The sequence below is a fragment of the Stegostoma tigrinum genome, chromosome 45 (genome assembly GCF_030684315.1).
Source record: "Stegostoma tigrinum isolate sSteTig4 chromosome 45, sSteTig4.hap1, whole genome shotgun sequence".
In the NCBI taxonomy this organism is placed as follows: Eukaryota; Metazoa; Chordata; class Chondrichthyes; order Orectolobiformes; family Stegostomatidae; genus Stegostoma; species Stegostoma tigrinum.
In genome coordinates this window covers 7,095,534-7,167,043 of record NC_081398.1, presented here as the reverse complement: position 1 = coordinate 7,167,043, position 71,510 = coordinate 7,095,534, and the positions used below count along the sequence as shown (strand labels likewise).

Below are 71,510 nucleotides of genomic sequence, written 5' to 3'. Positions count from 1 at the left end.
AAGCATTTCAGGTCGTGTCAATCTTCTCATCTTGACTTAGAACTACATTAGTTAGCAGTTCCTTCAAAATCTTGGGACTCCCTCCCTAATGGTACTGTGCAGATAGGACTAGCTCACATTGGGAAATCTCGTCATCGTGGATGAATTGGACCATGGGGTCTGTTTCCATAACGTAGGCCTCACCACCTCTCCTAGGGGCAATTAGACTTGGACACAAACTCTGGTCTGGCCCATGACGCCCATGTCCCAAACAACAGTTCTCAAAAGAAACAAGAGTCGTGAACTTTCATTTGAATCCATTTTTTGTCAATTTCCTTATCAGGTTCAGTCTTAAAATTTTCCTTTGCAGACCTTGGAACTTGCAAACCATAAATCAGCATTGTTCCAGAAGCAAAGTATATTTGTGAGATCCTTGGGTAAATATCAGATGATCCAGACACTGGGGATTGTTTTCTTCCTTTCATAGGCTCCCTATAGTGTGGGAAGAGGCCTTTTGGCCCATCAAGTCTACACCAACTCTGTGAACAACATCCCACCTCATCCCCATAATCCCAAATTTCCCATGACTAACCCATCTAGCCTGCACAACCCTGGACACAATGGGACAATTTAGTTTGGCCAATCCACCCAACTTGCCCTTCTTTGGACTGTGGAAGGAAACTGGAGCACCCAGAGGAAGCCATTGCAAACACGGGGAGAATGTGCAAATTCCACACAGACAATTGCCCAAGAGTGGAATCAAACCTGGGTCCCTGGCGCTGTGAGGCAGCAGTGCTAACCACTGAGACACCGTGCCACCCTTGGACTCTATGGAATTAAGGAATGTGGGGATCAGGCAAGATGTTATAGCTGGCACACCGGGCTTGTGGGGCAAAATGGCCTAACCTTGATCCTATTTCTGGCACCTACAGCCAACTTTTAACAAAAAAGATAATCAATTTTTTGGGGTATGAGGATTGGTTGTAAAGTTCATTCTTGCAGTCTGGGAGAGAAAGGTTGGGCAGATGACAGTTAGGAAATAAAAGGCTGAACTCTAGAGTTAGTTTGGGGAAATGTGGGGTTAATGCCAACAGGTTGTTAGTCATTGAAACTCCCCTTACATCACCCTCCTTCCTTACAATCATAGAATCCCAACAGTGTGGAAGCAGACCTTTTGGCTCATCAAGTCCACAATGACCCTCTGAACAGCATTCCTTTCAGACCCACCACATCCCTGTAAACCCTGCATTTCCCATGGCTAATCCACCTAACCTGCACATCCCTGGACACTATGGGCAATTTAGCATGGCTAATCCTCCCAACCTACACATCTTTGGACTGTGGGAGGAAATCAGAGCATCTGGAGGAAACCCATGAAAACATGTGGAGAAAGTGCAAACTCCACACAGTCACCTGAGGCCGGGATCAAACCTAGGTCCCTGACACCACAAGGCAACAGTACTAACTACTGAGCCACCGTCTTCTCACCCAAAATGTTCTGGATAACAATGGGTGAAATGCGATTGTGAAATCTGGAAAGACAGGAGCACCACAGGAAGCGACACTATCAGCTTCAGAGCCATTGCAACTTCTGAAGCAGGTCTATTTGAGCCCGGATTCCAGCTTGGTTATCCCGCTGGCTGACATTTCACAGTGACGGAATGTGGCCTGTGGGATTTATCCCTGAGCAATGTCCTCCTCATTGAGCTGCAGGCAATTAGCATCTTCATAGGACCATCCTGGAAGCTGTTTGTTCTCAGTTTTTTTTAACTATTTTGCCAAGTTCCCCCTCCTTAATGTATGGAAGACTCCACCACAAACCACCCCACCCCCTCCAACAACTAGCAGCCACACTGTGAGAGCAAGGGCTCTTCAAATTTGTAGATTCATTTTTCCAGCTATTCTAAAAAAAAGCCTTTAAGTTATTGAAGTTTTAATTTAATACGATTTACACTGCCCACGGGGCATGCAGCTGGTTTTATAGAATCATACAGCATGGAAACTGACCTATTGGTCCAACTCATCCGTGATGACCAGATTTCCCAATCTGATCTAGTCCTATCTGACAGCATTTAGCCCATATCCCTCTATACGCCGGGAAGTTGTTTCCATTAGGTGGGGAAACTAGGACCCGTGGAGACAGCCTTCGAATTAGAGGGGGTAAATTTAAAACGGAAATAAGGAGACATTTCTTCAGCCGGAGAGTGGTGGGCCTGTGGAATTCATTGCCAGGGAGTGCAGTGGAGGATGTTAAATGTCTTTAAGGCAGAGATCGATAAATTCTTGATCTCGCAGGGAATCAAGGGCTACAGGGAGAGTGCAGGGAAGTGGAGTTGAAATGCCCATCAGCCGTGATTAAATGGCGGAGAGGACTCGATGGGCCAAATGGCCTTACTTCCACTCCTATGTCTTATGGTCTATGGTCTTATACCTTTCTTATTCATGAACTCATTCAGATGTCTTTTAAATGTGACAATTGTACTGGCCTCCACCACTTTATCTGGCAGCTTGTTCCATACCACACTCTGCATGGAAAAATCACCCTTTAGGTCCCTTTTAAATCTTTCCTCTCATCTAAAAAACTTATTTCCTCTAGTTTTGGACTCCCTTAGCCTGGGGAAAAAGATCTTGGCTATTCACCCTGTCCATGCCTCTTACGACTTTATAAACCTCTGTAAGATCACCCCTCAGCCTCCAACGCTCCAAAGAAAATAGCCCCAGCCTATTCAGCCTCTCTTTATAGCTCCAGTCCCGGCACACCCTTGTATATCTTTTCTGAACCCTTCAAGTTTAAAGTATTCTGCAAGATTAAAATTTGCATCAAAACAGAATGTTTGTAACACAGTATGTGAATTATAATATTAACTGGAGAGACAGTGAACAAAGTGTCAATGCTACTCAACTACGTAACTCAGGGGCAAAGTTCATCCCTCTGGGGATATGGGCACAAATCAAAGCTCACCATGGTGTCTGACACAATTTGCACTGAATGAATAAATCTGAAATTGGAAGCGAGTCTCAGTCATGGTGACTGTGAAACTATTGAGGGTTTGTTGTAAATGCCCATCTGCGTTCCCTAATGACCCTTTAAGGAAGGAAATCTGCCATTCTTACATGGTCTGGCCTACAAGTGACTCTTGGCCAATGGGATTGACTCTTAACTTCCCTGTGGTGGCCAACCATGCCACTCAGTTCTGGGGCAATTAGGGATGGGAAATAATTATCTAGCATCAGGTATTGGTTTTAGGCTTCAGTAAATACATGGATTGTCAATTGGAAGACACTTGTCCAGGGAAGGTGTAGCATAACAGACCCTTCTGTCTCACCCGTCCAGATATCCCAAACTGAACTCAGTATAGTCTATATCCCTCTAAACCCTTCCTATTCATGAATCTGTCCAAAAGTCTTTCAAATATTGTCATTGTATCTGTCTCCACTACTTCCTCTGGCAGCTCATTTTGTACACGCACCTCCCTCTGTGTGGAAAATGACCCTCAGGTCCCTTCTATATCTTTCCCCACTCACCTTAAACCTATGGCCTCTAATTTTGGACTCCCTTACCCTAGCGAAAAAAAAACCTTGGCTATTCATCCTATCCATATCATTCATTGTTCTATAAGCTTGTACAAGTTCATCTCTCAGCCTCCAACCTCCAGGGAAAAAGACCTGGCCTATCCAGCCTCTTCCTATAACTCAAACTTTCCAGTCTTGGGAACATCCTTGTAAATCTTTTCTGCACCCTTCACATTTAATAACATCCTTCCTATAGCAGTGACCAGAACTGTATGCAGTACCCCAAAATGTGGCCTTACCAATGACCTGGACAGCTGTAACATGACATCCCAACCCCTATACTCCATGTTCTGACCGACGAAGGCAAGCATGACAAACACTTTCTGAAGAATGTGTCTCTATTGTGCTTTTGCTTATGGTCTGGGTGTCTCTTGCTGAGTCAATGTTCATTATCCACACCCAACTGCCCCTTGAGAAGGGTGGCACATTTTTAACTTCTGCAATAGTGTAGACAGACTCACTATGCTCCTAGGGAGGGAATTCCAGGATTTTGACCAAGTGACAAAGATAGAATGGCATCTATTTCTAAGGCAGGATGGTGAGTGGCTCAGAGGTGAACTTGAAGTTCCCATGTATCTCCCCTTGTCCTTCTAGATGGTACCAAGGAAATTGAGGATAATAGTGAACAGGCAAGGGAGTGGACTTTAGAGCTATTGGATCAACAATAAATCTCACTGAATGGCAAAACAGAATTGATGGCAATGGTCAATAAGAGAATCAAGGATACTTGGGAAAAGTAGCCTCTGTCACAAGTGAACAATCTGTGATATTAATAGGTGAATCACACAGAACTGTACCCCACACTCAAACTCCAAAATCCAGGAAAAGAGATTTATTTTTAAATAATTCCATATTAATTTTTGGGCAGCCAATTTCTCTCATGACCTTGAATCTTAGAATCCCTACAGTGTGTAAGCAGGTCATTTGGCTCATCAAGTCTACATCAGTTCCCCCCGACAAACACCATCCCACCCAGGCCTACTTCATCCCATAACCCTGCATTTCTCATAGCTAACCTACTTAGCCTGCACATCCCTGGACACTATGGGGCAATTTAACATGACCAATCCACCTAACCTGTTTAGACTGTAGGAAGAAACCAGAGCACCTGGAGGAAATCACACAGACATGAGGAGAACATGCAAACTCAACACAGTTACCCGTGGGTGGAATTGAATCTGGGTCCCTGGCGCTGTGAGTCTAAGCGTTAACCACAGAGCCACCTATATCACACTCCTGTTTCTACTCCTCTCACCTCCATTCCCCAACAGCGTATCCTATTCTTACCTCCCTCATTCACTGAGCCAGTATTGCTATTCATCTCAACTGCTCCCTCTGGCAGTGGACTCCACGTGCTCACTGCCTTTTGGGTTAAAAAAAACATTTCTTCTGAATTCCTGTTGGGATTAGTGACTGGCAAACATATTGTCCATGGCTCCTTCATTTTGGACTTGCCCACATTTTCTCTACGTCAACCCTATCAAAGCTTTCCAGCTTTCAATGACCTTGATTAGTCACCGTTCAGCCTTTCTCTCTTCAAAGAGAAAACACCCTCCAGCCTGTTCATATTTTCCTGATAATTATGATTTTACAGTTCTATTGGAGAACAAAGTCAGAGAGTCACCCAGCACAGAAACAGACCCTTCAGTCCATGTTGACCATAATCCCAACTAAACTAGTCCCACCTGCCTGCTCTCGGCACATAAACCTTCAAACACTTCTTATTCATATACTTATTCAAATGTTTTTTAAATATTGTAATTGTACTTTCATCCACCACTTCCTCTAAGTTCATTCCACACATGAACCACTCTATGTGTGAAGAGTTGCCTCTCATGTCTTTTTAAAATCTTTCTCCTCTCACCTTAAAAACATGCCCCCAGTCTTGAAATCCTCCTCTGTAGGGAAAGGACACCTGCCATTCACATCATCTATATGCCTCATAATTTTATAAACTTCTGGAAGGTCACCTCTCAGCCTCCAACACTCCAGTGAAAAAGTTTCCGCCTATTGAGCCTCTCCTTCTAACTCAAATGCTCAATTCCTGATAACATCCTGCTGAAACTCTTCTGAACCCTCTCCAGCTTAATAATATCCTTCTTATAGCAGGGTGACCAGAATTGCACAGAATACTCCAGGAGAGGCCTCACCAACATCCTGTTCAACTTCAACATGAAGTCCCAACTCCTGTACTCAAAGGTCTGAGCACTAAAGGCAAGATGAGATGAGGCTGAGTCACTGAGAATATTCAAGGCTAAGATAGATTTTCAATGAGGAAGGGGAACCAAGGGAAAAGGCAGGAAAGTGGAGTTGAGAATTATTAGCTCAGCCATGATCTCACTGAATAGCAGAATGGACTTGATGGGCTCAATGGCCTATTTCTGCTCTTATGTCTTCTGGTCATCTCAACCTTGCAATTGTTTATTGACACACAAGTACAAATATTCTTGTTCAAAAACCAGCTGGAGTTCCTAAACATTCTGTAGGACAGATTAGGTTGAAATAGAGAGGAATTTCTGTATCATAAATACATTACACAATGTTCTATATATTGTGATATTAATTAATAAACTAGCTTCATTCTTGGTGTGTGTTTAGATGGCATGATTATTGGCACCATTATATTTGAAGGTGGGAAAGGTGAACTGAGAGACTGAATGGTCTCTTCTTCCTCCTAATCCATATGTTAGCCAATGAATTGGTGACACCTGGTTTTATTTCACCAGCTCTATAACAGAAGTAGTCTCCGAGGTGAGCCAGTATCACTTCTCCAGCCAGATGCAATGGACAGAAGCTAGATGAAAGAATCAAGTGCATGATTTCTGAATCTCTTGGAGTGGGGCAGACACAATTGGCAGGGAGGAAATTACTCAATCGCTGCAGTCCTGACTGAGACCAGACTTGTGATGCTAAGTGCACTCTTTTCAAGACCCATACATCAATGCAGCCACCAATAAATATCAGTTTGTCCCCTTGGATATGCTTTCCTGTGACAGACTCCTGCTTGGTCCTGCCAAAGCAAGCCAAAGTGATTAACACACAAAACATTAATAACTTCTGTGACATCTGCAAGTGTAGAGTGTAACGCCTTTACAAAAGTCTATGCACCTTAAAGCACCACCGTGTCTTTGAACTGACTCTTTATCCATGGGTGTACAGGGTCTGAATATCTGGGGCAGAGCATCCTCAAAGTCTTTGTTCCACTCAGCCACAATTGTGTCAAATGTACCAACGCCTCTCTGTCCGATAGCCTGTCCCTTTCATTAAAAAAACATTGGCCAAACACCTGTCTGTTGAAGAAACACATTCTGGAGGAGCCCAAGGATTAATTCTACTTTATGATTTTTGTTCGCAGCGTACAAACATTGACATCATCTTGTGTCTTTTCCACCCTGCTGCTTGTGTAACTAACTTGTGAATAAATCTAGTGGTGTCTGCCTGAAAACAATGTGTGTGATGTTTGCCACCTTCTAAGGGGAAAGCAGATGGGGTCATCTGTTGTGGTGTCTGCTGAGCAATCCCATTGATGCAGTCTTCATTGAGGAGCACAGAACTGCATTCTTTAGAATGGCACGAAAACAGGCTATTCAGTTCAACGAATTCATTCCATCTGGATCTACAGTCATAACCCTGGACTCATTTCACCCTTATGCGCCGGTCTGTTTTCCCAGAAAAATATATCCAGATTTTTTTTTCCCTTCCAGAGCTTCGCATGGCAGCATGTTTCCTATTGACATCGCATGCTGTGATGAAGAGGTTTCCCCTGAAATCCCCACTGGGATGCTTGGGGACCATATTACACCAAGGGACTTTATATCTGCGGTTCCTTACTGGAGGATACATCTCTGCAGCAAGTCAATTCCAAAATGGGGTGTTGCAATCTTATCAAATGATGCAAGGGTGAAGGGGGGTGGTGGGGGCACCTTTCAATTTTTCTCACATTTGGGTGGAAGAGGAGGGGGGAAAGAAGGTGGTGAGCAAACTTCCCACATGCACCCCACCCTTGGTGGCCCAATCTTCACTTCCCATTTCACTCAAGATGAATTGACTCTTCTGTCCCAATCCCCCAGTATCTTTGAAGAGGCTAATTAAAACAATCAATAACAGTCAAGGCAATGGGACTGCCGTGGCGCAGTGACAGTGTCTTTATCTCTAAACCAGGAGGCCCAGGTTCAAGCCCCACCTACTCCAGAGGTCTACAATAGCATCTCTGACCAGGTTGAATCAGGAAAAGAAATGCATTAGGAGATATTTCAGTCCTGGAATAATATTCCAAAGTAAGCAAATTTCATGAAGCAATATTTAATGTTGGGGCAGTTAACTGGGCTGGTAGGTATCCACTAATTGCCCTTCTCTATCTGGATCATACCCTGTCCCTGTTTAAAACCCTTTAGTCAGGCAATTGATGTTAAGGCATTTTAATAGCGAGAAGATGCTGATTGGCTGGGTCATCATTGACATGGGAGGAACAAGAACAATTAATTGTAAATTTTCATTCTCACAGCAGGCAAGCAGATTGTGATTGGTCAGCGTGCTGCTATGGGAGTGCAGCAGAGGTCTACTGTCGCCCCAACCCTTTTCCTTTCAAAAAAGGTGGAACCTGTTCAAAAATTTGTACCTTCCTACATAAATCTGGTTCCCGCCATGCAAATGCATCATGCCTCGAACCTGCCTGATCTGACATTTGTTTCCATTCTAAATTTTAGCACAGTTTGGAGTATTTATTAAAGATATCCAATCACAGATTCACATCTCATGATGGAACTTTCTTCAAGTCTGTTTCTTGCATTGCAGTCCTGATGAGTACAAGACAAAAAGCTTCTTGTCTCCTTTAAACAATGTTTAAATTCTGTATTAATGAGCATTTCATCTTCTCATTGTTAATGTAACACTACTGACTCTTAGTTCCATTTCCTGTTATGGCTGATCATCCATCTCAGCTCTCTGTTCCTGCTTTCTCCTCATACCCTTCAATCTCTTTAGCCCTAAGAATTATATCCAACTCTTTCTGAAAACATTAACTGTTTTGGCCTAAGCCTTGATGGCAGGCAATTTCACAGGCTCGCCATTCTCTGGGTGAAGGCATCTCTCATCTCAGTCTACACTGTCTCATTTAGATTGTGATCACCTGGTACTGGACTCACTGCATTTTGCCCCATCGAGTCCTGTTAGAATGTTAACAGGTTTCTATGAAATTCCCCCTTCATTCTTCTAATCCCTGGCAAACATAATCCTAACTGATCCAATCTCTCCTCATATGTCTGTTCTGCCATCCCAAGCGTCAATCTGGTAAACCCTTTGCTGCACTCACTCTATGAACAGAGCATCCTTCCTCAGATAAGGAGACCAAAACTGCACACATTAGTCCCAAAGAGGTCTCACGAAGGCCCTGTACAATTGCGGCAAGGCATCCTTGGTTCTGTACTGACATTATAACAATAACAGCCCCTTCAGAAAGTGCTTTGCTGATCCTAAAGTGTTTGGGGATGTTCTGAAGTCAAAAGGTGCTGAAATGAAAGTGATATACAAAAATTAATCTTCTCCTTTCAGTCCTCTGCTGAGGAACTGGGGGTGAAGTTTTATCCAGTGAGTGTTACCAGTGACCTGTTCATTTCCCTTTGTCCCTCAACCTCAGCCAAGTCAGCGGTGTTTCTTCTGCATGAGATTAAAGATCCTCTGGGATCTTAACAGGAACGTACTAATTAAATTTCGGGAACTCCAGGAGATCAATAACTCTCTCTAGCATCTTGTTAGGGGCTAGAGTGGGGGTTGCCAAGCAACCAAGGCCTGTCAATTAATTACTGTCCATATTAATGAGAACATCAAGTGCGGATTGTCTCTGTAAATACTGACCCTCCAGCGATTGCTTGCACAGCCCACACAGATAACTAATCCACCACTGATGTGTAATAAATTGTGCTTGGGCCGAACAATTTCATTTATGTAGCTTAAAATCTCACACCTTTCCAAAGGGTGGGGGGGTCTTTCGCCTGGCCTCTAGGACCATGGTGACTCTCATGCCATGCCCCATCATTTCTCCAGAAGGAGGCACTGCTCCTGTATGCATAGCAAGATCCCACAACATACTCCAGGAAGACCTACTCCAGAAACATTTGTGGGAAAGCTCAGCCAGCTTATTCTGGGGAAAGGGGTTGAGCAAGGCCACTCAAATATGATTCTGGGTGGAGGGGGAGGGGAGTGGGGTTGGTGGAAACAGTGGGTGTTGGCACGGCGGATGCTGAGGTTCAGCCAGGTGGACCTCAAGAGTACAACTTCCTTATTGGGGCTATTAACTTGGCCCAATCAAGAAGACCTGGCTGGCAGATATAAACAGGAGTGTCAGAGGTTCTGTACGCTCAGAGCTGGTTCTGATGACGCCGGACTACTGCCAAGGATGCTTCATGTGTAAATAAAAGCTGATTACTTGGTGATGGGATACTGGCCCCTGCAGAGTTATTTCAGAACTTAGGGGCTGCACATAAAGGCTGCTCCATTGAAGACGGAGGCAGGAGTGGTAATTCCTTCCTGGAGGAGTGGGTCATGAGGGTTTGGAATTATTTTCCACAGAGTGCAGCAGAAGCTGGAATATATTCAAAGTTGAGTTAGATTTTCCACTGATGAGGCCATGGGATCAGGGTTATGGGGAATCAGCAGCCGAGGTCACAACCAGGTCAGCTGTGATGTTATACCATATAATGGGAGAGCAGACCTTCTGGGCTGAATGATCTTCTAGACTGAAGAAGCATCTGAAAGGGTTAATATTGAGGATTGTTTTAGGCATCGCCTGCTATGGCTTGGTGGGGGAAACACCTTTGGTTCCAGTGAGAGTCAAAGACCTCGGACTTGCGTGCTACTCATGGCCATAGTAATGATGTCTATCACAGAAAGCTAATGCTCATGATGCACAACGGAAAGAAATTTGGTGGTGATAGGGTAAAATGAGAAGAGACAAAAAAGTAGGAGGAGGTTCAACAAACTTCAGGATGATGGCGGGGGGGGAGGGGTTGGGCTGCAAAAGGCCCTGTTTTACATGTAAATAATATCTAAGTGCAATAAACTATATTTTCCTCAAGATAAGAGCTTCACTTTGTTCAACTGCCTATTAGTTAACTCTCTCCTCAGTTCACGTTGCAGCTGTAAAGAGCATTGGTGAGATCACTTCTGGAATACTGCATTCAGTTCCGATCTCCCTGCTATTGGAAAGATGTTGTGAAACTTGAAAGTGTTCAGAAAACATGTTTCCAGGGTTGAAGGGTTTGAACGAAAGGGACATGCTGAATAGACTGGGGCTACTTACCCTGGAGCATAGAAGAATGAGGGGTGACCTTATAGAGGTGTATAAAATCATAAAGGGCATGGATAGGGTGAACAACAAGATCCTTTTCCCAGGGTTGGGAATCCAGATCGAGAGGGTATAGATTTGAGCTGACAGGGGAAATATTTAAAACGGACTTGAGGGGTGGTGTGTGTACGGAATGAGCTGACAGAGGAGGTGGTAGAGGTGGGTACGATTACAACATTTACAAGATTTCTGGACAGGTACATGAATAGGAAGGATTTAGAGGGATCTAGGCCAAATGCTGACAAATGGGAATAGGACGCCTTGTCGGCATGGACGAGTTGGACCAAAGGGTCTATTTCTGTGCTGTACAACTCTATGACTGTAGACAACTCTGGCCTGGAGATTCCTAACAGAAAGGAGCCAGCAGTGATTCATCGTGCAATGTATTCCTGCTCCCCATCTTTCTGGTTGCAGTTGCAAATTGTACGCTAGGGCTTTGTTGTACCTCCACTGTTGTTAAAATCAATACTGACTCCAAAGGGGCACAGAGGGCCTAATGCCTCATCTACAACAGGAACCTCTGGCACTGTGGCACTCCCTCGGTGCCGAGCCTGGAGTATCAGGATGTTATCGGGACCAGAGGGTTTGAGTTACAAGGAGAGGATGGGATTTTTTTTCCTCTGGAGCTCCGGAGCCTGAGGGGCTACCTTATAGAGGTTTATAATATCATGAGAGGCATGGATAGAGTGAATAGCCAAGGTAGGTTCCCTCAGGGTTGGAGAGTCCAAAGCTAGAGGGCATAGGTTTAAAGAGAGAGTGGGAAAAATTTAAAAGGGACCTGGGGGCAACTTTTGCACATCGAGGATAGGGCATGTATGGAACTGCCAGAGGTTATGGTGGAGACTAGCACAATGACAACATTTAAACTACATTTGACTTGGGAAAGCAGTTAACATAATGAAAGATCCTTTAAACCCTCATTATACTCTCTTCCAACCTCTTCCATTGGGCAGAATATATAAAAGTCTGAAAATACATACCAACAGATTCAACAACAGTTTCTTGCCCACTGTTATCAGACTTCTGAATGGGCCCCTCATTCTCTGTAGCTGTACTACTATATTCTGCATTCTGTTCTATTACCCTGATGTACTTATGTAAGAAATGATCTGCCTAGATAGCACGCAAAGCAATAATTTTCATTATATCTCAATATATGTGACAATAATAAATCAAACAAAATCAAATGAAATCAAACAAAATCACATTACATCACATCACATCAGAAAGATTTAGACAGATATGTTCCAAATGAAGGTAACTGGAACTAGATTAGTTTGCGAAACTTGGTCGGCATGGACGAGTTGGGCCAAAGAGTATGAGCTGTCTGACTCCATGAGTCTAAGGTTGCACAATCGGTTTAAATTCTTGATTTAGGCGTGTTATGCATGGGTACAATTTACTGGCCACTAAATGTACCATTCTTCTTATCTTGTCCATACTGGTGTCTACTGAACATCCGCCATGACCCCCAATCTTCTCTTCATCTCACCTTTTCACCCACATACCCTTCCTCCTTCGTGCAGTTATCTTCTGTAAGCATCTTTCTATAAAACGCAATTGTGGCCTTAATTGGAGTTTTGCCTCCAATTCTGAGTGCCCAAACATTGAAAAGAAGATTGGAAAGAAAACAGAAAAGATATACAGTAATAATTCCGGCAATTGGGAATGTCAGTGCCGTGGATAATGGGAGAAACTGGGACTGTCATTCTCAGATAAGAATAATGCCCAGGGTAAATTTGATCAAATTTTGTGGGAGAGTGGTCGATAGGCAGAGAATCCAGGAAGCAATCACTCCCATTGGTGGAAAGATCAAGAATGAGAGGGAATGGATTTAAAATGGTTGGCAAAAGAATTGGCGGGGGGGGATTTTTAAAATTTTGTCATGCAGTGGGCCAGTTAGGATCTGGAATAGCGCTGTCTGAGAATATGGGGCAGTCAAATTTAGTCACACTTTTCACTGAATCCCTACAGTCTAGAAGCAGGTCTTTCGGCCCATTGAGTCTACACCGACTCTCCAAAGAGCATCCTACCCACACGCATTCCACTACCCTAAATTATTGCTCCAGCTCCTCATACTCTGGGTGGTACAGAGGTTCAAATCCCAGCATGGCAGAATTTGACCTTGATTAATAAGATTGAAAGCTAGCAACAATGACCGTGACACAACCATCATCAACTGACACAAAAACCCAGTCGGTTCCTCTTTAGGGAGGGAATTCAACTGGCCAGGTCCTAAACGTGACTCCAGACTCAGACAGCCAATGTTGTCATTCCTCAAAAGGCCAAGCTGCACTGCTCAAAGGGGCAAATAACAATGGGCAATAAGTGCTGGCTCTCAGTTGCCACCCGTTGACCCAAGAGGGAGTTAACTAATGTTAGCATCCTGACCTTGGCATGGGGCCTCAAACTGGTTGCTCGTAGGCCAGAATACTTCTAAAAGGGTTGTCCCTTCACTCTGAGGCTGTGCCCTCAGGTCCTGGTCTTCCAACACCCCAGGCTCCCTCATGCCTCAAAATGCCTGCTTATAGGCCGGAATAGGCGTGTACATCTCAAACTCCGCTTCATACTCCAGATGGAGGGGAATTCCTCATGAACTCTCACCCCTCACCCCACTCCCTCTCCAGCCTGGTCCTTTGGGTTTCAGCCCCTTACCCCTACCTCTTCGTTAGAGTGAGAGGTCTACCTGGGGGTCATGGGTTGAACTCATTCCGATGCTAGGTTGGCATCAGCTCGGGTTTGATGGGTAAAAGACAACCTCCACCCCTCTCTACTCCACCCCCCAAGTGCCCCAACTCGAATAACGTGACCACTGCAATAAAAACATAAAATTGCTGGGAAGGCTCAGCAGATCTAGCAACATCCGTGGAGAGGGAAAGCAGAATTAACATTTCGGTTCTAGGTGGCCCTTTCTCAGAACTGATGGTAGCCAGGAAAATGTCAGTTTATATGTAGAAGATAAGGGCAAGGGGAGCAAGTAAGGAGTAAATGACTGGTGGGAATAGAGCTCAAAGAGAGAAGAACATTGGTGAGACCGCATCTAGAATACTGTGTCCAGTTCTGGTTGCCCATTTATTATAAGGATATTATTAAACTGGAGAGGGTTCAGAAGTGATTTGCCAGGATGTTGCTGGGTATGCAAGGTTTGAGTTATAAAGAAAGGCTGGAAAGGCTCGGACATTTTTCCAATTAAGCATAGGAGGTTGAGAGGCGACGTTATAGAAGTTCAAAAAATAATGAGAGGCAAAGATAGTGTTCGTGGCAGTTGTCTTTACCCTAGGATGAGGGATACATGGGAGGACAGAGATGTAAAAAGTTTCTGGGAAGTGTTCCTTAACAAAGACTCTTTGCACTGCGGGTTCATAGTTCCTTAAAAGTGAAGTCGCAGGTAGAGATGATTGTTAAGAAGGGATTTGGCATGTTTGCGTTTTTTGGTCAATGCACTGAGTAGAGTGGTTGGGAGGTCATGTTGCAGCTGTACAAGACATTGGTTAGTCCACTTTTGGAATACCATGTGCAATTCTGGTCTTCCTGCTATAGGAAAGATGTTAAATTTGAGATGCGGAGATTTACAAGGGTGTTGCTGTGATTGGAGGGTTTGAGCAACAGGGAGAATAGGCTGGTGCTAATTTACCCTGGAGCATCTGAGACAGAGGGGTGACCTTACAGAGGCTTATAAAGTCATGAGGAGCACGGATAGGGTAAATAGTCAAGGTCTTTTCCCCAGGATAGCAGAGTCCAAAACTAGAAGGCATAGGTTTAAGGTGAAAAGGGAAAGGTTTAAAAGGGACCTGAGGGGCAGCTTTTTCATCGCAGTGGCTGGCGCATGTATTGAAAGAGTTAACACAGTGTGGACCTGAGGAGCACAGCGGGTCAGGCAGCATCAGAGGAGCAGGAAAACTAACGTTTCAGGTCGGGATCTTCTTCAGAAATGGAGGACGGATAATGGAGCTCTGAAATAAAAAGAAGAGGGATGGGGCTGGGGAAGGTAAGTGGGATAGTGAAGGGTGAGTGCAGGTAGGCAGTGGTGGGGATTGGTCAGTGAGGTGGGAGGAGTGGATAGGTGGGACAGAAAATGCATAGGTTGTGATAGGTTGATCAGGCAGGGAGGAGACTGGAGTGGGGAGACTTTGAAACTGTTAAAGTCCACATTGAGACTTTGTGAATTTTACCAGTTTCAAAATCTCCCCACCCCCAGCTTCATCCCTGCCTCCTTGATCTGACATAACCTGTCCATCTTCTCTCCCACCTATCCACTCCTCCCACCTCACTGACCAATCCCCACTACTGCCTACCTGCACTCACCTATCACCATCCCACCGACCTTCCCCAGCCTCACCCCTCCTCTATTTATTTCAGACGTCCCTTCCCCTCCCCCATTGCTGTAAAAGATCCTTACCCAAAAGGTTAGCTTTCCTGCTCCTCTGATGCTGCCTGGCCCACTGTGCTCCTCCAGCTCCACACTGTGTTTTCTTTCACTTCACCAGCAGCAGTTCTTACGATATCTGAACATGTATTGAATAAGTTCCCAGAGGAAGTGTTGGAGCCTGGTACAGTTACAACATTTAAAAGGCATTTGGATGGGTACATGGATAGGAAGGGTTTAGAGAGATATCGGCCAAATGCTTGTAAATGGACTAGTTTAATATAGGATATCTAGTTGGCATGGACAAATTGGACTGAAGGGTCTGTTTCTGTGCTGTACATCTCAATGACTACCTGACATTTGGAGGGAAAAATGTATTGGAATGGAAAGGTTCATTAATAGAGGGATTGAGTTCATGGGCTGTGAAGTTATGCTCCAGCTATACAAAAGCCTGGTTCGGCCACATCTGGAGTATTGTGTCCAGTTCTGGTTGTCTTATTACAGGAAAGATGTGAAGCGTGGGAAAAGGTGCAGAGGAGATTCACCAGGATGTTGCCTGGAATAGAGGGAAGGTCTTACGAGGAAAGGTTGAGAGAGCTTGGGCTTTTCTCTTTGGAACAAAGGATGAGAGGTGACTTGGTACAGGCGTACAAAACGATCAGAGGTATAGATACAGTTGACAGCCAGAGACTTTTTCCCAGGGTGGAGACAGCTAATACGAAGGGGCATAGTTTTAAAGGGAGTGGAGGTAGATATAGGAGAGCTGTCAGAGGTAGGTTCTTTACTCAGAGAGTGGTTAGGGCATGGAAAGCATTGTTGGAGAGGGTATTGGAGTTGGCCTCATTATGGGCATTTAAGAGGGTATTAGACAGGCATATGGACGATTGTATAAGGTAGGGGTGGAGGTTAGGTAGATCTTAGGATTAGGGTAAAAGTTCGGCACAATATTGTGGACTGAAGGGCCTGTGCTGTGCAGTACTGTTCTAAGTTCTAAATTTAGAGGGATATGGGTCAAATGCAGGCAAACTGGACTAGTTTAGATTGAGATTATGATCGGCAGGCACTGGTTGGACAAAAGGGTCTGTTTCCGTGCTGCATGACGCTAAGAACAGTTGGACACACAAAGAAGTTGCTAATGATCCAGCTAAGAGGTTGAATAGCTATCAATGGGGACTGTTAGTGGCTAACAATTGGTTGTGTGTAATAGCAGATTATGTGATAACAAGGCCTCATGTGTGGGGTTTGGGGCAAGGGCACAGGTGGACTCAAGCCCTAAGGTTATTGAAGCCCTAGAACATGGAACAGTACAGCACAAGAATGGGCCATTTGGCCCGTGATGTTGTGCCAAACATGACGCCAAATTAAACTAATCCATTCTGTCTGCTCTAGGTCTATATCCCTCCATTCCTTGCATATTTGTATGCTTATCTAAACGCCCCTTTAACACCCCCATCATAACTGCCTCCACCCTGGCAGCACATTCCAAACTCCTACCGCATCCTATGTAAAAAAAAACTTGGCCCTCACATCTCCTTTGAACTTTGCCCCCTCACCTTAAATGCATGCCCCCTAGTTTTAGACATTTCACTGCTATGAAAAAGACTGACCATCAACTCTATCTATGCATCTCATAATTTTAGAGGCTTCTATCAAGTCTCCCCTCAGCCTGTGCTGCTCCAGAGAAACCAACCTGAGTTCTTCTCGTCTCTCCTTATAGCTCATACCCTCTAGTCCAGACAGCATCCTCCTTCTGCATCCTCTCCAACTCCTTCTTGTAATGTAGCAACCAGAACTGAACACAATACTCTGTGTGGCCTGACCAAAATCTTACATGGAGTGCAGAAGGGTCCAAGCACGAAGGAGCAGAATCGAGTTGGAACCCAAGGTAGGCAAAGAGAAGACTGGAAGAACATAGTAAGTCAGGTGGCATCTGGAAGAAAGGAGAAGTCAACGTTTTGGGTATTACCCTTCTTCAGGACTGGATGTGGGGGTAGGGGGAGCTGCAGATAAAGTGGGGGGTGGAATAGGGTAGAGTAATGGAATTGATAGATAGATGCTAGTAAAAGGTACAACCTGATTTATCGATAGAAGGGATGAATCCAGTTGGTGGTTTGAAGAGAGTCAGAAGGTGGAATGGAAGGGAGGAGGTGCAGCTGGAAAGGGAGCCAGGGGATAAGTGGAAAGGTTATTCAAAATTGGAGAATTCAATGCTGAGTCCTCTGGGCTGTACGGTGCCCAGTACCATGTCCATCCTCGGCCTCCTCCAGTGTCGCAGTGACTCAGAAAGCAAAATTTGAAGAACAACACCTTATCTTCTGCCTGGGCACCCTATGGCCCAGAGGACTCAACACAGAGTTCTCCAATAACCTTCCCTCCCACCCTCCAGCTTCTCCTTCCAGTCCCAAATTGTCCCTTCTGTTCCACCTTCTGACCCTCTCAGCTACTAACTGGATTCATCCCTCCCATCGATCAACCAGGTCGTACCTGCCACCCATGTCCACTTATCACCACCATTCTACCACGTGCCCATCCAGTCCTGAAGAAGGGTAATGCCTGAAACGTTGACCGCTGCTTTCCTCCAGATTTTCTGAGTGCACTGCTGTAATATCTCAGTTGTAACTTCTGACAGCATGTTGTCATATTCGCTAGTTGATTATAATTGTTATGGGAATTCTCAGGAGTTGAGGATTTGATCAATCCCGTTTAACTGCAGCAGTGTGATAGAACCCATGAGGAGCGGTAGAAAGTGGGTGCTCACCGTGTTTACTCCTCCGGAATTGTCTACGGTGCATATATCATTACCTGGTGCCAAACCGGCAATGCCATTTGCAGAGGAGGGCCTTCTGTAAAGGAGAAATCACCATTAACACAGGAGATGGTGGGGCTTCAGATTGGTTTCACAGGCTGACGCAACATCGAGGGCCGAAAGGCCTGTACTATGTTGCTATGATCTATATAAATGTTCTATGATCTATGCTACCTGGCCTGCTATGTTCTTCCAGCGATAATGGGAACTGCAGATGCTGGAGATTCCAAGATAATAAAATGTGAGGCTGGATGAACACAGCAGGCCAAGCAGCATCTCAGGAGCACAAAAGCTGACGTTTCGGGCCTAGACCCTTCATCAGAGAGGGGGATGGGGGGAGGGAACCGGAATAAATAGGGAGAGAGATGAAGGGTCTAGGCCCGAATCGTCAGCTTTTGTGCTCCTGAGATGCTACTTGGCCTGCTGTGTTCATCCAGCCTCACATTTTATGTTCTTCCAGCCTCCGGTTTGCCTACCTTGCTTTCCAGCACCTGTGCTTTCCTTTGGGTCACTAATCGAGTTGGAATCCAGTTCTGAAGAAGGGTCACCCGGCCCGAAATGTTAACTCTGATAGTTTCTTTCCAGCCCTTTACAGATTCTGTCAGACCTGCTCAGCTTTTCCAGCGACTTCTGTTTGCGTTGGAATGCAGGTGGGCCCAGCCTGGGCGGGAGGGTCACCCAGGCATGCGGCGGCTGCCTCGCGTGGGAAACGAAGTTCAGCAAATACCCGGCCAAAGCACCGCAACAAAAGGGAGGCGTTGTAACGGAAATCCTCACCCAACTCGCGCGGACCAGCCCGTCTCCACAGGCGACGCCCAAGCCCGGTCGCACCGACTGTCCAAGATGGCGGATCGGGGCCACGCGCCGGAGTTCAGCTGCGCGGAGGAGAGGGTCCTCGCGGAGGAGGGGCAGGCGGAGGAGGGGGCTCACGCGGAGCAGGGGCACGCGGAGGAGGGGGCTCACGCGGAGGAGAGCGTCCTCGTGGAGGGGGCTCACGCGGAGCAGGGGCACGCGGAGGAGAGCGTCCTCGCGGAGGAGGGGCACGCGGAGGAGGGGGCTCACGCGGAGCAGGGGCACGCGGAGGAGAGCGTCCTCGCGGAGGAAGGGCACGCGGAGGAGGGGGCTCACGCGGAGCAGGGGCACGCGGAGGAGGCGGCTCACGCGGAGGAGAGCGTCCTCGTGGAGGAGGCGGCTCACGCGGAGCAGGGGCACGCGGAGGAGAGCGTCCTCGTGGAGGAGGGGCACGCGGAGGAGGGGGCTCACGCGGAGCAGGGGCACGCGGAGGAGAGCGTCCTCGCGGAGGAAGGGGCTCTCGCGCTGGAGTTCTGCCTTGCGGAGGAGGCTGATTTCCAGGAGGTAATGGCCGTCTGCGGAGACGTCTACGGGGGCCTTGATTTCCTGCCTGCCTGCTACCACGTCTGGATCTGGGATCCGGCCCGAAGGGTGAACCTGGCTAAAAAGAAGGGGCGAATAGTGAGCGTTGACCTCTTTCCCTCTGTCGAACCAATCGACCGGTCTCCGATTCCCACCGCAGCAACAGTTCTTTGCAAACTCGGTCGAGCCTTGGGCGTAATAACTAAATTCTCTGGCACTATCTCGCAAACGAAGCCGCCCTCCACCCCCCGACCCTTCTCGAGCTGCTCCCCCGCCTTCCATTGCTCTTTCCCTACCCTCCCATCCGTTCCAATCACCTCCATTAGCCTCAGGTGACTGTCTGTGTGGAATTTGCCTGTTCTCTCCCAGTTGACATGGATCCCCTACGGTTGCTGTGGTTTCCTCCCACATGCCAGAGGTGTGCAGATCAGGCAAATTGGCAATGCTAAATTGTGGTCAATTTTCCACCAGCAACTACTGAACAGCTCACTAGAGGGATATAGGAAGGAGAATTGGTGGCCAGTTGACCCATCCATCATACCATAGCGATGATAACCATCGTCGTTTGTTGTTAAAAACACACCTGGTTCACTAAAGTCCCCTTTACCTGGCCTCCACGTGACTCCAGACCCTGCAGTTTTACTTCAAACTGCCTACCCAATGCTGGATGACATTCAAACGAAAGGGTGACAAATGCTGGGCCTGGCAATGTGCATGCCCCCCCCAACCCAAAGGAAGTATCTTCTTTGCCTCTCACCACCTACCTTTAAGCTGCTCTCGAAAATCTGACCGAGGTTTCGCTCAAATGCCTCCTTTAGCAGCCCAGAGTCAAACCTTGGGCTGGTGTTGCCTCTCGTTCACGGGATGAGGGCATCACTGGCTCGGCTCAGCATTTATTGCTCATTCCTAACTGCCCAAAGGGCAGTCAGGAGTCCAATCACATCGGTGTCTCTCTGGTGTCATGTGCAGGCCAGACCAGGTAAGGATGGCAGATTTCCTTCCCTTAAGGATATTAGCAAACCAGATAGTTTTCTCTAATAATTGAATCATGTCCATCATTGGAATCTTAATTCTAGATTTTTTTCAATTTCAAACTCCTCCATCTATCACAAAAGGATTTGAACCCAGGTTCGCCAGAACATTACCTGGGTCTCTGGATTAATAGACCAGACAATAATACCCAATAGGTCATCACTCCCCTTACCTGAGCATTTTCAGGCAAGAGATTTGGCTTCCATTTTACTGAGTGTTGGATGCCATACAAATGCTCCCCATTGTTTTTGACAGGCTGCCCTCGCTTCAGTGTATATTGTGGATGACGGGCAGACTGCGGTGGTGGAAGCGTTGAGGGTGGAGCTGCTGGAGAGAGGCAAAGAAATTGCTAAGGTCATCCAGGGCTATTGCTTAAAACTGGTCCAGGCTCAGTTCCCAGAGGTCAAAGTATGGCGCTGCGTCCCCAGCACATTAGGGCTAGGGGCTCTGGATCATTAATGCAGTGAAATTATCATGATGTCACCATCTCCCCAGGATTTATGTTCTGCACAGTCTCCACCCACAAATTGAGTAAGAGATTCACCTTGTCCGAATTAAATGATGGTGCAGGATTGATGGGCTGAATGGCCTACTCCGAGAGGTAGAGAGTCATACAACACAACCTATCCATGCTGACCAAGTTTCCGAAAAATTTGCTATTTGCCCTGCCCATACCTTTCATGATGTTAAAAATCTCTATAAGGTCAGCCTTCGGCCTTCTGCGCTCCGGGCAATAAAAGTCCCAGCTTCACCTTATAACTCAAAGCCTGCAATCCTGGCAACATTGGTAAATCTTGTTCTCTTGGTGACCATGATGAAATATTATCAGAGTTTCCACAACCCAACAAGTAAATTGCACTGCCTTGGTGACTTTTGGATCTCAGATTTTTTTATTTGAGTCAGGTGTACTCATGGATTTTAGACATGTATTTCAAGAGATGTTGCAGATTCATGTAACCAGTACCCCTCATTCATTGAGATCGGTTGGCTGATGAAGGGTCTAGGCACAATATGTCGACTTACCTGCTCCTCTGATGCTGCCTGACTTGCTGTGTTCCTCCAGTGCCGCACTATATCGACTCTGAGCATCTGCAGTTCTTGCTATCTTAGCTGGCTGGGTGGCTTGTTTGCAATTCAGAGTGATGTCAACAGTAAGGATTCAATTCCTGCATCTGCTGGGGTTAACATAAAGGTCTCACCTTCTCAGCCCCTCCCCCTGCCTGACCTTATGGACCAAACCAAGATCCCTCAAAATATGTCAAGGAGATGGCCTAGACCATGGCTTTTTATTGTAGTTAAAAACAAGTGTTCCAAATGTGATTGGTCAAACTACTGGGTTTAAAAGCAAACTTGATTCTTACAACAAGATTAAAGTACAAACAAAAAAGGAGAATTAGTATAACTTCATGGAAATACCTAGTAAACATGTATCTATTTAACTACCAATCATGACTGTCCCAATGTAGCAACATCTCATAAACACACCCTTGCCAAAGGCCGATTCAGCAAAATGCTATTTCCTTTCCAGTTCAGGAGAAAGGAACACCAACACAAACATCTGGTAGCAGAGAAAGAGCTTTATCTGTCAGCTTCAAGTAAAATAAAAACGCAATTGAAAATAGCTTCCAAGTCCGCAACAGCAATTGCTGAAAGCTAAACCTAAAATCCCTGGTTCTGGGGGTGGGAGATTGACCACACCCACTCAGGCTGCTTCTATTATTCTACCTGTCTTTAAAAAAACACCTGGAGCTTCACAAGTTGTTTATCTTCTCATAGACTGTTCAGCAACTGTCCCCTAATCCAGAAGAAACCAGGGCAAAACACACCTCTTAAAGTCACAATTTTGGGATGCTGAGAGTCTTCTTCAATGCTTCCATTTTTCCAGGAAGTGCTCGTTGTGCAGTTCAAGATAGAAGATACCCAAATGAAGCTGGAAGCTGCTGTCACCCAGCTGAAGGAGAGCGGGATGGAATGGGAAGATCCTGTCCTGCTTGGGGCCTCACATGCCAAGCGGGTGTTCCTGAGCCCCAGGGTGGTGGACACGGTGCTGCCTGAGAAGACCATCATTCATGACTGGGTTCCATACAGGCCATTGGAGAGCAACCCAAAGACGTTAGCGAGTCAAGACCTGATCTGGATGGCCGATGATATAGAAGAGCCCACAGTCCTCAGCCTGGGCACTGCCCCCTACAGGATACCCTTGGGGACTAGCTACCACCTTTTGAACATTGCTACATTTGGGAAGCATTTCCCCAGGGCCAGAAACCAGCTCCTTGCTCAACTCCAGCAAAGAATCAGCACCTTGGAGGGCTCAGTTTACTGCATCTTTTGCTTTGAGCCATCTGTGTCGCAGGACATGCTTTCCTTCTGCCAGACTACCTTAGGACTCCATAAGGATCGAGACATTGAGGGGCAAAAGTTGCTGGAGGCAGATATGTAGACCTTTAGGGGAAGGGTCTTCTATCCTGTTGTTGCCAGTCCCTTCCTGTTTCTGGGCTCAGTCAATTTTCCTGCCGTTTCTCTCATGCTATCACCTCAGAATCAAGAGCGTTGTAATTTCAAATCTCCAGGATTTTGAGAGCCGACAAGCCCCAATGCCAGGGTTGTGTGGAATTGTTTGGTGCTTGATTGCACAGGTCTGATCACTGATCTGTGTCTACTGTACTTGATTGCTTGACCTTGTATGCGGACTCAGCCAAGCAAATAGACACTGATTTCAACATACTCTTGTAAATAAACCTGCCACATGCCCTGAAACTTGTGTCACCACTACATTTCTCTGAGATTCATAGTAAGGACAGCAAACAGTAGAGTGGGTTATTAAGCTGAGAATGCCTGCTCAGGCCTGATTGACCTAAAAAGATAGCGTTAGCCAACCATTATTGTAGTTTGAAAAGAAACACAGGAAAGGCTGGGTTAACACTGTAATGCTCCTGTCAGCCATAACCAACAGCACCAGGAAAGGACAAATAGTTGTTATTTGTGGGAATTTGCTGTGCTTTATGATCCCAGTTTCCTATACATAATGGATAATTGGGAGCTTACCACACTACAGAATTACATTGCATATTACAACACAGACTAGATACCTACTGGACAAACCAGGTCCCAGATCGAAGGCTGGCTTGATAGGCTGTGCTTGATATCCGCAATTGGTTACTGTGATGTTTAGTCACCAAAACATAAGGCTGCTGCTGATCTTTAATAACAGAGCATAACCGTATTAGCTGAACGAAAATGAAAACAAGGTTATATACCTGAGACAGTTAGAAATGTCTTAATGCAAACAGCAAAACAAAGTCCAAATGTGTTTTCCAACAATTTGGTGTAAGAGCTAAGGTATCAGGTTGTGGCTGTACAGGACATTGATTAGACCACTTTTGGGATACTGCTTTCAATTTGGTCTCCCTGCTGTTGGAAAGATATCGTTAGACTTGAGAGGGTGCAGAAAAGATTTACAGTGATGTTGCTAGGATCGGAGAGTTTGAGCTATAGGAGGAGACTGGATACACTGGGGATATTTTCACTGGAGCATCGGAGGCTAAGGTGTGACCTTGTAGAAGTTTATAAAACCCTAAGGGACATGAATAGGGCGAATAGCCAAAGTCTGTCCCCAGCGTAGGGGAGACCAAAACTTCGGCAGCGTAGGTTTGAGGTGAGAGGGGAAAGATTTAAAAGAGACCTAGGGGACAATTTATTCATGGAGAAGGTGGTGCATGCATGGAACAAGCTGCCAGATGAAATGATGGAGGCTGGTACAATCACAACATTTAAAAGGTGTCTGGATGATTATATGAATAGGGGTTAGAGAGATACGGTAAATGCTGGCAAATGAGACTAGATTAATTTAGGATATCTGGTTGACACGGATGAGTTGAACTGAAGTGTCTGTTGCCATGCTGTACATCTCTTTAACTCTATGATTTTACCTCTACTGGTATCCAGCTCCAGAGTTAATTCTCTCCTTTTAATTCTCTACGTTATCAGTACCTGAAAATAATAGTCAATCTCTTTCTTGAAAATATTCAGTCACCTGGCCTCCACAGCCTTCAGTGATCAAGAATTCCAGATGTTGACACCATTTGAGTGAAGAAATTATTCCTAATCTCAGTCCTAAATTGCCTAACCCAGACTAACAGGATCAGACATGGATAAATGCAAGAAGGGCCTGGGAACAATTGTCACAGTCTAAGGATATGGGATTGATCATTTCAGACTGAAATGAAGAGAAATGTCTTTACTCAGAGAATGGGGAGTCTTTGGAATTCTCTGCCACGGAAAACAGTTGAGGCCAAAACATTGAATGTTTTCAGGGGTGAAATAGATGTAAATCTGGGGCTAAAGGGAACAAAGGGTATGGTGGAGAAAGCAGGAGTGGGGACTGAGTTGAATGATCACCCACGATCCCACTGAATGGGGCTTGAGGGGTCTAATGGCTTACACCTTCTATTTTTGCTCCACCTAACATGAGCACAGTGCCCTCTTCAATTCCAACAGGGCACAGTGGCTCTCCCCTGACCTGGGAACATTGGCCCCTTTCCCTGCCCTCAAGCCAGACCTGGGCACTGAGACAAACCTCTGCCCCACTCCACATCCCCCTCCCAAGGGCATGGTTGAATTTGTCTAATTTGGTAGGTTCTCAGACTGTGAGCCTGTCTCATGCGGAAGATGTCAGCTGTCACCAGAGAGATGGCAGGTGACATGTTGCTTGTTTCCTCCTCTTTCTGTCTCTCTCTCTCTCTCACCATTCCCTTTCAGCAACTGCCCATGACTTCCCAGAAGGCCTTGATACCATTTTTGATGGTGGCCATCTTTATCACGGTTGTGCCTCATCTGCTTCCCATCTGTTGATGTTAAATGAATGGGAACTTCAAGAGGAAGCTTCGAGAGATTGCCATAGAGTCATACAGCGTGGAAGCAGACCCTTCTGTCCAAATAATCCATGCTTAATACAATTGAAAACTAAACTAATTCCACCTATTTGCACTTGGCCAATTTCTTTCCAAGCCTTTCGTATTCATGCACTTATGCAAATATCTTTTAAACATTGTAACTATGCCTGGATCCGCCTTTTCCTCCAGACACGAACCGTTCTCTGTGCAAAAGATATTGCCCCTCACGTTCTGTTTATATTTTTCTCCCATCATCTTAAAAATGTGCCCCCAAGTTTTGAACCCCCCATCATCAAAAGGGAAAAACCCTTGACATTCACCTGTTCTGAGGAAGGGTCATTGGACCTGAAATGTTCACCCTTTTTTCTCCTCCACAGATGCAGCCAGAGCTGCTTACTTTTCCAGCGACTTTGTTTTTGTTCCTTGTCATTCACCTTATCTGTGCTCCTCAAGATTTTATAAACCTCTATAAGGTCACACCTCAACCTCCAGCAAAAAAAAAGTCCCAGCCTTTCCAATCTATTTTTATGTCTCAAATCTTCCATTCCCAGCAACATCCTGGTAAATCTTTAATAAACCCTGTCAGCTTCATAATATCCTTCCTGTTACAGGGAGACCAGCACTACACAGTACTCCAGAAGAGGCCTCGCCAACATCACCTCAACATGATGTCCCAACTCCGATACTCGAAGGCCTGATCAATGAATTGTCTTTGAAATATTTCCTGTGCCCCATTCTCCGACACCTTCTACCGCCTGTGAATGGACTGTCTGCCACAGCTCTGTATGGAGCACTCAATTGAATAGTCTGGAATCAGGCATTCTGAAAATGCCGTGTTCCTCGCAGCTGAAGTGATTCAGTTGTGGCCTCTGTATGTAGGAAAAAAAGTTGCGCAACTTCTTCCAAAGTGGGACAGTGTTCTCTGGAGAAATGCTGGATGGAGTGACTTTATGTATGGTACTGTGAGTGTGGCAAATGGGTTTCTTGACGATGACAAATTGGTTCATCGTTAATGACTCCAGCCGGGAATTCAACCTCTTCATCCAGACAGCAGGGAGAACATGAAACTCTCCCAAAGGGAGCTGTTGAGATTGATCCCAACGAATCATTGGACAGCGGCAAGGCGGAAGGAGGCTATTCAGCCTGTTGGGCTTGTGCTGGCTCTCTGCCAGACCACAAGATATAGGAGCAGAATTAGGTCATTTGGTCAATTCAGGCTGCTCCACCATTAGATCACAGCTGATATTTTTATCAGCCCCTATTCTCCTGCCTTCTCCCCGTAGCCCTTGATCCCCTTACCCATCAAGAATCTATCTACAGTTAGAGACAAAATAACTGAAGATGGTTGAATCCAAGGTAGACAAACAGGAGGCTGGAAGAACACAGCAGGCCAGGCATCATCAGAAGGAAAGATAAAGTCAACATTTCAGGTATTACCCCTCTTCAGGACTCATCTATTTCTGTCTTAAATACAGTCAATCACTTGACCGCCATAGCGTTCTGCGGCAATGTGCGTTCTGTGCCCTTATGTCCTAGTCTCATTCTGGTCAAAACATCTTCCCCATATCCACTCTATCCAGGCCTCTCAGTGTACTGTAAGTTTCAAACAGATTTCACTCCCCACCCCCTTATCCCTCTAAACTTCGTTCAGTACATATCCAGATCCTCAATTGCTCCTCATATGAGCAACTCAGCTGATGCCACACCCTCTGTCTCATCCCTGTGACCCTGCACATTATTCCTTTTCAGATCATGGTCCAACTCCTTCTCAAAAGGTAGGCATGGATGAGTTGGATGGAAGGTTCTGGAAGTACATCTCTACGACTCGCTAACATGACATCCCAACTCCTACACTCAATTGTTGGGAAACACATTAAAACTATTTTTTGCAGTTCGCGTTAAGACATTACTAATTGTGTCAGATAATTAACCTTGTTTTTACTTTCTTTCTGTTAAGAAAGTTATTCACTGTTGTTGAAGAATACCAGCAGCCTTGTGTTTTGGTGACTAATCACCACAGTAACCATTTGAAAAAGCTAAGCGTGATCTGTCAACCAGATTTCATTTTATAATCTGATTTTCCCCCGTGGGTATCTTGTCTGAGTTGGAATATGCGAAATGGTTTTGTAATGTGGTAAGCTGCCAATTATCCAGTATAGTATAGGCAGCTGGGATGATAAAGCACAGCAAGATCCCACAATTAACAATGGGTTGGCTGTTCAGCCGATTTGACTGGTTCTGATGGTTGTGGTTGGTGAATGGATGGGGCTGAAGGGCGCCTTTGACTGTTTATCTGGCCTCTCCTGCATTCTTTTTCAAGCATCAATAATACTTTTCTAACACTGACCTAACATAATACTAATTAGGCCTAAGCGGCATTCTCAGCTTAACATCCCGCTCTGTTGTTCACAGTTCTTCAGTGAAATGCTGGGGTGACACAAGTTTCAGAGCAAGCAACAGGTTTATTTATAAGAGTGTTTTGAAATTGTTATCTGTTTGCTTGGCTCTGTGCCAGCATCCAAGCTCAAGCAATCAAGTACAGTGGGCATACATCAGTGATCAGACCCGTGCATTCAAGCACTGGACAATTCCACACCACCCAGACATTGGGACTGGTTGGCTTTCAAAGCCTGGAATGCAGACTTGAATCTACAACACTTTACAATCTGAGGTGATAGCTTTAGAGAAAGAGAGATATTGGATGAACTACTGAGCCCAGAAGCAGGAAGGGACTGGCAGGGGAGAGGGCTCTTTCCCTTACAGGTCTACATATCTGCCTCCAGCAAGTTTTGCCCCCCAAAGTCTCTATCCTTGTGGAGTTCTAAGGTAGTCTGGCAGAAGGAAAGCATGTCCTGCCATATGGATGGCTCAAAATACAAGAGGCAGTAAATTGGGCCCTCTAAGGTGCTGACTCTTTGCTGGAGCTGAGCGAGGAACTGGTTTCTGGCCCTGGGGAATTGCTTCCCAAATATATCAATATTCAGCCGGTGGTAGCCAGTCCCCAAGGGTACCCTGTAGGGAGCAGTGCCCAGGCTGAGGACTGTGGGCTCTTCTTTGTCATCGGCCATCCAGATGAAGTCTTGACTCACTAACTTCTCTAGATTGCTCTCCAGTGGCTTGTACGGAACCCAGTCTTGAATAATGGCCTTCCCAGGCAGCACCTCGTCCACCACCCTTTGGCTCAGGAACAGCCGCTTGGCCTCCGAGGCCCCAAGCAGGACGGGATCTTCCCATTGCTTCCCACTCTCCTTCAGCCAGGTGAAGGCAGCTTCCAGCTTTGGACGGATATCTTCGGCCTTGAACTGCACAGAAAGAATTTCCTGGGATGAAAACATTGATGAATATTCTCAGTGTGTTGATACTGTGGCTTTAAGAGGTGTGTTTTGTTCTGACTGCTTTGAGACAGAGAGATAGAGTTTGAGGCACAGGCACAAAGCAGTTTATGAGAAGATAAGCAATGTCCGAAGCCTTGGATATATTTTCTAATTAAACTGGAACAATGGAAACAGGCTGAGTGGGTGTGGTTGATCTCTCACTCACAGAACTAGGGATTTTAGGCTAAGCTCTCAGCAGTTGCTGCTGGGGGTTTGAGAGAGTGGAAGCTATTTTCGTCTTTCTTGAATAATGTCAAAACTGAGTGCTCTCTTCCCGGACTGCTGGATTGAACGTGAGATAAAATCAGTTTTTTGAATTTGCCCTTTTTTGCCAAGGTGTGGATTTATGGATTCTGACTATAATTGAACAGTTAATTATTAACAGTTACTGTAACTATTGTTATGTTTTCCAATAGAGTTAATTAATTCCAAGTTCTTCTTACTTTGGAGATAGTGGGAACTGCAGATGCTGGAGAATCTGAGATAACGAGGTGTAGAGCTGGATGAACACAGCAGGCCAAGCAGCTTCATAGGAGCAGGAAAGCTGACGTTTTGGGCCTAGACCCTGCTACAGAAATTTTTTTCTGAAGAAGGTTGTAGGCCCGAAATGTCAGCTTTCCTGCTCCTATGATGCTGCTTGGCCTGCTGTGTTCATCCAGCTCTACACCTTGTTATCTCTTCTTCTTACTTTGCTTGTAGTTTGACTATAGTGTTTGACTAAGTTGTGTTTTGCTTAACACCAAGTCATTTGACCAGTCGAATTGCAACCTGAACACAGAACTTTATATTTATCTTTAAAATAAGAAAATGCTAGGGTCTGGGCTATCTTCTTAATATATTTTGAAGGGGTCTGGTCTGGTCCATTAGATCAGAAATGCTCTAAAATCTATCCCCCATTGTAATATGTGACCTAGCTTTGTGGAACACGAAATTCCCCATTATCCCCACGTAATGAAAAGTGAGGTTGGTAATGTCGCCATAGTCCTGTTGGATCATAGGGCTGCTGTCTCATCAGAGAGATGGAGAAAGATGATTGATGGTGGTTTAACCTGAAGTTCAGAAGTTGCAGAGAGATGTGGCCACAGTGGTGCCAGAATATCTGCTTCAGAAACAGTGCATAAACAGCTTTGAGCACGCTGAGCGGTTTTTTTTATTTTAAATTTGACAAAAAGTCCATGAGTGGTTGGAGTCGGGCTCATGCAGAACCAAAGGTCTTAGTTTGGCTTTCAGTTAAGGTTTTTGTAGTTGAAGGTGATAGATGCCGGTCTGCTTCTGCTACTGCAAAAATCTTGAGTTACCTCTCTCTGCTGCTAGACTGTGTCTTTCAGTGCTCCTTTCTCCTGGACTAGGAGGGAGATAGCAAGTGAAAAAGATCTGTTTTACTGAATTTGCCTTTGCCAAGGGTGTGTTTGTGGGATGCTGTTATATTAGAACAGTTTTTTTGAATTGAATCACATGTGGAACACTTGCCTTTAAATAAAAGTACACGGTAGAGCCTAGGCTGTCTCCTTGATATGTTTTCAGGGGGTTAGCTTGGGTCTGTAACATCAGGCAAAGGGGAAAGGTTGTGAAAGTGGTACCTTTGTGATAACCTTAGCCAATGAAGGAATGGAACACACACAGCTGGCATTGTTCTGCATTGCAAACCAACCATCCAGCCAACTGAACTGTTCAATTCCAAAACTAAAGCATACTGGTCACATGTATCTGTAGTGGCTTCTGAAATAGTCATTAAAACTCAATCCTATTATTCTTTGAATTAAAAAATCTAAAATCCAAAATTCACAAAGGCAGTGCAATTTACTTGGTGGATCATTACTGCAACTAGCACTTGTCGCTTGAATAGCAGGTAATATCGAGTGTCAAGGAGATGGTAATTTAGACTATCTTGAATAAATTTCTTATATCTAACTGCTTTCATGCTTTCCTTCTCTTGTATAAAAATCAGGAATGCTGGGTGTGAAATTGCAACACTATTTCAGCCAAGAAGCAGCCAAGACAGGAAAAGTAATATTTTGCTGATGTGTCTCTGGACTCAAAACATCAACTCTGCTTTCTTCCCACAGATGCTGCCAGTCCCTGTTGAGTTTCTCCAGCAATTTCTGTTTTTGTTTCAGGTCTCCAGCATCCGTCGTTCTTTGTTTTATGTTCACGCAGGACAGGTACTTTACTGAGATTGGGTAGCTGTAAAGGATACTGCTGGGAAAAGAGTTGAATGGTTTATTTGCTGTTAATGCTAAGATCTTTCTAAATAGTCTTAAATATGTGTATAGTTTTATTTACACTTTGGTGAAGGAAGCTGGGCTGCTTGATTAAAAGAACAATTGTGGTGATGTTGAGTGACAGATCACCGTGGTAACCAAAACTAGAAAAAAACAAAACTTATGGTCTACCATGAGTTGAGTTTTTTGAAGAGGTGACCAAGAAGATAGATAAAGGCGGAATGGTAGATGTTGTCTACATGGACTTTAGTGAGACCTTCATCAAGGTTCCTCATGGTAGACTAGTTAGTAAGGTTACATCACATGTGATCCAGAGTCGGCTAGCCAGTTGGATACAAAATTGACTTGATGGTAGGATTCAGAAGGTGGTAGTAGAGGGTTGTTGTTCAGGCTAGATGCCTGTGACCAGCGATGTGCTGCAAGAATTGATGCTGTGACCACTGCTTTTTGTTATTTGTACAGAGTCATAGAGATAAACCGCATGGAAACTGATGCTTTGGTCTGACTTATCCATGTTCAATCAGATATCCTAAATAAATCTGGTCCCATTTGCCAGCATTTGGCCCATATCCATCTAAACCCTTCCTATTCATGTACCCATCCAGATGCCTTTTGAATGTTTTTATTGTACTATCCTCCAGCATTTCCTCTGATGGCTCATTCCATATATGCACCACCTCTGTGTGAAAATATTGACTCTTAGGACCCTTTTTTATTTTTCCCCTCTCACCTTCGACCTATACACTTTAGTTTTGGACTCCCCCATGCCTGGTAAATTACTTCACCTATTTACCCTGTCCATGCCCCTCATGATGTTATAAACCTCTATAAGTTCACCCCTCAGCCTCTGATGCTCCAGGCAAAATAGCCGCAGCCTATTCAGCCTCTCCCTATAGCACAAACCCTTCAACCCTGGCAACATTCTCGTAAATCTTTTCTGAACTCTTTCTATTTTCATAACATCCTTCCTACAGGACAGTTGACCAGAATTGCATGCCTAACCAATGTTCTATACAGCACAACATGACCTCCCAGCTCCTTTACTCAATGCACTGACCAATATGGATAAGCATACCAAACACCCTCTTCACTATCCTATTTACCTGCAACCTCATTTTCAAGGAACTAGGAACCTGCACTGCAAGGTCTCTTTGTACAGCAACATCCCCCAGGACATTACCATGACATGTATAGGTCCTGCCCTGACTTGCTTTCCAAACTGCAGCACCTCACATTTATCTAAACCTCATCTGCGACTCTTCAGCCCATTGGCCCATCTAATCAAGATCCTGTTGTACTCTGAGCTAACCTGCGGTTTGGATGAGAACGTAGGAGGCAAGGTTAGTAAGTTTGACTATGACATCAAAATTGGTGGTGTGGTGGACAGTGAAGAAAGTTACCCAAGAGTACAATGAAATCTTGATAAGCTAGGCCAATAGGCCAAGGACTGGTAGATGGAGTTTAATTTAAATAAATGTGAGAGATTGCATTTTCATAAGGCAATCAGGGCAGGACTTTATACAATTAATAGTAGGGCCCTGGGGAATGTTATTGAACAGAGAGACCTGGAGGTAGAGGTACATAGTTCCTTGAAGGTAGCCAGGGTAGTGAAGGTGTTTGGCATGCTTACCTTTATCAGTCAGAGCTTTGAGTAGAGGAGTTTGGATGTCATTATATGGCCGTACAAGACATTGGTGAGGCCACTTTTACAATAATGCGTACATTAAACTGGAAATTGTGCAGAAAAAGATTACAAGGTTGTTTTTGGGCTTGGAAGGTTTGAGTTATGAGGAAAGGCTGAATAGGCTTGGGACTATTTTCCCTGTTGCATAAGAGGTTGCAGGGTAACCTCATAGAGGTTAATAAAATCACGAGGGACATGGATACGGTGAGGACCTGATCATCATAGAGGAGTTGAGCCCAAGAGTCTGTTTCTGTACTGTATGACTCTATGCCACTAGGAGTAGGCTATTCAGCTCCTCAGACCTGCTCCATCATTTAATCAGGACAGGGCAGATCTCTACCTTAGTTGATGGGAGGAGACTGTGTCAAACATAAATGCTGGGGAGACGGTGGTATTGTGGCAATGTCACTGGATCAGTAAGCCAGAGATCCGAACTATAATCCAACTGGGCAAAACTTGTAGGTGGGGATCCATCAAAATCTACCATCCATTGTTGTGAAACCCCACTGAGTTCGGTAACAGCATTTAGAGAAGAACATCTGCTAGCCCTTGCCCAGTCTGATGTACATGTGACTCCAGGCCCACAGTAACAGCCTTGACTCAATCACCCTCAGAAATGGCCACTCAGTTCGAAGGCAGTTAGGGTGGGCAACGAATGCTGGCCCCATCCAGAGATGCCCCATCCCAATGTAAATATAAACAATGCACTAGATGGGCTGAATGGCTTAGGTCTGTGTTGTTGACTTGAGATAAGTCCAGCTCTATGGGAAATCATCATGGAATATTTGGAGCACAGAAGGAGTCTATTCAGCCTCTCATTTCCCTACTGGCCCTTCTTGTAACAGCAATCCAGCTAGTTACACCTTCAGTGGTGGAAAGTTGCTTTTCAGACTGGAGATCTGATCACAAGGCAGGGTTCCATTGGGATCAGCGCTGATCCACTTTAATTTGTCATTTTTACAAATGATTTAGATGACAATAAAAAGGCATGGTTAGTAAGTTTGCGAATGATACCACAATTGGTGGTTTAGTGGATTGTGGAGAAGGTAATCTAAGATTACAAAGACATCTTGATCAACTGGGTCAATGGGCTGAGGAGTGGCAGATGGAATTTAATTTTGATGAATGTGAGATGTTGTATTTTAGTAAAATAATCAATGGCAGGATTTATATGATTAAAAGTAGGGCCTTGATTTGTGCTGTAGAACTGAGTGTCCTGGGGTTCAGGTACATAATTCTTTGAAGTTTGTGACACATGTAGACAGGGTGATTCAGAAGGTGTTTAATAAGCTTGCCTCTATTGTTCAGACTTTTGACTATAGGAGTTGAGACGTCGTATTGACCTTGTACGAGATGTAGGTGAGGCTTCTTCTGGAGTACTCTGTGCAGTCCTAGTTGCCCAGTTATAGGGAGGATATAATTAAGCTGGAGAGGGTGCAAAAGGGATTTACCAGGATGTTGTTGTAGACATGCTCGCTGAGCCAGCGGGTTTGGTTACAAACGTTTCGTCACCCTGCATCAGTGCACCTCCAGCTACGAGTCTCCTCGAAAACTTTCCCAGGTTGTTGCTGGGAATGGAGGGTTTGAGTCATAAGGTGTACTGAGATGTTTTTATCCTGCGGGATAATTCTTGGCAGGACCTGTTGGCCCAGTTGACACGCTCCCACCCCGTCACTGCCCTCGACGGTCAAGACCGTAGCAACGGTCTGGTGCCACATGTGTGACTTTACCTGTTTACATATCAGTCGGAACTTGGTAAGAATCTCGGGTGCCAGCTGGCCGGATCTAACGTAGCGTCGCACTTTGACCTCTGGGAACTGGTCCTTGACCAGATTGAGACTGTAGCCCTGGATGAGCCCAGCGATTCCTTTGCCTCTCTCCAGCGGTGCCACCCTCAACCCTTCCACCACCGCCGTGTGCCCGTCGTCCACAATGTTCACTGAAACAAGGGCAACCTGCCAACAACAAAGGTGTGCAAGGCACCCGATGGTCAATAAAATGGAAGCAGCTCCTCCCCCCCCAAGGTGCTCAGGTAAGGGGGGAGGCTGGTCTGCTAATCCAGAGACCCAGGTAGTGCTCTGGTAACAAAGTGTGGAGCTGGATGAACACAGCAGGCCAAACAGCATCTCAGAAGCACAAAAGCTGACATTTCGGGCTTAGACCCTTCATCAGAGACGGGGATAGGGAGAGGGTTCTGGAATAAATAGGGAGAGAGGGGGAGGCGGACCGAAGATGGATAGAGGAGAAGATAGGTGGAGATGAGAGCATAGGTGGGGAGGTGGGGAGGGGATAGGTCATTCCGGGGTGGACGGACAGGTCAAGGGGGTTGGATGAGGTTAGTAGGCAGGAAATAGAGGTGCGGCTTGAGGTGGGAGGAGGGGATGGGTGAGAGGAAGAACAGGTTAGGGAGGTGGGGATGAGCTGGGCTGGTTTTGGGATGCAGTGGGGGGAGGGGACGAGCTGGGCTGGTTTTGGGATGCAGTGGGAGGAGGGGACGAGCTGGGCTGGTTTTGGGATGCAGTGGGGGGAGGGGACGAACTGGGCTGGTTTTGGGATGCGGTGGGGGAAGGGGAGATTTTGAAGCTTGTGAAGTCCACATTGACACCATTGGGCTGCAGGGTTCCCAAGCAGAATATGAGTAGCCTTGAGTTCAAATCCTGTAGTGTTGGATGATGGAGTTTGAAATTGAAAAAAAATCTGGAATTAAGATTCTAATGATAGGCATGATTGAATTTTAGGACAAAACCATCTGGTTCACGAATATTCTTTAGGGTAGGAAATCTGCCATCCTTACCTGGTCTGGCCTGCATGTGACTATCAACACCCACCAATGTGACTGGAGCCTTGACTGCCCTCTGGGCAATTAGGGATGGGACAAATGCTGGACCGAGCCAGCGACACCCTCATTCTGTGAATGATAGGCAAAATCAGCCCAAGGGTTGAGCCCGGGCTGCTAAAGGAGACATTTGGAACGAAACCTTGGTCAAAGATTTTACAGAACGGCTTAAAAGAAGAGGGTGAGAGGCAGAGAGAATACTTCCTTTGTGGGGGAAAGGATGTGGGCATTGCTGGACTGGGCCCAGCATTTGTCACCTGCCCCCTTGAACGTCACCTGGCATTTTCAGAGGGCGCTTAAGAGTAAAACCGCAGGGCCTGCAGTCATGTGGAGGCCAGGTAAGGAGGGACATTAGAGAACCAGGTGGGTTTTTAACAACAAATGACAATGGTTATCATTGCTATAGTATGACGGATGAGTTGATTGACCATCAATTCTCCTCCCTATGTCCGTCTAATCAGCTGTTCAGTCATCGCTGGTGGACAGTGGACTTCTATTAAGAGTCAGGAGCTGGTAGTTCTTCTTTCATAGAAAGATATAATTTAACATGCCTGAGGAACTACATACAAGCGGCAAGACAATGGCATAGTGGCATCTATCCAGAGACTCAGTGTTCTGGGGACCTGGGTTTGACTCCAAGATGGTGAAATTTAAGTCTCAGAAAATCTTGAATTAAGAGCCTAACGATGATCATAAATCCATTGTGGATTGTTGGAAAACGTCATTTGGTTAACTAATGTCCTTTAGGCAAGGAAATCTGATGTCGTTACTGGGTCTGGCCTACATGTGGCTCCAGACCCACAGCAATATCATCGATTTTTAACCATCCTCTGGGATATGCAATAAGTGCTGGAGTAGCCGGTGTCAACCTCATCCGGTGAATTAATTTAAAAAATAGAATCCCGACAGTGTGGAAGCAGGCCATTTGGCCCAATAAATCCAAACCAACCCATCTGAAGATCCTCCCATCCAGACCCACCCTATGCCTGAAAACCTGCATTTCCACGGCTAATCCATATAGCCTGCACATCCCTGGGCACTAAGGGGCAATTCAGCATGGCCAATACATCTAACCTGTACATCTTTGGACTTTGGGAGGAAACTGGAGCTCCTGGAGGAAACCCATGTAGACATGGGGAGAATGTGAAAATTCTATACAGGCAGTCACATGAGCTGGAATTTAACCCATGTCCCTGGCACTGTGAGGCAACAGTGCTAACCACTGAGCCACTGTGCTGCTCCTTAAATGTGGTTGACTCCTGACTGCCCTCTGGGCAATTAGAAATGGACAATAAATGCTGGGCCTAGCCAGAGACATCTACGTCCAATGAATGAATTAAAAAGTATCGGTTACTTTAACTCTCATGAAGAAATGGCAGAAAGAATTTCCAAAAGGAAGTTAATTAGGAGACCGTCTTGCCACCCAGAAAATGCAGTCCATCATCAAACTGGGCAGATTGGCCACCTTCCAGAATGACTGCCACATCTACAGCCTCCCAATTACCGTCATTAACTGGATTAGATTAATTCCTAATTGGGAATACCATGGCCCTGGGAACAGCACCTTGAATTCGTAGCCCAATGACAACACCATGCACTGAGGATAATTGAGGAAATTCCAGAGCTTGCCGTGAACCCAATGGTGGGACCATGGAAATGAGTGCCGGGGTGGGAGGGGGGCACTGAGAAAGTGGGACGACCCCTTTGAAAGCCTGATCCTTGGAATCATGTACGCCAACTTGAGTGGGCCAGATGGGGGTGGGATGGGGGGATGTGGGGTATTGCTAGCTTAGCGTCTTGGTTTGACCCACAGTAGGGCACCTGGGAATGCAGATGGGCACTGAGGGTGGGTGTAATGGAGTTGAGGGAGGAGGAAATTGAGGTTCAAGGAGGGGCAAGGAAGTTGAGGGAAGAGGAATTGGACGGGCTAATGGAATGTGAAGGAGGGGTTTGGAGGATAGGAGAGGGGCCAATGGTGAATTAAGAAGGGATTTGGAGATTGGGGTGTGGCAATGGAGGGTGGGGGGGTTAAAGTAGGCTATTTGGGAAGGCAGCTCAAAAGGGGCGGTGGAAGAAGGTTGAGGATGAAAAGTTAGAGGACGGTCAGAAATGATTTTTGAAGCATTAGCAAAGGTTTAGTTGGCCACATAGTGCCTGAGAAATTAGCTAATAGACCCCACACTGGACTGAGTTTGGAAAGCACTGGTTCAATGGGGTGAACGTGAGCCTGGTCAATTAGTTTGATGGGGTAGAATTCACACTCACTATTTGCCCTTTCTTTTTAGCCAGGATCACCCTTCGAACTGAATCCTGGATCCAGGCGTGGTAACGGGCAGGCAGGTAATCGATGCCCCCGTAGACGTCTCCAGAGATGGACATCACTTCCTCAAAATCGGCCTCCTCAGCGAGGCAGAACTCCAGCGTGTGGCCCTCAACTGCCATTTCGGACCCTCGATAAGACCGTGCTTGATGTAACCTGTAGAAGGGACAGGACTGCACAGGTCATATTGATCGAGTTGGAGGAGGGTGGAATGGTTGGACATTGTCTTTTACCCATGAACCTCAATCTGAAGGCAACCCAGGGTAAATTCAACTCGCCAACCCCAGGGGGCCATATCGCTCTACAGACAGGTAAGGGGCTCAAACCTAAAGGACCAGCCCGGAGAGGGAGTGGGGTTAGGATTGAGAGTTTGTGAGAAACCCCAAGCATCTGGAGTAGGAGGCAGAATTTGAGATGTAGGCCCTTACTTTGATCTATGAGCAGCCATTTTGACGGCTTAGGGGGCCTGGGGTATGGGAAGAATTGGGGAAGACCAGGACACAAGGGCACAGCCTTCGATTGAAGGGACAACCCTTTTACAACTCCCTCAACCTATGAGCAGTCATTTTGAGGCTTATTGAGGATAGATATAGGAACAGAATTGGGCCATTCACCCCATCAAGTCCGTTCACCAATCGATCGTCGCTGATATGTTTCTCAGCCCTACTCTCTTGCCTTCTCCCTGTAACCTTTGACCCCCCTTACTAGTCAAGAACATATGTAGATCTGTCATAATGACCCTCAATGAATTGGCCTCTACAGCCCTCTGCAACAATGAGTTCCACAGATTCCCCACCCTCTGGCTGAAGAAATTCTTCCCTCATCTCAGTTCTAAAGGGTCATCCTTTCACTTTGAGGCTGTGTCCTCAGGTCCTAGTCTTCTCAGATTCTTCCCACGCCTGGGGCTCCTCAGGCCTGGAAGCCTGAGGCCTATCACACATGACCCCCAGTCCATAGGCACTTCACTGACCAGGGAAGGCAAATCATTGAGGTGCTGCCTGGAGACGAAGGTTGCCCCTTAGCCTCAACCTACAACTGAATCATTTTAATCATGGTTTTACCCTTCAACATAAGGATTTACTTGCCACTGGCGACTGAAAGACTCCTAAGTGGAGTAGGCCTCGAGCCGCAAAATCTGGGCCTAAAACAGGGATCCAGCCTCGTGATGTAATTGGCATGTTACCAACAGCCCCTCCAAGACCCATGGACTCAGAAACTAACCACTTTAAAATAACAAGTTTGGGAAGCGGTCTAAAATTTTAAAAGAGTGAGGGACAAAGGAGGGTTGACACAATAAAAGGTCAAGAGGGAAGTGTGTTTCTCCCCTCCGTTAGCCATGAATGTTGTAATTTTCCAGCGATCTGGAAGGCATTGGGCATTGATTCACTGAATCATCTCCCCAGATTCGGGCCCACCCCCCCAGCCCTCATTATACTGCTTTCTCCACAAAACTCACCTCTCGCTTCCCCTCCCCTCTCTCTCTTCCTGTGCTTCTGTCTCCACCTCTCTCCCCCTCACCCTCTCTGTCTCTCCATCTTTCTGTCTCTGTCTGTCTCTCCCTCCCCCTTTCTCTGTCACCCCTCTGTTTGTCTGTTTTTCTGTCCCTCTCACTCCTTTCCTCTTTTTTGCTTTCTCTCTTTGTCCCTCTGTTTGTCTCTATCTCGCTGTCTTTCCCTCTCTCCCCCCCCCCACATTTCTCTTGTATGTCTGCCTATCTCCCTCCCTCTCCTTGTCTCCCTATTTCTGTCTTTTCCTCTCTCTTGCTTTCACTCCGTTCCACTCTCTCTCTCTCTGTCTATCTGACCCTGTCTCTCTCTCTCTCCATCTCTCTCACTGTCTCTCCCTCTCTGTCTCTTCCTCTTTCTCCCTCTCTCTGTCCCTCATGCTCTCTTTCTCTCTCAGCCTCTCTCTCTAGCCTCCCTCTGTGTTCTACCCCTGTCCCTCTCTCTGTCTGTCTCTTTGTCTCTGTCCATCTCTTTCCGTCTTTCTCTCATTCCCCGCCTTTCTCTCACTCCCCCTCTCCCTCTCTCTCCCCCTCTCCCCGCCATCTCATTCTATCTCTCTCCATGTGTCCCTCTCTCTCCCCTTCCCCCATCCCCCCTCTCTCCCCTCCCTCATCCCTCTCACCCCTCCCTCCTTCTCTCCCCCTCGTCCATCCCTCTGTCACTCTCTCTCTCCCCCACCCCCTCTGGCACCCCCTCCCCTACTCCCTCTCTCCCCCACCTTCCTCTCTCTCTCTCTTTCTGTGCCTCTGTCTCTGTCTGTCTGTCTGTCTGTCTGTCTCTCTCTCCTCCTCCCCACCTCACTCTCTTTCTCTCTTACCCCCTCCCCCTCCCTGCCTCTCTCTCCCTCTTCCTCCCCCACCCTCCTCCCTCTCTGTCTCTCCCACTCCCTCTGTATCTCTCCCCTGCCCCCCCACTCCCCGTTCCCCTTCCCTCTGTCTCCCTTCCCCTTCCCCCTCCCTCTCTCTCGCTTTCTTCCTCCCCCTCCCTCTTCCTTCCCCTTCCTTTCTCTCTCCCCATCCCTCTCACTCCCCTCCCCCACCTCTTCCCCTCCCTCTCTCCCCCCTTCCCCCCTCTCCCTCTCCTTCTCCCCCCCCTCTCTTTCTCTGCCCCACTGTCTCCTTCTCCCCGCTTCTCTGTCCCTCACCGTCTCCCCTCTCTCTCTCTCCCCCTCCACCCTGCCCCTCCCTCTCTCTCTCCCCATCCTTCTCTCCCCCTCCCTCTGTCTCCCTCCCCCTCCCTCTTCCTTCCCCTCCCTCTCTCTCTCCATCCCTTCACTCCCCTCTCCCACCTCTTCCCATCCCTCTCTTCCCCTCGCCCCCTCTCTTCCCCCTTCACGCCCTCTCTCTCTCCACCATTCACCCCCTCTCTCCTTCTCCCCCCCTCTTTCTCTGCCCCACTCTCTCTCTCCTTCTCCCCCTTCTTGGTCCCTCACCGTCTCCTCTCTCTCTCTCTCTCTCTCTCCCCCCAATCCCTCTCTCTCTCCCCCCAATCCCTCTCTCTCTCCCCAACTCCCCCATCCTTCTCTCTCTCCCTCCATCCCGCCTCTCTCTCCCCTGCCTCCCCCTCCCTCTTGCTCCCCCTCCCCACTCCCTCTCTCTCCGCACTCCCCCTCCCCCTCCAGCCTCCCCCTCCCCCTCCGCCTCTCTCCCCCACTCTCTCTCACTCCCCCCCTTTCTCCCTCCCCCTCCCGTTCTCCCTCCCTCTCTCTCGCTCCCTCCCCCTCTCCCCACTTCCCCCTCCCTCTCTCCCCTTCTCCCCTCCCCCTCTCCTCACTTGCCCCCTCCCTCTCTCACCCCTTCCCCCTCCCTCTCTCCCACTCCCTCCATCTCTCTCCCTCCCCCGTCTCCATCTCTCTCTCTCCCCCCCCTTTTCCCGCTCCCTCTCTCTCTCCCTCCCCTTCCCCAACTTTCTCTTTCCCCATTGCCCTCTCCCTCTCTCTCTCTCCCTCTCTCCCCCTTCCTCCCCTCCCTCTCTCTCCCCTCTCCCTCCATCTCTCCTCCTCCCTCACTCCGCCCTTACCCCCTCCCTTTCTCCCCCTTCCGCCCTCCCCTCTCTCTCCCCCTCCCTCTGTCCCCGCTTCCCCCTGTCTCTCTCCCCCTCCCTCCGTCTCTCTCTCTCTCTCTCTCTCTTCCCCTCCTTGTCTCCCCCTTCACCCCGCCCCCTCTCTTTCTCTCTCCCTTCCCCTCCTCTGTCTCTCTCTTTCCCTCCTCCATCCCTCTCTCTCTCCCCCTCCCCATCCTGCTCTCTCTCCCCCTTCCCCTCCCTCAAACCCCCTCCCCCACTCCATCTCTCTCCCTTCCACCCTTACTCTCTCTCTCTCTCTCTCTCTCTCTCTCTCTCTGCCCCCTCCCCCTCCCCCAATCTCTTTGTCTCCCCTTCCCCCTCTCTTTCTCTCCCCATCCCCCCTCTCTCTTCCCCTCTCCTCCTTCTCTACTCCCCCGTCTCCCCCTCTCTCTGTCCCTCCCCTTCTGTCTCTCTTTCTCTTACCCTGTCTGTCCCTCCCCTTCTCTGTCTCTCCCCCTTCTCTGTCTCTCTCCATCTGTGTCGCTCTCTCTCTTCCCCCTCTGCCCCCTCTCTCTCCCTCCCTGATGCTCTAACTCCCCCACCCCCCTTTCTCTCTTCCCCCACCGCCCTCTTCCTCATGCTGTCTCTCCCCTTCTTGCTCTCTCTACACCTCCCTCCCTGTCCCCCCTTTCCCTCCCTATCTCTTCCACTCCGTCCCGCTCTCTCTTGCTCACACTCTCTCCCCTCCTTCTCTCTCTCCCTGTCTTTCTCTTCCTATTTCTGCTCCTCGCTCTCAATGTCTCTGTCCCTCCCTCTCTTTCTCTCTTCCCTCCCCTCTCTTTCTGTGTCTTTCTCTCACTCCCCTCCCTCTGTCTTCCTCTTGCTTGCCTCTCTTCTCCCTGTCTTTCTTTCTCGCTCTCTTTGTCACTCTTTCTGTCTGTTTCTGGTTCTCTGTTTGCCTCTCTCTCCCAACCTGTCTTTTTCTCACTCCCCTTCTCCCTGTCTTCCTCTCCCTCTCACTCTCTCTTCATCCCTCCCACCTCTTTCTGTCTCTGTCTGTCTCTCTCCCTGTCTGTCAATCTCTCTCTCTTTTTCTCTGTCCCCTTCTCTCAGTCTGTTTTTCTCTCTCTGTCTCTGTGTGTGTGTCTCTCTCTCTCTCTCTCCACCACCTCCCGGACTGTGTCTGTCTCTCTCTCCCCATTTCTATACGCACCTCTCTATCTTCTTCTCCCTCTCCCTTACCTCCACTTCTCCCTCTCCCCTATCTTTCTCTCTCTCTCTTTCTCTTGTGTCTCTCTCTGTGTCTTTCTTTCTCTCTGTCTGTTTCTTTGTGTCTATCTCTCTCACCCCTCTTCTGAGTCTCCTTGTCTCCCTGTACCCCCTCTCTCCCTGTCCCCCTCCCTCCCTCTGTTCCTTCCTCTCTTTCTCTCTGTCTTTCTCTCACTCCTCTCCCTCTGTCTCTCTTCTTCCTGTCTTTCCTTCTCCCTCTCTGTCTCTGTCCATCTGTTTCTGTCTCTCTATCTGTCTCTCTTTCTCTCTCTTCCACCCTGTCTTTTTCTCAATCCCCTTCTCCTTGTCTTCCTCTCCCTTTCTCTCTCTCCCATCTCCACCTCTTTCTCTCTCGCTCTCTTTCTGTCTCTCCATCTGCCTCCGACTATGTCTGTCTCTCTCCCCCACAATTTCTCTATCCACCTGTCTTCCTCTCCCTCTCTCCCCTCCACTTCTCCCTCTCTCTTTGTCTTGTTGTGTCTCTCTGTGTCTTTCTTTCTCTCTCTCTCTCAGCCTGTCTCTTTGTGTCTGTCTCTCTCAATGCCTATCTGTTTCTATCTCTCTCCCTCCCTCTGTCTCTCCCTCTGTGTCTCTGTGTCTTCCTGTCTGTCTCTGTTCCTCTCTTCTTCTTTCTCTGCTCCCTCTCTCCTTCTTTCCCTGCCCCCTTCTCCCTCTGCCCTGCCTCTCTCCCTCTGTCTCTGTCTCTCTCACTCTCTCTGTCTCACTCTCTGTCCCACTCTCCCTCCCTTCTCTCATGTCTCTCTCCCTGTTCCTCTCTCTCTCTGTCCCTCTCTCTCTGTCCCCCCCCCCGTCCCTCCCCTGCCCCTCTCTCTGCCTCTGTCCCTATCTCTCTGCCTCTGCTGCGCTCTCTGTTCCTCTGTCCCTCCCTCTCTGTGTCCCACTCTCTCTCCGTCCCTCTCTGTCTCTTTCTGTCCCTCCCCCCTCTCTTTATCCCTCTCTCTCTCCCTTTCTTTTTCTCACTCTGTCTGACTGGCTGTCTGTCTGTCTCTCTCTCTCCCTCTGCTCCCGATGAAAGTCTGGAGGAAGCTGCTTCCTCAGAGTGCCCCTCCCCCTCTGATTTTCCTCACTGATCTGTTTTCCCACGCTGGAAACAATTCCAAGCTGGGTCCCCAGCAGTAACTTTACCTGTGGATGAAAATATGGAATGCCGGAGCCTGAGCGAGGCTTGTTTTATGAAAGCTTTTTTCTGTCTAACACTTAATGTGCTTCCTGTCTGCACTTGGCCCTATCCCATGTTCCAAAGTGCATTGATAAGTGCTTTGGCTGTAATTCCCACTTTGCACTCTCAGCTGAAGGGATAGGTGGAAGTAAACTGATGAAAACTGAGTGTTAGCCATTGGGCACTCAATAGTTAGAGGGACAGATAGAAGGTTTGCTGGGAATGAAAGAGACTCACGGTTGGTGTGTTGCCTCCCAGGTGCCAGGGTCCGTGATGTCTCGGATCGTGTCTTTGGGGTCCTGAAGGGAGAGGGTGACCAGCCCCAAGTCATGGTCAACGTAGGCACCAACGACATAGGTAGAAAGAGGGATAGGGATGTCAGGCAGGATTTCGGGGAGCTAGGGTGGAAGCTGAGAGCAGGAACAAATAGAGTGGTTATCTCTGGTTGTTAAACGTGCCACATGATAGCGAGGCAAAGAACAGGGAGAGATTTCAGCTGAACACGTGGCTGCAGGGATGGTGCAGGAGGGAGGGCTTCAGGTATATGGATAATTGGGGCTCATTCTGGGGAAGTTGGGACCTCTATAAACAGGACAGTCTCCACTTGAACCAGAGGGGCACTAATATCCTGGGTGGGAAATTTGCTAGTGCTATTTGGGTGGATTTAAACTAGCTCAGAAGGGGGATGGGAAACTGTGGTGTAGTTCCACTACACAGGAGGCTGAGAGTACTGAGGACATGGACATGATTTCACCATCACACCAAGCTGGATTGAAGTGTGCATATTTTAACGCCAGGAGTATCCGGAATAAGGTAGGTGAGCTTGCAGCATGGATAGGTACCTGGGACTTTGATGTTGTGGCCATTTCGGAGACATGGATAGAGCAGGGTCAGGAATGGATGTTGCAGGTTCCAGGGTTTAGATCTTTCATTAAGATCAGGGAAGATGGTAAAAGAGGGGGAGGTGTGGCTTTGTTAGACAAGGACAGTATAACGGCGGCTGAAAGAACTTTTGACAAGGACTCGCCTACTGAGGTGGTGTGGGCTGAGGTCAGTAACAGGAGAGGAGAGGCCACACTGCTGGGAGTTTTTTATTGGCCTCCACAAAACTCCAGGGATGTGGAGGAGAGGATCGGGAAAACTATTCTGGGCAGGAGTGAAAGGAACTGGGTGGTCATAATGGGAGACTTTAACTCCCCTAACATTGACTGGAAATGCTAAAACTCTAGTATGTCGGATGGATCAGTTTTTGTCCAATGTGTGCAGGAGGGTTTCCTGACTCAGTAGGTCGAAGGGCCGACAAAAGGGGAGGCCACACTGGATCTGGGACTTGGTAATGAACCAGGCCGGTGTTTGATTTAGTGGTAGGTGAGCGCTTTGGAGAGAGTGACCATAATTTGGTTATGTTTAGTTTAGCGATGGAAAGGGATAGGAACATGCCACAGGGCAAGAGTTATAGATGGGGGAAGGGCAATTATAATGCCATTAGGCAAGACTTCGAGGCATAGAATTGGGTAGCAAAATGCAGGGGATGGGGCCAATTGAAATGTGGAGCTGGTTTAAGGAACAGATATTGTGTGTCCTTGATAGGTATGTCCCTGTCAGGCAGGGAGGAAGCGATAAGGTAAGGGAACCGTGGTTTACGAAAGAAATTGTATCTCTTGTTAAGCGGAAGAGGGAGGCTTATGTGACATTGAGACGAGATGGTTCAGATGAGGCGATGGAGAGTTACAGATTAGCTGGGAAGGATTTAAAGAGAGCGTTAAGAAGAGCAAGGAGGGGACATGAGCAGACATTAGCAGGTAGAATAAAGGAGAACCCTAAAGCTTTCTATAGGTATGTGAGGAATAAGAGGATGACTAGGGTAGGAATAGGCCAGTCAAAGACAGAAGTGGGCAGTTGGGTGTGGACGCTGTGGAGATCGGAGAGGTACTAAATGAACATTTCTCATCTGTTTTCACTCAGGAAAAGGAGGATATTGTAGAGGAGATGATTGAGTTACGGGTTATTAGAATTGAAAGGATTAAGGTTAGTAAGGAGGAGGGGTTATCAATTCTATAAGGTGTGAAGGTAGATAAATGCCCTGGGCCAGATGGGATTTTTCCAAGGATTCTCTGGGAAGCTAGGGAGGAGGTGGCGGAGCCTTTGGCCTTGATCTTTAAGTCCTCATTGTCTACAGGTTTAGTACCAGAGGACCGGAGAATGCAAATGTTGCGCCCTTGTTCAAGAAGGGCAGTAGGGATGACCCAGGTAATTATACACCTGTGAGCCTTACGTCTGTTGTAGGAAAAATTTTGGAAAGGATTATAAGAGATAAGATTTATAATCATCTAGCAAGAAACAATTTGATTGGAGATAGTCACCATGGATTCGTCAAGGGCAGGTCGTGTCTCACAAACCTCATTGAGTTTTTTGAGAAGGTGACGAAGCATGTGCATGAGGGTAGGGCAGTTGACGTGGGGTACATGGGACTTCAGTAAAGCCTTTGATAAGGTTCCACATGATAGGCTATTGGAGAAAATACAGAGGCACGGGATTGAGGGAGATTTAGCAGTTTGGATTAGAAACTGGCTTTCTGTAAGAAGGCAACGAGTGGTGGTTGATGGAAAATATTCAGCCTGGAGTCATGTCACGAGTGGTGTGCCTCAAGGATTTATTTTGGGACCACTGCTGTTTGTCATTTTTATAAATGACTTGGACGCAGGCATAGGTGGATGGGTTAGTAAGTTTGCAGATGACACTAAAGTCGGTGGAGTGGTGGACAGTGTGGAAGAATGTTGCAGGCTGCAGGGAGACTTGGATAAACTGCAGAATTGGGCTGAAAGGTGGCAAATGGAGTTCAATGTGGATAAATGTGAGGTGATTCACTTTGGGAAGAATAATAGGAAGGCAGAATATTGGGTCAATGGGAAGATTCTTGGTAGTGTGGATGTGCAGAGGGATCTTGGTGTCCATGTACATAGATCCCTGAAAGTTGCCACCCAGGTTGATAGTGCTATTAAGAAGGCTTACGGTGTGTTAGGTTTTATTGGTAGGGGGATTGAGTTCTGGAGCCGTGGTGTCATGCTGCAACTGTACAAAATGCTAGTGCAGCCTCATTTGGAATATTGCGTGCTGTTCTGGTCTCCCCATTACAGGAAGGATGTGGAAGCATTGGAAAAGGTGCAGAGGTGATGTACCAGGATGTTGTATCAGTGATAGTGGGAACTGCAGATGCTGGAGAATCCAAGATAATAAAATGTGAGGCTGGATGAACACAGCAGGCCCAGCAGCATCCCAGGAGCACAAAAGCTGATGTTTCGGGCCCAGACCCTTCATCAGAGAGGGGGATGGGGTGAGGGTTCTGGAATAAATAGGGAGAGAGGGGGAGGCGGACCGAAGATGGAGAGAAAAGAAGATAGATGGAGAGGAGAGTATAGGTGGGGAGGTAGGGAGGGGATAGGTCAGTCCAGGGAAGACGGACAGGTCAAGGAGGTGGGATGAGGTTAGTAGGCTGAAGGGCCTGTTCTGTGCTGTACTGTTCTATGTTCTATGTTCTATGTTCTAGGTAGGAGATGGAGGTGCAGCTTGGGGTGGGAGGAAGGGATGGGTGAGAGGAAGAACAGGTTAGGGAGGCAGAGACAGGTTGGGCTGGTTTTGGGATGCAGTGGGTGGAGGGGAAGAGCTGGGCTGGTTGTGTGGTGCAGTGGAGGGAGGGGACGAACTGGGCTGGTTTTGGGATGCGGTGGGGGAAGGGGAGATTTTGAAGCTGGTGAAGTCCACATTGATACCATTAGGCTGCAGGGTTCCCAAGTGGAATATGAGTTACTGTTCCTGCAACCTTCGGGTGGCATCATTGTGGCACTGTAGGAGGCCCATGATGGACATGTCATCTAAAGAATGGGAGGGGGAGTGGAAATGTTTTGCGACTGGGAGGTGCAGTTGTTTATTGCGAACCGAGCGGAGGTGTTCTGCAAAGCGGTCCCCAAGCCTCCGCTTGGTTTCCCCAATGTAGAGGAAGCCACACCGGGTACAGTGGATGCAGTATACCACATTGGCAGATGTGCAGGTGAAACTCTGCTTAATATGGAAAGTCATCTTGGGGCCTGGGATAGGGGCGAGGGAGGAGGTGTGGGGGCAAGTGTAGCTTTTCCTGCAGTTGCAGGGGAAGGTGCCGGGTGTGGTGGGGTTGGAGGGCAGTGTGGAGCGAACAAGGCAGTCATGGAGAGAGTGGTCTCTTTGGAAAGCAGACAAGGGTGGGGATGGAAAAATGTCTTGGGTGGTGGGATTGGATTGTAGATGGCGGAAGTGTCGGAGGATGATGCGTTGTATCCGGAGGTTGGTGGGGTGGTGTGTGAGAACGAGGGGGATCGTCTTTGGGTGGTTGTGGCGGGGGTGGGGTGTGAGGGATGTGTTGCGGGAAATGCGGGAGACGCGGTCAAGGGCATTCTCGACCACTGTGGGCCATGGGGACCCGCATGGGCCCCAGCTATGCCTGCCTCTTTGTAGGTTACGTGGAACAGTCCCTCTTCCGCACCTACACAGGCCCCAAACCCCACCTCTTCCTCCGTTACATTGATGACTGTATCGGCGCCGCCTCTTGCTCCCCAGAGGAGCTCAAACAGTTCATCCACTTCACCAACACCTTCCACCCCAACCTTCAGTTCACCCGGGCCATCTCCAGCACATCCCTCACCTTCCTGGACCTCTCAGTCTCCATCTCAGGCAACCAGCTTGTAACTGATGTCCATTTCAAGCCCACCGACTCCCACAGCTACCTAGAATACACCTCCTCCCACCCACCCTCCTGCAAAAATTCCATCCCCTATTCCCAATTCCTCCGCCTCTGCCGCATCTGCTCCCAGGATGAGGCATTCCCCTCCCGCACATCCCAGATGTCCAAGTTCTTCAAGGACCGCAACTTTCCCCCCACAGTGGTCGAGAACGCCCTTGACCGCGTCTCCCGCATTTCCCGCAACACATCCCTCACACCCCGCCCCCGCCACAACTGCCCAAAGAGGATCCCCCTTGTTCTCACACACCACCCCACCAACCTCCAGATACAACGCATCATCCTCCGACACTTCCGCCATCTACAATCCGACCCCACCACCAAGACATTTTTCCATTCCCACCCTTGTCTGCTTTCCGGAGAGACCACTCTCTCCGTGACTCCCTTGTTCGCTCCACACTGCCCTCCAACCCCACCACACCCGGCACCTTCCCCTTCAACCGCAGCAAATGCTACACTTCCCCCCACATCTCCTCCCTCACCCCTATCCCCGGCCCCAAGATGACTTTCCATATTAAGCAGAGGTTCACCTGCACCTATACATGTGGTTTACTGCATCCACTGTACCCGGTGTGTCTTCCTCTACATTGGGGAAACCAAGTGGAGGCTTGGGGACCGCTTTGCAGAACACCTCCGCTCGGTTCGCAATAAACAACTGCACCTCCCAGTCGCAAACCATTTCAACTCCCCCTCCCATTCTTTAGATGGCATGTCCATCATGGGCCTCCTGCAGTGCCACAATGATGCCACCCGAAGTTTGCAGGAACAGCAACTCATATTCCGTTTGAGAACCCTGCAGCCCAATGGTATCAATGTGGACTTCACCAGTTTCAAAATCTCCCCTTCCCCCACTGCATCCCAAAACCAGCCCAGTTCGTCCCCTCCCTCCACTGCACCACACAACCAGCCCAGCTCTTCCCCTCCACCCACTGCATCCCAAAACCAGCCCAACCTGTCTCTGCCTCCCTAACCTGTTCTTCCTCTCACCCATCCCTTCCTCCCACCCCAAGCCGCACCTCTATCTCCTACCTACTAACCTCATCCCACCTCCTTGACCTGTCCGTCTTCCCTGGACTGACCTATCCCCTCCCTACCTCCCCACCTATACTCTCCTCTCCATCTATCTTCTTTTCTCTCCATCTTCGGTCCGCCTCCCCCTCTCTCCCTATTTATTCCAGAACCCTCACCCCATCCCCCTCTCTGATGAAGGGTCTGGGCCCGAAACATCAGCTTTTGTGCTCCTGGAATGCTGCTGGGCCTGCTGTGTTCATCCAGCCTCACATTTTATTATCTTTACCAGGATGTTGCCTGGCCTGTAACGCAGGCCCTATGAAGAAAGGCTGAGGGACTTGGGTCTGCTCTCATTGGAGAGAAGGAGGCTAAGAGGGGATTTAATAGAGACATACTAAGATGATTAGAGGATTGGATAGAGTGGACAGTGAGAGTCTTTTTCCGAGGATGATGACTTCAGCTTGTACGAGGGGGCACAGCTACAAATTGAGGGGTGATAGATTTAAGACAGATGTCAGAGGCAGGTTCTTTACTCAGAGAGTGGTAAGGACGTGGAACGCCCCTGCCTGCCAATGTAGTTAACTCAGCCACATTAGGGGCATTTAATCGGTCCCTGGATAAGCATATGGATAATGATGGGATAGTGTAGGGGAGGGGCTTAGATGAGTTCACAGGTCGGCGCAACATCGAGGGCCAAAGGGCCTGTTCTGTGCTGTATCGTTCTATGTTCTAAAACTAATTCCCTCCGTCAACTTCCCCTGCGACTGCCGCCTCTTCAGGACCCCACCCTCAGTGCGATTTCCCCCCCTACCCTGCTCCCACAATTCCTGCTGAGGGGGACGTGACAATATTGAAGCCTCAAAATTGTGTCCTAGTAGGAGTGGGGAGGGGAATGTGCCCCCTGGAGTCCCGGGGTCAGGATTACCATGCCCCCATTCCCAATGCCTACCCTCACCCCTTTCAAAAACCAACAGCACCTAAAGCCAGATAGGAACTGCAGATGCAAGGTGTTGAGCTGGATGAACATAGCAGGCTAAGCAGTATCTTAGGAGCAGGAAAGCTGATGTTTCGGGCCTAGACCCTTCATCACAAATGGGGGATGGCAAAAGGGTTCTGAAATAAATAGAGAGAGAGGGGGAGGCATATTGAAGATGGATAGAGGAGAAGATAGGTAGAGAGGAGACAGACAAGTTCAAAGAGGCAGGGATGGAGCAAGTAAAGAATGGAGCCAGTAAAGGTGAGTGTAGGTGCGGAGTTAGGGAGGGGACAGGTCAGTCCAGGGAAGACGGACAAGTCAAGGGGGCGGCATGAAGTTAGTAGGTGGAAAATGGAGGTGCGGCTTGAGGTGGGAGGGGGGGGATGGATGAGAGGAAGAAAAGGCTAGGGAGGCAGGGACAAGCTGGGCTGGTTTTGGGATGCAGTAGGGGGGCGGGAAGATTTTGAAGCTAGTGAACCACCTTAAGCCAATTCATTTCTGTCTCACGACTTGTGGGATCTTACTGTGCACAAAATGGCTGCTGAACCCCCCCACCCCTCCACCGCCAACCCAACCACCAGCAGCAGCAGCGGTGACCTTGGGTCTAGGCGCAAAACATCAGCTTTCCTGCCCCTATGATGCTGCTTGGCCTGCGGTGTTCCTCCAGCCCGACACTTTGTTATCTCGAACACTTCATTGTATTTGTTTTTCTCCCCTAAACAGCCTCTGTTTCTTTGTGTCATACAGGTTCACTGCATGGAAACAGGCCCTTTTGCCCAACCTGTCCATACTGCCCAGTTTTTACAATTAATTTTGTCCCATTTCTCTGCTTTTACTTTGTTTCTCACCATACCTGTGCAGTCGTAGAGTCAGAGAGAACAGAAACAGTCTGACCACATTCCCTAACTAAACTAGTCCCACCTCCCCTCCAGCCCCACCACATCTGGCACTTCTCCTGCAACCACAGGAAATGCGACATCTGCCTCTACACCTCCTCCCTCACCCCCCTCCCTGGCCGCAAGAAGACTTTCCACATCAAGCAGATGTTCACCTGCACATCTGCCAATGTGGTATACTGCATCCGCTGTACCCGGTGTGGCGTTCTCCACACTGGGGAAATGGAGTTCCTGTTTGCATTTCCTGTTATCTCTCCCACCTACCTACTGTTGGCCCTTGTCCCTCCAAACATTTCTTATTTGTGTATTTATCCCAATGTCTCTGAAACATTGCAATTGTGCTGGCATTCGCCACTTCCCGTGTAAGTTCACTCCATACATGAACGCTATGAGGGGCCAGTGTGTCGCCAGATGTGTGAATGGAACGGAATATCTGCCATACATTTCATGGCCACCAGGTGGAGATATGCCCCAAGGAACAAAGGACCCAACTCCTGGATGTTGTAAACTGCTGCCACCTGCTGGAGCAGCCAAAAGAAAACGTCTCTGGCTCCCCCTCCCATGTCTCAGCAACAATAAGTGATAATGGGAACTGCAGATGCTGGAGAATCCAAGACAGTCTGTTCCTGCCCCACCGAACTCATCTCCAACTATCTGGACTCCATTTTCTCCCCTTTGGTCCAGGAACTCCCTACCTACATCCGTGACACCACCCACACCCTCCATCTCCTCCAGAACTTCCAATTCCCTGGCCCCCAACACCTCATTTTCACCATGGACATCCAGTCCCCATACATCTGTATTCCGCATGCAGATGGCCTAAAGGCCCTCCGCTTCTTCCTGTCCCGCAGGCCCGACCAGTCCCCCTCCACCGACACCCTCATCGGCCGAGCCAAACTCGTCCTCACCCTCAACAACTTCTCTTTCGATTCCTCCCACTTCCTACAGACTAAGGGGGTGGCCAAGGGCACCCGCATGGGCCCCAGCTATGCCTGCCTCTTTGTAGGTTACGTGGAACAGTCCATCTTCCGCACCTACACAGGCCCCAAACCCCACCTCTTCCTCCGTTACATTGATGACTGTATCGGCGCCGCCTCTTGCTCCCCAGAGAAGCTTGAACAGTTCATCCACTTCACCAACACCTTCCACCCCAACCTTCAGTTCACCCGGGCCATCTCCAGCACATCCCTCACCTTCCTGGATCTCTCAGTCTCCATCTCAGGCAACCAGCTTGTAACTGATGTCCATTTCAAGCCCACCGACTCCCACAGCTACCTAGAATACACCTCCTCCCACCTACCCTCCTGCAAAAATTCCATCCCCTATTCCCAATTCCTCCGCCTCCACCGCAACTGCTCCCACGATAAGACATTCCACTCCCGCACATCCCAGATGTCCCAGTTCTTCAAGGACCGCAACTTTCCCCCCACTGTGGTCGAGAACGCCCTTGACCGCGTCTCCCGCATTTCCCACAACACATCCCTCACACCCCGCCCCTGCCACAACTGCCCAAAGAGGATCCCCCTCGTTCTCACACACCACCCCACCAACCTCCGGATACAACGCATCATCCTCTGACACTTCCGCCATCTACAATCCGACCCCACCACTGAAGACATTTTTCCATCCCCACCCCTGTCTGCTTTCCGGAGAGACCACTCTCTCCGTGACTCCCTTGTTCGCTCCACACTGCCCTCCAACCCCACCACACCCGGCACCTTCCCCTGCAACCGCAGGAAATGCTACACTTGCCCCCACACCTCCTCCCTCACCCCTATCCCAGGCCCCAAGATGACTTTCCGTATTAAGCAGAGGTTCACCTGCACATCTGCCAGTGTGGTATACTGCATCCACTGTACCCGGTGTGGCTTCCTCTACATTAGGGAAGCCAAGCGGAGGCTTGGGGACCGCTTTACAGAACACCTCCGTTCGGTTCATAATAAACAACTGCACCTCCCAGTCGCAAACCATTTCCACTCCCCCTCCCATTCTCTTGATGACGTGTCCATCATGGGCCTCCTGCAGTGCCACAATGATGCCACCCGAAGGTTGCAGGAACAGCAACTCATATTCCGCTTGGGAACCCTGCAGCCTAATGGTATCAATGTGGACTTCACCAGTTTCAAAATCTCCCCTTGCCCCACTGCATCCCAAAACCAGCCCAGTTCGTCCCCTCCCCCCACTGCATTACACAACCAGCCCAGCTCTTCCCCTCCACCCACTGCATCCCAAAACCAGCTCAGCCTGTCTCTGTCTCCCTAACCTGTTCTTCCTCTCACCCATCCCTTCCTCCCACCCTAAGCCACACCTCCATTTCCTACCTACTAACCTCATCCCACCTCCTTGACCTGTCCATCTTCCCTGGACTGACCTATCCCCTCCTTACCTCCCCACCTATACTCTACTCTCCACCTATCTTCTTTTCTCTCCATCTTCGGTCCGCCTCCCCCTCTCTCCCTATTTATTCCAGAACCCTCACCCCATCCCCCTCTCTGATGAAGGGCCTAGGCCCGAAACATCAGCTTTTGTGCTCCTGAGATGCTGCTTGGCCTGCTGTGTTCATCCAGCTCCACACTTTATTATCACAGCAACAATAACCTGGATTGACGTGTGATGATGGGAACTGCAGATGCTGGAGAATCCAAGATAACAAAATGTGGGTCTGGATGAACACAGTAGGCCAAGCAGCATCTCAGGAGCACAAAAGCTGACATTTTGGGCCTAGACCCTTCATCAGAGAGAGGGATGGAGGGAGGGAACTGGAATAAATAGGGAGAGAGGGGGAGGCAGACAGAAGATGGAGAGAAAACAAGATATGTAGAGAGGAGAGTATAGGTGAGGAGGTAGGGAGGGGATAGGTCAGTCCAGGGGAGATGGACAGGTCAAGGAGGTGGGATGAGGTGGTAGGTAGGAAATGGAGGTGCGGCTTGAGGTGGGAGGAAGGGATGTGTGAGCGGAAGAACAGGTTAGGGAAGCAGAGATAGACTGGGATGAGTTTCGGATGCAGTGGGGTGAGGGGATGAGCTGGGCTGGTTTTATGATGCAGTGGGGGGAGGGGAAGAAAGTGCTCTTCTTGGACACCACCCCCAGGCCTCCTACCCTCCTTCAACCTCTTTATCTCCAACTGCCGTCGAGACATTAACCGCCTCAACCTCTCCACCCCTCTCACCCACTCCAACCTCTCCCCCGCAGAATGGGCAGCCCTCCGCTCCAACCCCAACCTCACCATCAAACCCGCAGACAAGGGTGGCGCAGTGGTAGTACGGCGCACTGACCTCTACATCGCCGAGGCCAGACGCCAACTCTCTGACACCACCTCCTACCGCCCCCTCGATCATGACCCCACACCCGAGCACCAAACCATCATCTCCAACGCCATTCATGACCTCATCACCTCAGGGGACCTCCCACCCACAGCCTCCAACCTCATTGTTCCCCAACCCCGCACGGCCTGTTTCTATCTCCTCCCCAAAATCCACAAACCTGCCTGCCCTGGTCGACCCATCTTCTCAGCCTGCTCCTGCCCCACCGAACTCATCTCCACCTATCTGGACTCCATTTTCTCCCCTTTGGTCCAGGAACTCCCTACCTATGTCCGTGACACCACCCACGCCCTCCACCTCCTCCAGGACATCCAATTCCCAGGCCACCAACACCTCATTTTCACCATGCGTCCAGTCCCTATACACCTGTATTCCTCATACAGATGGCCTCAAGGCCCTCCGCTTCTTCCTGTCCAGCAGGCCTGACCAGTCCTCCTCCGCCGACACCCTCATCCGCATAGCTGAACTCATCCTCACCCTCAACAACTTCTCTTTCGATTCCTCCCACTTCCTACAGACTAAGGGGGTGGCCATGGGCACCCGCATGGGCCCCAGCTATGCCTGCCTCTTTGTAGGTTACGTGGAACAGTCCCTCTTCCGCACCTACACAGGCCCCAAACCCCACCTCTTCCTCCGTTACATTGATGACTGTATCAGCGCCGCCTCTTGCTCCCCAGAGGAGCTCGAACAGTTCATCCACTTTGCCAACACCTTCCACCCCAACCTCAAGTTCACCTGGGCCATCTCCAACACATCCCTCACCTTCCTGGACCTCTCAGTCTCCATCACAGGCAACCAGCTAGAAACCGATGTCCATTTCAAGCCCACTGACTCCCACAGCTACCTAGAATACACCTCCTCCCACCCACCCTCCTGCAAAATTTCCATCCCCTATTCCCAATTCCTCCGCCTCTGCCGCATCTGCTCCCAGGACGAGGCATTCCACTCCCGCACATCCCAGATGTCCACGTTCTTCAAGGACTGCAATTTCGCCCCCCCACAGTGGTTGAGAACGCCCTTGACCGTGTCTCCCGCATTTCCCGCAACACATCCCTCACGCCCTGCCCCTGCCACAACCGCCCCCAGAGGATTCCCCTCGTTCTCACATACCACCCCACCAACCTCCGGATGCAACGCATCATCCTTCGACACTTCCGCCATCCTCCGACTCCACCACCCAAGACATTTTTCCATCCCCACCCCTGTCTGCTTTCCGGAGAGACCACTCTCTCTGCGACTCCCTTGTTCGCTTCACACTCCCCTCCAACCCCACCACTCCCGGCACCTTCCCCTGCAACTGCAGGAAATGCTACACTTGCCCCCACACCTCCTCCCTCACCCCCATCCCAGGCCCCAAGGTGACTTTCCATATTAAGCAGAGGTTCACCTGCACATCTGCCAATGTGGTATACTGCATCCACTGTACCCGGTGTGGCTTCCTCTACATTGGGGAAACCAAATGGAGGCTTGGGGACTGCTTTGAAGAACACCTCTGCTCGGTTCGCAGCAAACAACTGCACCTCCCAGTCACGAACCATTTCCACTCCCCCTCCCATTCTTTAGATGACGTGTCCATCATGGGCCTCCTGCAGTGCCACAATGATGCCACCCGAAGGTTGCAGGAACAGCAAGTCATATTCCGCTTGGGAACACTGCAGCCCAATGGTATCAATGTGGACTTCACCAGCTTCAAAATCTCCCCTTCCCCCACTGCATCCCAAAACCAGCCCAGGCTGTCTCTGCCTCCCTAACCTGTCCTTCCTCTCACCCATTCCTTCCTCCCACCTCAAGCCACACCTCCATTTCCTACCTACTAACCTCACCCCACCTCCTTGACCTGTCCGTCTTTCCTGGACTGACCTATCCCCTCCCTACCTCCCCACTATACTCTCCTCTCCACCTATCTTCTTTTCTCTCCATCTTCGGTCCGCCTCCCCCTCTCTCCCTATTTATTCCAGTTCCCTCTCCCCATCCCCCTCTCTGATAAAGGGTCTAGGCCCGAAACGTCAGCTTTTGTGCTCCTGAGATGCTGCTTGGCCTGCTGTGTTCATCCAGCTCCACACTTTGTTATCCACGATACTCCAAATATGGTCCAACCAGAACCTCAGCAGTGCTCTTGTATTCTAGCCCTCTCAAAATGAATGCTGACATGCCATTTGCCTTCCTAAGTGCCAACTGAACCTGCGTGTTAAACTTAAGAGAATCTGGAACTCCCAAATCCCTTTGTGCTTCAGATTCTTGAAGCCGTTCCCCATTTAGGAAATAATCTATGCTTCTATTATTCCCACCAAGTGCATAACTTCACACTTTTCCACATTGTATTCCATCTGCTGCTTCTCTCCCCACCCTCCTAGACTGTCCAAGTCCTTCTGCAGTCTTCCACCTCCTCAACACTGCATGTCCCTCCACCAATCTTCGTGCCATCTGCAAACTTAGCAACGATGCTCTCAACTCCCTCATCCAGGTCATTAATGGATAATGTTTGTTTTCGGGTTGCTGGGGGGAGGGAGAGGCCTGGTGTATGGAGTGAATGAGGGGCCAGCGATTGTAATACAAAACATTGGGGACTTTTGTCTCATAACGTTTTACACTGCTCTGCCCTGGCACAGATTTGGAGGGGATTGGCTTCCAAATGGAGCCACTAGGTGGCAGAATGCATTTAGAAATCTGGCTAAGAGCAACATGAGAGGCTTCAGTCAGAGGTTACGTATGAGATTAGATTAGATTCCCTACAGTATGGAAACAGGCCCTTTGGCCCAACAAGTCCATACCACCCCTCGAAGCATCCCACCCAGACCTATCCCCCTGTAACCCACACACCCTTGCACACTACAGGCACTTTAGCACGGCCAATCCACCCTAACCTGCACATCTTTTGTCTGTGGGAGGAAACCGGAGCACCCAGAGGAAACCCACGCAGACACGGGGAGAACATGCAAACTCCGCACAGACAGTCGCCCGAGGCTCGAATCGAACCCAGGCCCCTGACGCTGTGAGGCTGCAGGGCTAACCACTGAGCCACCGCGCCGCCTCTATGTCAGGAGGTTCCTTCATCTTGTTTAAATCCAACAGGCCAGCCTCAGGGGGAGCACCCCTTCCAGTTCCAGGGCACCAACCTTCAGCAAGGACCTGAAAGTGTTCAGTGGAGTGTGGAAGAGATTCACCAGGATGGCTCAAGGGATGAGGGTGAAGATAAGAGTGGAGAGTGTTCTCAGCGAGGAGAGAGAAGGCCGAAAGGAGGTTCAATCAAGGAAGAGAGAGAGAAAGGGGGAATAGATGGAGAAAGAATGGGAGAGAGGGGAGAAAGGGAGAGGGTAGGAAGAAGGGAGAGAGAGACCCCCCAGGACTCCATTATACCTTTAGCTGGATCCCTCCCCCCAGCCGAGTTGCTCTTTTCTGTCTCTATGTCTTGCTCTGTATCTGCCCCCTTTTCTCATTCTTTCACTATCGCTTCCTGTCACTTTCTTTCCTTTTGTCTTTCACTCTCTCTCTCTCTCTCTCTGTATCTATCTCTGTGTATCTATCTCTGTCTCTCCTTCCCCCTTTCTGTGGCTCTCTCTCTCATTCCCTCACTCCCTCTCTGCTGCCACTACCCCTGCTCTTTCTCCATCCTTGTCTCTCTCTCTCTCCATTCCTCCCCCTCTCTCTTTGTCTCTGCAACTATCTCACTGTCCCACCCTTTCTCTCTGTCCCTCCCTTCCCCTCTCTGTGGCTCTCTCTCTCATTCCCTCACTCCCTCTCTGCCACCACCACTCCTGCTCTCTCTCCCTCCTTGTCTCTGTCTCTTTCTCCTTCTGCCCCCCTCCCTCTCTCTATCTTTCTCTTGCTCTCTCACCCTCTCTCCATTTATCTCTCCCACTGTCTCCCTCTCTCTTTCTCTCCCACTCTGTTCCCCCTTCCCTCCCTCCCTCTCTCTGAACACCTTTCTCCCCACCACTTCCTCTCTCCCTCCCTTCCTTGACCCAATCTCTCAGCCTGTCTCAAATTCTGCCTGTCTCTCTTTTCATCGCTCCCTCTTCCTCTGTCTCGCTCTCTCTCCCTCTCCTTTCCTCTCTCCCTCTGTCTCTCTCCACTTCTGTCTCTCCCTTCCTCTCCCACTCTCCCTTCCTCTCTCACTCTCCCTTCCTCTCTCCCGCTGTCTACCACCTCTTCTTTCTCTCTGTCTGAAGCTATGGGGTCCATCTCTAATCCTGAGTGATTGAGGGAGCACCTCAGCCCAGAAGCTTCTGTGCCCCTGATGTACAGACAGTATGCTGTAGAGGAACGTGTACTCTGTATCTAACCCTGTGCTGCCCCTGCCCTGGGAGAGTTTGATGGGGATGTTGTAGAGGGAGCTTTACTCTGTATCTAACCCTGTTGTGTCCCTGCCCTGGGAGTGTTTGATGGGCATGTTGTAGAGAGAGTTTTAATCTGTATCTAATGCTGTTCTGACCCAGTCCAAGCAGGTGCAACATTGAGGGTACTTCATTCTGTTTCTAACCCCATGCTGTCCCTAACCTGGGAATGTTTGATGGTGGTGGGGGGCGGCACACTGTAGAGGATGATTCTGCCCCTAACCCCATGCTGTTCCTGACCTGGGACCTTTTGATATGGGATGATGTAGAGGGACATTTACACTGGATCTAATCCCATGCTGTCCCTGTCCTGACAGTGTTTGATAGAGCTCAGCATAGAGGGAACTTTAATCTGTCTCTAACCCCATGCTGTCCCTGTCCTGGGAGTGTTTAGCTAGTAGAAAGTAGGGTGCAATATGAGGGAGCAGTAGGAGGGTGATAGGAGGGAGTAATAGTGAATAACAACAGAAGGGAGCTTCAGGTGGGAGCCCCAGTAGAAGTAAATGGTGACAGTATTTGGAATGATTAGTGGGTGGGAGCAATAGGAAAGGAGATCCCATGGAACAGGGGAAGCAGATGGAATGAGGTGACATTCAATCAGAAACATTAATCAATTTATTCATCAAGCTGTTGACTGAAATAACCAGGGAAGTGAAATGACCGTTCCAATGGATGTGAATGAATTGAACAGCGCTGGCAGCTGTCTGAGCTAAAGTTAGTATTAAACGTGTAGGGACTGTGTGTTAATGTCCAGTGATGGTGTTTCTCTCTCAGGAGAGGCTGGAAGCCATTTGACATGCTGCTGCTGGGCTCACCGAAGGGTATCTTTCCCCATAGTTTGGGAAAGGTTCATTGGTTTCAGAGAATTGTCACAGTCAGAAGCAGGAGAGACAGAAATGCCGGCAGGGAATGAGAGTCAGGGCAACTGGAGCTAAGGAGTAATACATGATAATTAAATTCGTAATTAAAAACAATCATTGCCCATTCTGTAGGTGAAAGAACAACAAGTGAAGACAAGTAATTGATTTTCAGACTGAATAGATGAATTAGTGACTTTTGACTGACGGACAGTGTTCAGAATTGGTGCTAAAGCTCTCGATAAGTTCACAAAAATAAATGCCCTGCACAATGGTTTGATTTGATTTGATTTATTATTGTCACATGCACCAAGATACAGTGAAAAGTATTGTTTTGTGTGAAATCCGGGCAGACCATACCTTACATAAGTGCATCAGGGTAATAGAACAGAAAGCAGAATATAGTGTTACAGCTACAGAGAAGATGCAGAGAAAGACCAACTCTAATATATGAGAGGGCCATTCAGAAGTCTGATAACAGCGGGGAAAAAGCTGTTCTTGAATCAGTTGATAAATGTCTTCAAAGTTTTGTATCTTCTGCCTGATGGAAGAGGGTGGAAGAGAGTATAATTGGGATGGATGGGGTCTTTGATTACCATCAAGTATAATACACAACAGCAGAGGTCTCACAGTGGCACCATGGTAATGCTAATAATTCAGAAGGCCAGGGATACATCAATTCAAGCCCCACTACTGAGACGGAATTCAATTTCATACGAGTAAAATCCATGATTGAGAGCTAGATTTGGCCACATTTGCTGTTTAAAAAGCACAGTCTGATTCATTTGCAGCTTTCAGCGAAGGAAATCTGCCGTCTTTACCTGGTCTGGCTTACAAGTGACAGCAGACCCACAGCCAACAGGGTTGAGTAAGCCCCTCCATGCAAAGGGCTCATTCAAGGTGACAGGTGGTGATGTCACTAGACTAGAGCTCCCAGGTGAAGTTCTGGGATACGAATCCCACCAGGACAAATGGTTAAAAATTCGGAATAAAATGGTCCTAATGATGAGTCTGTAAGTAGTTTTAAACCCCATCTGTTTCGCTAATGCCCCTTTTGGAAGGGAAACCTAACTGATCTGGCCTACATGTGACTGTGGACCCATGGCCAAAGCAGTTGGCTCTTAACCACCCTCTGGGCATTTATGGAATCCCTACAATATGGAAGAAGGCCATTCAGCCCATTGAGCCCACACCAATCCTCCAAACAGCATCCCAACCAGACTCACCCCACCCTGTAATCCAACATTTCCCATGGTTAACCCACCTAGCCTGCACATCCCTGAACACTATGGGGTAACTTAACATGGCCAATCCACCTTAACTTGCGTATCGTTGGACTGTGGGAAACTGGAGCACCTCGCGGAAACCCTCACAGAAACAGGGAGAACGCGCAAACTCCACGCAGGCAGTCGCCCAAGGGCAGGATCAAACCTGGGTCCTATGAGGCAGTAGTGCTAACCAGTGAGCTTCCGTGCCGCCCCTATTTGGGAAGAACAGAGCCTTATTTATATAAAGAGAAACTGCAGAAAGCTGCAACACAAAGGGATCTGGGGCGACTTGCATACAAAACACAGAGGGCCAACACACAAGGAGTCAGGAAGGCTAATAGAGTGTTAGCGCCTATTTTAAGGGGGTTGGAGTATGAGAGTGCAGAAGTCTTACTGCAACTGTACAAGGTGCTGGTGAGACCACATCTGGGGTACAGTGAGCTGTTTTGGTCCCCTTATTTACGGAATAATATTGTTTCATTGGGTTGTTCAGAGAATGCTCACTAGGGTTGGAAGGATTGTCTTTGGAACAAAGGCTAAACAGGTTGGGTCTCTACTCACTGGAGTTTAGAAGAACGAGAGGGGGTCTCATTGAAATATATCGGATTCTTAAGGGCCTTGACAGTGGCTTACTTCAGCATTGGGAATTCCTTCTCCTGGAGAATAATGAAGGTTAAATCCTTCAAAGCTGAGGTAGAGATGAAAGAGTCAAGGATTAAGGGGGAGGGTGCGTGTGCTGGGAGAAGTGGATTTGAGACTGTAGTGGGCCTGAGGGGCTGAATGGCCTTACAGGTGCCTTGAACATGGGAGAATGCACTTGCATGAGGACTTTAAACCATCTTGAAACCTCAACGTCACAGTGGCTGAGCAGAGATCTTTTCGATGCAGTAACCATGACTGCTGTGGAATGACTCACACAGACATGAAGGAAGCTGCAATGCTACATTAGGTCGTGTCAAAAATCCTAATGGTTTGAGACTCGGAGATGTTTGTCGCTCGACAAACTGAGGGAGGGAATTCAGATTGGCCTTGGATTCACAAATCAGCGCCGATGGGGAAAAGGTGAGGAGGAGGAGGCCATTCAGCCCATAGAGGCTGCTGCCCCACTGGATCGGAGCGTGGTTTGTCACTGCTGGAGTTAACTAACCTGCCACTTCTCTCCCTTCATGCCCCCACCCAAGACTGAGATGGCTTGGAGGGTATAAGAGATCATGGGGTGGGAGTGACTGGGCTGAAGTTGAATTGACATGAAGAATATGAAGGGGTCATGGGTGTGTGTGGCAGAGGTGTGATTAGTGTGCACGGAATACGGAACCATGGGGTGAGTAGAAGAGGCATAATTGGCATGGAGGCAAAAAGGCACCGGGGACGGGGTGAGCGGTTGGCCCTGGGTTGGCGTTAGTTTAGAATAAAGGGGACATGCATGTGTATGGCGCAGGTGTGATTGGAATGGAGGCCATAAGGGACCGGTGGGATGAGTGGTTGGCCGTGCGTTGGCATCGGGTTAGCGTAGAGGGCATAAAGGGGGCATGAATGCGTGTGGCAGAGACACGCAAATCTCCTGAAAAGCAGCTGGACCCTTCACCCCCTGGTCTGTCGGAACGATTCAAGATGGTGGCTCATCACTGCCTTCTCCAGGGCAATTGGGGATGGGAAATAAATTCTGTCCCAACCGGCAAAGCCCACATCTCATCAAAGAATAATAACTTAAAACATCCCTTGTTATAGCAAAGTCCCACTTTCCTGCTGCCCTCCTCCCCCGACCCCACCCCCACCCCGTGTAAAGATATTTCTCTTGAATTTTGAACTGGGTTAATTCATGACTCCCTTATGTTGACGGCTCCTAGTTTTGGCCTCTCCCATAAAGTGGAAACATCTGTTCTAGGTCAAAGCTCATCAAATCCTCAGTAGCCTCATTGTTATTCTGTCGTAAGGCATTACTGGATAAACGCTTATTACCCACCCCTAATTGTCCCCCTGAGAAGGTGCCATTGAGCTGCCTTCTTGAACTACTGCAGTCCGTGTGGTGTAGGGGTATCCATACAATGCTGTTAGGAGGGAGTTCCAGGATTTTGACCCACGGATACTGAAGGGGCAGCCGATACATTTCCAGGTCAGGATGGTGAATGGCTTGGAGGGGAACTTGCAGGAGGCTGGTGTTCCCATGTATCTGCTGCCCTTGTCCTTCTAGGTGGAAGTGGCCGTGGATTTGGAAGGTGCTGCCTGAGGATCTTTGGTGAATTCCTGCAGTGCATTTTGTAGATAGTACACACTGCTGCTACTGAGCGTTAGTGGCTGAGGGAGTGGATGTTTGTGGATGTATCACGCAGGTCGCTTTGCTGTGGAGTCATGGAGTTGTACAGCTCTGAAACAGACCCTTCAGTCTAACTTGTTCATGATGACCAGACATCCTAAATTAACCTAGTCTATTCACCAGTATTTGGCCCATATCCCTCTGAACCCTTGCAATTCACGCACCCATTCAGATGCCTTCTAAATGTTGTAATTGTACCAGCCTCCACCACTTCCTCAAGCAGCTCATTCCATTACAGGCACCACCCTCTGCATGAAAAGGTTGCCCCTTAGGTCCCTTTTAAATCTCTCCCTGTTCACCTTAAATGTATGCCCTCTCGTTTTGGACTCCCCCCAACCCTGGGAAAAGACTTTGACTATTTACTCTTCCCATGCCCCTTGTGATGTTACAAACCTCTATGACGTCACTACTCAGCCTCTGATGCTCCAGGGAAAATAGCCCTAGACCCTCCTATTAGCTCAAATTCTCCAACCCTCGCAATATCCTTGAAAATCTTTTCTGCACCCTTTCCAATTTTATAATAGGTCAATATAGTGTGGAGCTAGAGGAACACAGCAGGTCAGGCAGCATCAGAGGAGCAGTAAAGTCGATGTTTCGGGTTTACACCCTTCATCAGGACTCAATTTCATAACATCCTTCCAAAACAGGGTGACCAGAACTGCACACAGTATTCCAAAAGTGGCCTCACCAATATCCTGCACTGTTGCAACAAGACATCCCAACTCCCATACTCAGGGCTCTGACCAATGAAGGCAAATGTGCCAAAGCACTTCACAATGTTGTCTCCCTGTGATGCCAATTTCAAGGAAATATGTACCTATACCCCTAGGTCTCTGCTCGGCAACGCTCCCCAGGACCTTATTGTTAAGCGTATAAGTCCTACCCCGGTTAGTCTTAACAAAATGCAACACCTCACATTTATCTAAATTAAACTCCATCTGCCAATCCTCTGCCCATTGGCCCATCTGATCAAGATTCCGTTGCACTCTTAGATAGACTTCTCCACTGTCTCCCATACCATCTATTTTGATGTCATCCGCAAACTTACCAACCATGCTTCCTATATTCTCATCCAAATTGAGAAACAAACCAGGGGCAGGCCACTCAACCCTACTAGTCCCTGCTGGCCTTGATATTCTGCTTGAACCTCTTTTCTCATCTGAATCCTTTGACGATCATTCTCACTTCCCTTGCCCCGTAAAATGACAATCTAACTACCACCCACACACTGCCCCAACAAACTTCCTGAATGCTTCCGTAATGTTTGCCTCAACATGGCAGACCTCCATCAAATTTCCTTCCAAACTTAAACCTGAGCTTTTCTGATCATTCAGCGAGCTTGAAATCCCCCAGGCCACTTCCGTAAGCCTCCCTTTGAGTGCAACCCCCGGAACGGGACACAATTTCCCGCAGTATCCTAAAATGATAACGGGATTGTGTTGGTTAGATGGGCTTCGGATCTGTTTCACAGGTCGGCGCAACATTGAGGGCCGAAGGGCCTGTACTGCGCTGTACTGTGCTATGTCCTAAGAGGAAATTGCCCGGAAGGATAGAAGTACATAGCTAGGCACAAAGTGAGTTAGCCGACTGCTCAGCGGATGTGAAAAGATAATCATTAAAAGAAAAAAAACATGATTTCCGAGCTTGGCCGAACGGGGAGGCAAAATATGCCTATCTCTGTGCAACAGCACCGGTGAGTCATCAGCTCAGCATCTGCAAGCTTAGCTGCAGGAGTATAACAGTAAACACTTGTCTAAAAAGGATTGATGTTAGTCAGCTGTGACTGTCGTTGCTTTCAAGGTGATGTGGGGGATTCAGCTGGCTGTGCTTCAGAACACCAGCTCATTTCACGCTTGAGCCAGTTCTGATAGACTCATTGAATAGACCAAAAGAGAGAGCGGGGGGGGGGGGGTTGCCATTTGGTCCACTATGTTCGCTCTGGCTGTTTTCAAAAAGCAATCTGCTGGATTTCACTGCTGCCCAATTCTCTCATCCTGGAAAGTCCAGGATCGGATGTACACGCTAACAGCCAGTTACAAAGTTGAGGTAGACCTTAGAACATAGAACATAGAACATAGAACATAGAACATAGAACAGTACAGCACAGAACAGGCCCTTCAGCCCACAATGTTGTGCCGACCATTGATCCTCATGGATGCACCCTCAAATTTCTGTGACCATATGCATGTCCAGCAGTCTCTTAAATGACCCCAATGACCTTGCTTCCACAACTGCTGCTGGCAACGCATTCCATGCTCTCACAACTCTCTGCGTAAAGAACCTGCCTCTGACATCCCCTCTATACTTTCCACCAACCAGCTTAAAACTATGACCCCTCGTGCTAGCCATTTCTGCCCTGGGAAATAGTCTCTGGCTATCGACTCTATCTATGCCTCTCATTATCTTGTATACCTCAATTAGGTCCCCTCTCCTCCTCCTTTTCTCCAATGAAAAGAGACCGAGCTCAGTCAACCTCTCTTCATAAGATAAGCCCTCCAGTCCAGGCAGCATCCTGGTAAACCTCCTCTGAACCCTCTCCAAAGCATCCACATCTTTCCTATAATAGGGCGCCCAGAACTGGACGCAGTATTCCAAGTGCGGTCTAACCAAAGTTTTATAGAGCTGCAACAAGATCTCACGACTCTTAAACTCAATCCCCCTGTTAATGAAAGCCAAAACACCATATGCTTTCTTAACAACCCTGTCCACTTGGGTGGCCATTTTAAGGGATCTATGTATCTGCACACCAAGATCCCTCTGTTCCTCCACGCTGCCAAGAATCCTATCCTTAATCCTGTACTCAGTTTTCAAATTCGACCTTCCAAAATGCATCACCTCGCATTTATCCAGGTTGAACTCCATCTGCCACCTCTCAGCCCATCTCTGCATCCTGTCAATGTCCCGCTGCAGCCTACAACAGCCCTCTACACTGTCAACGACACCTCCGACCTTTGTGTCGTCTGCAAACTTGCTGACCCATCCTTCAATTCCCTCGTCCAAGTCATTAATAAAAATTACAAACAGTAGAGGCCCAAGGACAGAGCCCTGTGGAACCCCACTCACCACTGACTTCCAGGCAGAATATTTTCCTTCTACTACCACTCGCTGTCTTCTGTTGGCCAGCCAATTCTGTATCCAAGCAGCTAAGTTCCCCTGTATCCCATTCCTCCTGACCTTCTGAATGAGCCTTCCATGGGGAACCTTATCAAATGCCTTACTGAAGTCCATATACACCACATCCACAGCTTGACCCTCATCAACCTTACTAGTCACATCCTCAAAAAACTCGATAAGGTTTGTAAGGCATGACCTACCCCTCACAAAGCCGTGTTGACTGTATTTGATCAAGCCATGCTCTTCCAGATGGTCATAAATCTTATCCCTCAGAATCCTTTCTAACACCTTGCAGACGACAGACGTGAGACTTACCGGTCTATAATTGCCGGGGATTTCCCTATTTCCTTTCTTGAAGAGAGGAATTACATTTGCCTCTCTCCAGTCCTCAGGTACGACTCCAGTGGAGAGCGAGGATGCAAAGATCTTCGCAAGTGGCGAAGCAATTGCATTTCTCGCTTCCCAAAGCAGCCGAGGACAAATCTGATCCGGGCCTGGCGACTTGTCAATCTTAATGTTTGACAAAATTTTCAGTACATCAGCTTCCTCTATCTCTATCCATTCCAGCATGCACACCTGCTCTTCAAAGGTTTCATTCACTACACAGGTCGTTTCTTTCGTAAAGACAGAAGCAAAAAACTCATTTAGGGCTTCCCCTACCTCCTCAGGCTCCACACACAAGTTCCCTATGCTATCCCTGATCGGCCCTACTCTTTCTTTGACCATTCTCTTATTCCTCACGTAAGTGTAAAATGCCTTTGTGTTTTCCCGGATTCCTTCTGCCAAGCCTTTCTCGTGCCCCCTCCTGGCTCTCCTCAGACCATTTTTGAGCTCCTTCCTTGCCTGCATGTAATCCTCTCTAGCTGAACTTGACCCTAGCTTCCTCCACCTTATGTAAGCTACCTTCTTCCTTTTCACTAGAAGCTCCACCGCTCTCGTCATCCAAGGTTCCTTTATCTTACCCCGTCTTGCCTGTCTCAGAGGGACATATTTACTCATCACTCCCAACAACTGTTCCTTAAACCATCTCCACATGTCTATAGTTCCCTTACCATGGAACAACTGCTCCCAGTCCATGCTTCCTAACTCGTGTCTAATCGCATCATAGTTTCCTCTTCCCCAATTAAATATCCTCCCATTCTGCCTAATCCTCTCCTTCTCCATAGCTATGTAGAATGAGAGAGTGTTATGGTCACTATCACCAAAATGCTCTCCCACCACAAGATCTGATACCTGCCCCGGCTCGTTTCCGAGCACCAAGTCTAGAATGGCCTCTCCCCTCGTCGGCCTGTCAACGTACTGCGTTAGGAAACCCTCCTGAACACACCTTACAAAAACAGCTCCATTCAAATCTTCTGCTCGAAGGAGGTTCCAATCAATATTAGGAAAGTTAAAGTCACCCATTACAACAACCCTACTGCGTCCACACTTTTCCAAAATCTGTCGACCTATGCTTTCTACAATCTCCCTGCTGCTATTGGGGGGCCTGTAGTAAACCCCTAACGAGGTGACTACTCCCTTGCTGTTCCTAATTTTCTTTTAGAGACTTTGAGGAGGACATGTGAAGTGATGTATTTTGAGAAATCAAGTGCACAGGGGAACTATGTAGTACATGGCCAGACCATGGCAAACATTGATGTAGAAGATAGAACAGTACGGCACAGGAGCAGGCCCTTCAGCCCATGATGTTGTGCGAAACAGCTGGGTGGCAGTGTGATATGTGAGGAGGATGTTATTAGAATACAGGGTGACTTGGGCAGGCTAGGTGAGTGGGCGGATGCATGGCAGATGCAGTTTAATGTGGATAAATGTGTGGTTATACACTTTGGTGGCAAGAACAGGAAGGCAGATTACTATCTAAATGGAGTCAAGTTAGGTAAAGGGGAAGTACAACGAGATCTAGGTGTTCTTGTACATCAGTCAATGAAAGCAAGCATGCAGGTACAGCAGGCAGTGAAGAAAGCTAATGGCATGCTGGCCTTCATAACAAGAGGAATTGAGTATAGGAGCAAAGAGGTTCTTCTGCAGCTGTACATGGCCCTGGTGAGACCGAACCTGCAGTATTGTGTGCAGTTTTGGTCTCCCAATTTGAGGAAAAACATTCTGGCTATTGAGGGAGTGCAGCGTAGGTTCACGAGGTTAATTCCCAGAATGGTGGGACCATCATATGTTGAAAGATTGGAGCGACTGGGCTTGTATACACTTGAGTTTAGAAGGATGAGAAGGGATCTGATTGAAACATATAAGATTCTTAAACGATTGGACAGTCTGGAGGCAGGAAGCATGTTTCCGCTGATGGCTGAATCCAGAGCCAGAGGACACAGTTTAAAAATAAGGGGTAGGCCATTTAGGACAGAGTTGAGGAAAAACTTCTTCACCCAGAGAGTGGTGGATATGTGGAATGCTCTGCCCCAGAAGGCAGTGGAGGCCAACTCTCTGGATACTTTCAAGAAAGAGATGGATAGAGATCTTAAAGATAGAGGAATCAAGGGTTATGGGGATAAGGCAGGAAGAGGATACTGATTGTGGATGATCAGCCAGGATCATAATGAATGGTGGTGCTGGCTCGAAGGGCCGAATGGCCTACACCAGCACCTATTGTCTATTGTCCATTGAAACATAATGCCAAATTAAACTAATCCATTCTGCCCACCCTTAGCCCATATCCCTCCATTCCTTGCATATTCATGTGCTTATCTAAAAGACCCTTAAACCCCCCTATCGTATCTGCCTCCACCACCATCCCCGGCCGAGCTTTCCAGACTCCAATCACTCTCTGTGTGAAAAAGACTTGTCATCACATCTCCTTTGAATTTAGCCACTCTCACCTTAAATGTGCACCCCCTGGAATACTGTACAGAGGGATCTTGGGGTGCAAGTTCATAGCTCCCTGGAAAGGGCGATACAAGTAGATAAGGTGGTAGAGAAGACTTACCTTCATTGGTCGGGGCATTGAGTATAAAAGTTGGCAAGTCATGCTGCAGTGTATAAGACTTTGGTCAGGCCACATTTGGCGTACTGTGTGCAGTTCTGGTCACCACACTATGGGAAGGATGCGGAGGCTTTGGAGAGGGTGCAGAAGAGATCTACCAGGATGTTGCCTGGATTGGAGTGTACTAACCATAAGGAGAGGTTGGACAAACATGGACTGTTTTAGCCAGAGCGTTGGACGCTAAGGGACAACCTTATAGAAATACATAGATAGTCAGAGTGTCTTATCCAAGGGTGAAAATATCAAATATTAGGGGCATAGGTTGAAGGTGACAGGGGAAGTTTAAAGGAGATGTGCGAGGCAACATTTTTACACAGAGGCTGGTAGGTGCTTAGAACATGCTGCCGGGGAGATGGTAGAAGCAGGCATGATAGCAATGTTTAAGGGGCATTTAAACAGACACATGAACAGGCAGGGAATGTGGGGATTAGGACCTTGTGCAGGCAGAGATATGATGGGTCAAAGGGCCTATTCCTGTGCTGTACTGTTCTACATTCTAAGACAAAAATGCTTGGTTTCCCTCCTTCATGATCTGGTGCAATTTTGCCCCCAGGCCCTTAGATACTATCACAGTTGATCATGTTCAATGTATTCTTTAGGTTAATCCTTCCAGAACCAAAAATGACAAATTGCTTCTGTTTCCTATTTAGATCTCACTTTCAGTAACTTGTGGCCTGTTCTGGATTGGAAAGATTTCCTCTACCTATGAGTGACTAAAGGCTAACTCCAAAAGTTCAAAACTCTTTGGGTGCTTTGTAGTTCCTCAAATGGTGAGGAGTAGGAGAGACCAAGACCCAGGGGCTATAGCCTCAGAGTGAACGGATGAACTGAGATGAGGAGGAATTTCTTCATCCAGAGGGTGGTGAGTCTGTGGAACACATTGACACAGAGGGCTGTGGGGGCCAAGTCATTGTCTTTAAGACAGAGATACATTCTTGAATAGTAAGGGGGTTCATGGATTACTGGGAGAAGGCAAGAGAATGGGGTTGAGAAGCATGCCGGCCATGATCAAATGAGAATTGATGGGCTAAATGGCCTGATTTTGCCCCTATATCTTATGGTCTAGGGACAGCCCTCTTGTGGTCAAACCATTCCAATTCATCAACTCTTACATGAGACTCCTAATGTCCATGTTAGTTAATGTTATCGCCTCAACATCAAAACCATTAAGCCATTGGTCCACACTCCCTGAATTCTTTCTCTCGCTGTCACCCTCAACCGAGCCTTAATTTGAAAGCTCCAGTGATTACTGGCTGTCACTCTCACCCCCTGACAGAGTGCCTGTGTATTTGACCAGTCCCTTACAAAGTAAAGAGTCCATTCAGCCTTGTGCTCACCCTGGCTCTTCAAATAGGCATCATGAATTAGTCTAGAGGGACTCGAACAGAAACCTATCCATTCAGTGCTGAGGGCATGCTGCGCTGTCACCTCCCACACCTTATGGAACAGGGTATTTCAGGGTTTTACAGGGTGAATGATAAGGGGTCAGCGGTTGGGGGGAGGGTGTGGACTTTAGGATTAGGGAACACAACTTGAAGGTGACAAAATAAATCAGACGTAAGGAGAAATCCTTTATCTCACAGGGTCGTTTCTGCTTGGAATTCTCCTGTCCCTGTGAGGGAAGGCTGAAATAACATTCATGCCACACAAATGCCAGGCTCTGACCATCGCCAGTGAGAGACAATCTAATCACTGCCCCTTGATATTCAATAGTGTTGCCACCACTGAATCTCCACACTATCAGCACCCTGGCTGTTACCATTGGCTAGAAACTCAAGTGGACTCGCCACATAAATGGAGTGGCTGCAAGAGCGGGTCAGAGGCTGGGAATACCGGGGTGAGTAACTCACCTCCTGACTCCCTGTCCACCATCGACAAGGCACAAGCAAGGGGGGT

General features: G+C 48.2%; 2 protein-coding genes across 4 annotated transcripts; one reads left to right on the top strand and one right to left on the bottom strand.

The window, feature by feature from the left end:
- The first annotated feature begins 18,624 nt into the window (after positions 1–18,624).
- On the top strand, positions 18,625–23,029 carry LOC132207340 (histidine N-acetyltransferase-like). Its single transcript, XM_059642676.1, is given in 3 exon segments — positions 18,625–19,539; positions 20,728–20,890; positions 22,308–23,029. Coding segments are annotated over 3 exon segments (1,683 nt in total). The 3' UTR covers positions 22,913–23,029.
- Positions 23,030–27,842: 4,813 nt separating this feature from the next.
- On the bottom strand, positions 27,843–43,834 carry LOC125448757 (histidine N-acetyltransferase). 3 transcript variants are annotated; one of them, XM_048524269.2, is made up of 4 exons: positions 43,725–43,834; positions 37,746–37,956; positions 34,375–34,599; positions 27,843–28,684 (listed from the first exon to the last, which is right to left on the bottom strand). In XM_048524269.2, the coding sequence occupies exons 2-4, from the start codon at positions 37,920–37,922 to the stop codon at positions 28,130–28,132; spliced, it is 957 nt and encodes a 318-aa protein (XP_048380226.2). In that variant the 5' UTR covers positions 37,923–37,956; positions 43,725–43,834; the 3' UTR covers positions 27,843–28,129. The 3 variants fall into 3 exon arrangements, with proteins under 3 accessions (XP_048380226.2, XP_048380227.2, XP_059498559.1); XM_048524270.2 differs by having other exon boundaries at positions 27,843–28,666; XM_059642576.1 differs by having other exon boundaries at positions 37,746–37,973; positions 43,725–43,794.
- Positions 43,835–71,510: the final 27,676 nt, after the last annotated feature.

Bases quoted from the DNA above. Each gene is read 5' to 3' on its own strand.
- LOC125448757 (XM_048524269.2), bottom strand. From the start codon at position 37,922: ATGGCAGTTGAGGGCCACACGCTGGAGTTCTGCCTCGCTGAGGAGGCC. The intron at 34,600-37,745 runs GTGAGTGTGAAT...TGTTGTTGGCAG, and splicing joins CTAAAAAGAAAGGGCAAATA to GTTGCCCTTGTTTCAGTGAA. The intron at 28,685-34,374 runs GTAAAGTCACAC...TTTTCATCCCAG, and splicing joins TCCGACTGATATGTAAACAG to GAAATTCTTTCTGTGCAGTT.